This window comes from Balaenoptera ricei, chromosome 8, assembly GCF_028023285.1.
Source record: "Balaenoptera ricei isolate mBalRic1 chromosome 8, mBalRic1.hap2, whole genome shotgun sequence".
Lineage (NCBI taxonomy): Eukaryota > Metazoa > Chordata > Mammalia > Artiodactyla > Balaenopteridae > Balaenoptera > Balaenoptera ricei.
The window spans coordinates 11,432,366-11,493,313 of record NC_082646.1 but is presented as its reverse complement, the minus strand read 5'-3'; the positions used below and the strand labels follow the sequence as shown (position 1 = coordinate 11,493,313).

At 41.8% G+C, this 60,948-nt stretch overlaps 1 protein-coding gene across 1 annotated transcript; it reads left to right on the top strand.

The window, feature by feature from the left end:
• Nucleotides 1–5,313: 5,313 nt before the first annotated feature.
• SC5D (sterol-C5-desaturase) lies at nucleotides 5,314–16,099 on the top strand. Its single transcript, XM_059930180.1, has 5 exons — nucleotides 5,314–5,412; nucleotides 11,117–11,334; nucleotides 12,469–12,601; nucleotides 14,111–14,211; nucleotides 14,573–16,099. Exons 2-5 carry the CDS (start codon nucleotides 11,125–11,127, stop codon nucleotides 15,026–15,028), a joined length of 900 nt encoding a protein of 299 aa, XP_059786163.1. The 5' UTR covers nucleotides 5,314–5,412; nucleotides 11,117–11,124; the 3' UTR covers nucleotides 15,029–16,099.
• Nucleotides 16,100–60,948: the final 44,849 nt, after the last annotated feature.

Below are 60,948 nucleotides of genomic sequence, written 5' to 3'. Positions count from 1 at the left end.
GTTTCATTTTGTTCAAAGTGGAGACAAATAAAGACTCTTGCAAAGCAGATTGAATGCAGACTACTACTAGATTTGAAGGCTTTTAAACAATTCTCTAGTCTGCTCATCAGTGAATTCGGTACAGTTGCAGAATACAAAATTAATATACAGAAATCTGTTGCATCTCTATACACTAACAACAAACTATCAGAAAGAGAAATTAAGGAAAAGTCCCATTTACAACCACATCAAAAAGAATAAAACATCTAGGAATAAATCTAACTAATGAGGTAAAAGTCCTGTACTTGGCAAACTATACGATGCTGATGAAAGAAACTGAAGATGACACAAACAGATGGAAAGATATACTGTGTTCATGGATTAGAAGAATTAATATTGTAGTATTAATAATACTACTCAAGGTAACCTACAAATTCAATGCAATCTCTATCAAAATACTAATGGCATTTTTCAAAGAACTAGAACAAATAATTTTAAAATCTGTGTGGAAACACAAAAGACCCCAAATAGCCAAAACAATCTTGAGAAAAAAGAACAGAGCTGGAGGTATCATGCTCCTTGACTTCAGGCTATACCACAAAGCTACAGTAATCAAAACCATATAATACTGGCACAAAAACAGACACATAGATCAATGGAACAGAATAGAGAGCCCAGAAATAAACCCACACACCAGTGGTCAATTAATATATGACAAAGGAGGAAAGAACATACAATGGAGGAAAGACAGCCTCTTCAATAAGTGGTGCTGGGAAAACCAGACAGCTACATGTAAAAGAATGAAATTAGAGCATTCTCTAACACTATATACAAAAATAAACTCAAAATGGATTAAATCCCTAAATGTAAGGCCAGAAACCATAAAACTCCTAGAAGAAAACATCGTTAGAACACTCTTTGACATAAATCGTAGCATATTTTTTTGGATCTGTCTCCTAAGGCAAAGGAGACAAAAGCAGAAATAAACCAATGGGACCTAATTAAACTTAAAAGATTTTGCACAGCAAAGGAAACCATCAACAAAATGAAAAGAAAACCTCCTGAATGGGAGAAAATATTTGCAAATGATACAACCAATAAGGGGTTAATATCCAAAATATATATACAGCTCAAACAACTCAATATCAAAAAACAAACAACCTGGTTAAAAAAAGAACAGAAGACCCTGTATAGACATTTTTCCCAAAAAGGCATACAGATGGCCAACAGGCACATGAAAAGATGCTTAACGTTGCTAATCATCAGAGAAATGCAAATCAAAACCACAGTGAGATATCACCTCACACCTGTCAGAATGGCTATCATCAAAAAGACCACAAATAACAAATGTTGGCAAGGATGTAGAGAAAGGGAACGCTTGTGCACTGCTGGCAGGAATGTAAATTGGTACAGCCACTTGAAAACCAGTATGGAGGTTCCTCAAAAAACTAAAAATAGAACCACCATACCATCCAGCAATTCTACTCCTGGGTATAAATCTGAAGAAAACAAAAACACTAATTAGAAAAAATACATGTATCCCAATGTTCACAGCAGCATTATTTACAACAGCCAAGATACGGAAGCAGTCTAAGTGTCCATCAACAGATGAATGGATAAAGAAGATATGATACACACACACACACACTGGAATACTACTCAGCCATAAAAAAAAAGAAATGTTCCCATTTGCAACAACATGGATGGACCTGAAGGGTATTATGCTTAATGAAATAAGTCAGAAAAAGACAAATATTGTATGTTATCACTTATATATGGAATCTAAAAAATAAAACAAACTAGTGGATATCACAAAAAAGAAACAGACTGTTATAGGGAACAAACTAGAGGTTACCAATGGGGAGAAGAAAGAGGGGCAAGATAGCGGTATGGAATTAAGAGGTACAAACTACTATGTACAAAATAAAGAAGCTACAGGGATATATTGTACAGCACAGGTAATATAGCCAATATTTCTCATAACTTTAAATGGGGTATAATCTATAAAAATTTTGAATCATCATGTTGTATACCTGAAGCTAATATAATAATATTGGGGCTCTTGCATGTTACCACTACACCAGCAGTGCTGATGTAAACCACTATAATATGATAAATCAACTGCATCACAATTAAAAAAAAAAGAATTGACACAAGGGTTAGAATTAGCAAACAAGAATATTAAAGTAGTCATTATAACTATGACACACACACACACACACACACACACAAAAGAAAGGTAAAGTAGAGACATGGAAGATAAACAGTGCTGCCCAACAGAATTTTCAATGATGATGGAAATGTTCGATCCCTACAGGATCCAGTATGATAGCCAAGAGCCACAAGTGGCCAGTGAGCCCTCGAAATCTGCCTAGTGCAACTGAGGAACTGAATTTGTTATTTTTTAACTTATTTAAATTTAAGCACACATAGCTAGCCTCTACCATATTTGACATCACAACACTAGAAGGTCTAGGAAAAAAATATCATCATTGGGAGGCTCTCAGGGGAATAATGGTTCCTTTTCCTCTTAGATTAGGATGATTAAATCTTATCAAAACTAAGCTTGCACAACCAAAAGTAAACTTAACGTCACTGACTTTACTTCTTTACCAATCATTCTATCCGTGTTTTTGTACTAAACAATTCTATACATATGCTTACTGCTGCTAATATTACTGTAATTGTTGTTGCTGCCGCTGTTCTTCTTCCTTTACACCTCCTTCTTGGGCATAAGGGATACCACAGTGCAGAAATATGAGAAGCCATGGTACATATTATCCTAAGCATTCCAGAGCTTTCAATATGCTCTGCAGTAGTACTTCACAGAGCATTGAGTACAAAGGTCTTTTCTTAGCAGGCATGCAAGAAATGCTTTTGACAATAAAAATCTGAGAAGACAACACCTGAGAAAAAGATTGACTCAATAAGTAACGCTCTAGTTTGTTTCTAATTAGGCAAAACCATTTCAGTAAAAAAACGAAATTGAGGCATGCTCTCCACTGTGGACAACAGAAGTCAGAGGGGAAAAAAACGTACAAGAAACGTCTTCCTAATATGATGAGATATTTCAGATACACAGAAGATATATGTTCTGTGTATCTGATGTTAAAAATTATGAGGCAGTAGAATTCCTATTATGGGAGATAATTTTTTTAAGGTCTAAATTTAGTTAATTTTAGTATTAATTTCTTGTCAACAGTTCTGGGTTACTTATAATTAATGTGATTCTATGCATATAATGTATTTATTTATTTTTTTAATTGAAGTACAGTTGATGTACAATATTATATGTTATAGGTGTACAATATTGTGATTCGTGATTTTTAAAGGTTATACTTCATTTATCGTTATTATAAATATTGGCTATATTCCTTGCATTGTACAATATATCCTTGTAGCTTATTTTATACATAATAATTTATACCTCTCAATCCCTTACATGGGAGATAATTTTTAAATACTTCATCAAAAAACCACTCTGGAATGTTTACCTTAACTATTAGTAAAGGAAATAGCAGTAGTATGATCAGAAAACCAACAAGTATTTTACTGAGGAGGGGGAGATAAATACTTAATGTAAAATTTAAACATGCCTGGATAATGTGATGAAGACATTTCTAAAATTGAGAAGGAAATAAATATACAACAAAATGCACATATCTTTAAAATTTCTCTAGACTTTTATTACCACCTGACCCACACCCAATTCAATGTGTATTTTATGAGCATTCATCCTTAACTGGTCTTTCTGAAGAATTCTTCTTAGTTTTCATAGAAACAACAATTATTTTTCTTGGCAGACTCAAATTTTATCAATTTATGTAATTTAATTTCCCAACCTTTCATAAATCTATCAATTTTTGTAACATAATTTCCCAATCTTTCAAGAGAAGTCTGTTATTTTTTTTAATCTGAAGTTAATTCAAGTAAAGGGGATAAATATACTTGTAGACTAACCAACCACGCAGGCGAGCTTTACCCTACAGCAATCACAAATCTGGAAACTTTGTACTAGGTAAACACCTTTAAACCACATTTTAATTTTCCCCAGAAATGAACGTAAAAATCTTAATCTCAAAAACTAAAGTATGCAATAAGAACAATAACAAAGGAAACAAAAGTGAAGAAATGTGAATTAGAAAGTAGGAGGTAATTTTACAATACATACAAATATCAAGCCATTATATTGTACATCTGAAACTAATATATGTTAATTTAAAAAAAGAAAATAGGAGGCAAGCCACAGATATTTAAAACAATACTCATATAAAAGGTTTTCATGATTAGAGTCTAATAATTTCTCCTCTTACACTGCAGCACTTTTGGTGATCCTATAAGGAAACAAATAATCTTCTCTAAAGTTAGTCATCTCTCACTTTCCGGTATTTTCTTCTATCTATCACTCTAGAGGGAACAAAATCAAAGGACTTTCTTCGGATTTTCTTCTGATGGTCAAATTCACTAGAACAGTGGTTCCCAAACTTTATCAAACATGGGAATCAATCCAGGGTTTGTTAAACCCAGCTTCCTGGGGTCCTCCCAGAGCTTCTAATCTAGCAGGTCCGAGGTGGCTCCCAAGAACTTGTGTTTCCAGGAAACTCTAAATTTGTTGGACACTGCTGGTTGGACTTTGAGAACCACTCCTCTGAGGCTTCCAGAAAGGTTTATTTACAAGTGTGACCACTGCAATTCATATTTAGAAAAGCTAACAACGACAAAAATAAAAACCACACACGCGCGCAAAAGCAAACCTCTAGGAATCTACAGATACTCCCGTTTAGTCTGCATAGATCTGCTTTATCTGTACTACGAAAAGGTTTCTGGCATTTCAACACCTACCTAAACTGGTTCAGCCAAATTCTAGCCATTCAGTGTTATAGAAAAGAGCAGGCTGGGGTTGAGAAATACGTATTACCAAGTTGTCTAACAAGTATTGGCGCCTCCTTCTCTTAAGTAGAAAATGCTTCCAACATGCATTTCAAAAGAAGTATCATCTAGTTTCCTCAAGGCAGAGCAAGGATTGTTTGCATAAATAACGTAAACCTGCTCCGTACAAGACTTTGAGCTACACACACCAGCGCCAGTGAAAAAGCAAAGAAACAAATACAACCTGAAACTCCACCCTGCACCACCTTAGTACCTAAATCAGGTCCTCTCCTCTCTTCAGTCCCTGGGAACGAAGGGGGCGTGTTGGAGCGCGCGGCGCCCACGTGACCGCCGAGAGCCCCTCGCGGCCAAGTCACGCGATCTGCCGTCATATCGGCTTATGCCGCCGGCCTCTGATTGGTTGGCGGCGCCGGTCGCCCCGAGCGTGGGGTCAGGCTACGCCCTTCCAGACCTTGCCTGCTTGCTGACAGACGCGGTCCAGCAGCTGGAGCAGCTGGGGCCCCGCAGGAATCGAGTCGGCAGCCGGCGGCGGACCCTCTCTAGGTAGGGATGACAGGGGGGCGGGGAAAGGAGGGAATACACCTGAGCTGGAAGCGAGAGAAGAGGAGGAAAAGGGGGTGGAGAGACTAAGGCAAGACGCAGGTGGGGAAGTTGAGAGTGCGTCTGCCCCCTTCTTCAGCTTCCCGCAGGCGTTCGTTGGCTGTCTCCTAGATGTAAGGCACTACGCAGACTCTGGGGTTCTGTCTGCGAAACTTGACCTGAGGACTCCTGCGCTGACCGTTAGCAGAGACGGCCAGGTAGCCGGGTGTCCTGAAAACAATTGGCTAGACGGCGGCTGTGATGGGGAGCGTGCGGGGCGCAGGGCACGCGCGCTGGCCGGGGCTGGCGGGAGGCTGGTTGCCGCCAGAGACCTCCAGATTAGGGGCCTCTGCCCGCACAGAGGCGGGGTATGTCAGGGCACAGGGAGAGGTGAAAGAAACAGACATGTGTACGGGCCTGAAAAAAATGAAATGTTTGATGTTGGCTATTGGGGATCTCTTATCCAAGGCAAGTTTGTCCACTGAACACTAATAAAGCATTTTGCGACGGATTTCCCTCTGTTCTTGGGGGGATTTTTTTTTTTCTTTCAAGCAGCAAAGGAATTAGGTTGAAGCAAGCCCCAGTTACAGCAGTGTAATTAGGATGGAGGGACAAGCCACGGTTTGAGAAGACAAGAAGGGAAGGGAAATAATCTATTAGTTTAGCATCCTAATAGGAAGAATTATGTCTGCTAGCATCCCTGTGTAACAGCAGAGCAAATTTGGAGGTGGTATAGGAGATAGTTTACAAACTGGAAAGTTTGTGGTAGCCAAACCACCTGTCTTTATATCACCTGTAGGTGATATAACTTTATAACTACCTGTAGGGTTACCTGTCTTTATATCACCATTGATTTTTTTCTTTTTAAGTTTCTAATGATAGGCACCTAAAAATAAATACATGACCCTTGCTCGTTTACAGAGTGCTTTCCCATTCATTATGTAATATAATTAACATGGGATAATCAGAATTCCGCATCTGTATGCCTATACCTAGATATTACAATGTAGCAGCTAGGAGAACAGGCTCTGGAATATACATCCCAGCTGTTACTTGTTATTTGTTACTGTTACATTAGTTAACAACTTATTTAAATATTCCTGCCTTCATTTTCCCTATCTTTAAAATGGGGGTTATAGAAGTATCTACCTCATAGAGTTGTGAGAATCAAGCGAGGTGATACATACAAAGTGCTTTTTAAGTAATACCTGGTTGTCAATAAATGTTAGCTATTATACTAACAGTATATTATCTATACTTTTAAAGTAAAGCAGAATGACTCAAGTCATTTTAAGCCTAATTGTATTTTGTTGATAACTATGTTTTAAGAAAAGGTTTCTTTGTTTCAGCCAAAGTAAAATAATGTAAGTTTCTATTTGTTAGGGGTACTTAACTTAGGGTCTGTAGAGCCCCTGACTTTAGTGGATATAAACCCTTTAAAATTATATGCAAAATGGGCTTCCCTGGTGGCGCAGTGGTTGAGAATCCGCCTGCCAATGCAGGGGACACAGGTTCGAGCCCTGGTCCCAGAAGATCCCACATGCCGTGGAGCAACTAAGCCCATGTGCCACAACTACTGAGCCTGTGCTCTAGAGCCCATGAACCACAACTACTGAGCCCACGTGCCTCAACTACTGAAGCCTGCACGCTCTAGGGCCTGCGTGCCGCAACTACTGAGCCCACATGCTGCAACTACTGAAGCCCGTGCACCTAGAGCCCATGCTTCACAACTACAACAAGAGAAGCCACCACAATGCATAGCCCGAGCACTGCAACAAAGAGTAGCCCCCGCTCGCCGCAACCAGAGAAAGCCCACGCACAGCAACAAAGACCAACGCAGCCAAAAAATTAAAAATTAAAAAAAAAAATTCTGTGCAAAAGTATGTGAGCTTGTAGAGTCATTGCGAATTTAAAAATTTAAGGAGCTGAAGAGATACTAATGAAGAAGCAGTAGAACTTGGTTCAAGTCTGTGGATTTTGCAACTAGCCAGGGAGTGACTGAATCCCTTCTCCAGCATTTGTTTACTTGATGACTCTGGGAATTTTCTTATAAGACAAGAATAATGCTAGTACCTGACTTTTAGGGTATATCTTGAGAGTGTTAAATGAGTTAATATTTACAGTACCTCATATACAGTAAATATTGATATTAGAAATGAACTTATTTCTTTAAAACATCAAATGACATCTTTTTCTACTATAGGTTAAAGTGATTTTGACCCAGCTTTGGTTCCTGTAACAGTAGTAGTAATAGCTCCTATTTGTTGATGAGCTTCCCTGTGTCAGATAGTACCACACCACTATGTACTTCGTCTCTAAATCTTAGAACAATTCTGTAAAGTAGATATGCTTTCTCCATTTCACAGATGTGGGTTTGAATATAAACTTCAAAATTGAATTGCAGTTTTGAAATCATAATTGTTAGTGATTTCAAACTTTTTTTATGTTAGATGTCAGAAATTACAGCAGTATATTTGTGAGTACCTAATTACTACATCACACAGATAGAATTAATTGAAACCAAAATCTGAAAACACTTAAAAACAGGTTTCATCTCACAGTATCTCAACTGCCTCCAGATGGACGGAGGTTCATTCCCTCCTCCCTTCTAGGTGCTGGTTTACTGTCACAGCAGTTATGTACAGGGCATATGCAAATCAACACAACTCGCATGGTCTTCAGTTAAAAGCAAAATTAAAGAGTTTTTTATGATTAAGGACTGAGATCTTATTAAAGTTTTCACTTACATCGGATATTAAAGGTTGAATAAAGAAGATTCATGGTTAATGTTTGAGTTATTTTTGGCTACACGGTGCTGTCCCAAATACTATATGGAATTATGGCTGTTGGCACTATAGGTAACATGCAAGACTAGTTCACCAACTCTTACCAACCTTTAGTGGTATAGCAATATTATTTTGAATTGTTGGGTTCTTCTTCATTGTTTATGTTTCTGGTATTACTTTATGTACGTGACCTGCTGCTGCATCCCTTATGGCTTCAACTGTTGCGATACTACTAGGCTCCTTTTTGAACTTCAGATTCATATTTGCATGTAGTCTACTGCTTTCGCCTAGGAGCCCAGATGAGCCACAGCAATTAGACTTAAGACCCAAACTAGGGACTTCCCTGGTGGCACAGTGGTTAAGAATCTGCCTGCCAATGCATGGGACACGGGTTCGAGCCCTGGTCAGGGAAGATCCCACAGGCCACGGAGCAACTAAGCCTGTGCACCGCAACTACTGAGCCCACGTGCCACAACTGTTGAAGCCCATGCACCTAGAGCCCCTGCTCCACAGCAGGAGGAGCCACCGCAATGAGAAGCCCGTGCACCGCAATGAAGAGTAGCCCCCGCTCGCCGCAACTAAAGAAAGCCCACGCGCAGCAACGAAGACCCAACTCAGCCAAAATAAATAAATTAATTAATTAAATTTTTTTTAAAAAGACCCAAACTGAACCCATCATTCCTCGCACCCTCAAAGTCCCTGTTACACCCAAGTCTGCTAGCTCCACAGTGTTCCCTATTTTGATTATCATAGCATCACCATCCATTCAGGCAAGGTAAAATCTCACAATCAACATAGATTTCTTTCTTTCTTTTTTTTAATTGAAGTATAGTTGATTTACAATGTTTTGTTAGTTTCTGGTGTACAGCAAAGTGATTTAGTTATACATATGTATATTCTTTTTCATATTCTTTTCCATTATGGTTTATTACAGGATATTGAATATAGTTCCCTGTGCTATACAGTAGGAGCTTGTTGTTTATCCATTCTATATATAATAGTTTGCATCTGCTAGTACCAAATTCCCACTAGATTTTTTCTTCTTTCACACTCCAGTATCTAATCAGTTATCAAGTCCCATGGGTTATCTTACTTGCTAAGTCTCTGATGAATGTGTCTATTCTCACAGCTATTGCCTGAGGTCAGGCGGTCATCTTCTCTAAGTTAGTCTACCTCAGGAGCAACCTAGACTCCCTGCTTCCCATCAGTACGATATATTCCTAATGGGCCACATCCCTTGAACCATGAATGGACCATGCCCTTTCCATGCCTTTGCAGTTGTTATTTCTACTTGAAATAGCTATTCCTAACCTTATTTTTTTTTCTGGTAATGTCCTTCAAAGCCCAAATCAAAATTCTTCACTATACAGCCTTCTGTTGTAAGCTGAGGTAGTTGTGTTGTCTTTTCTGATTTCACACAATTTGCATATATATACCTTTATTATAGCATTTGTCATATTGATGTAACTATTCATTTCTGTAGTTGCCTTACCTTGAAGGTGGATTTAGACTGTATCTTTTTAATCTTTGTATGCTCATCACCTAGTGCAGTGCTTGATACTTAATTGTTGTTTGAGTGAATTAGCAATACATGATGAAGGATGTATGTCAATATCTGCATTAGTTGATTAAAAATTTCTTTCCATGTCAATGTGAGAAAAAATGCTTGCAACTCATATCACAAACAAGGGGCTAAACACCCTAATAAATAAAGAGCTTCTAGAATTTGATTTTAAGAGACTAAAAACCCAGTGGCAATTTTCAGACTGGTTTTTTGTTATTGTTGTTGTTGTTCAAAAGTTTTAATTATAGATGAGAGGTGTTTGGAATACAGGACACATTTCCCACTACAAACAGTGCAGTGAAGAAGGAGGAAGTAGATCATAAATGATAAGAGTCAGTGGTCAGCTCACAGAAGCTGACCATGAAGTTGTGGAACTAGATTCAGGATCATGAATATAGAATCGACTAAAGTTTTTCAAAGTTTAAGCATCTGGAACAGGAGTTGGCAAACTTTCCTTTTAAAGGGCTAGATAATAAACATTTTAGGCTTTGTGAGCCATGCTGTCTATTGCTGTGACTCAGCGTTGACTTTGTAGTACAGAGAAGCAGCCATAGACAACATAGACACATCTGGACATAGCTGTGTTCCAACACAGCTTCTTTACAGAAACAGGCCCTGGGTTCGGCCCATGGGCCACAGTTTGCCAGCCCCTGACTGGGGTGGCGAGGAGGGGGAGGTGAGGAATAAATGTATTCTAGTTGTCACTGCCAAGAATACATCTCCCTTTGTTCTGTCAATGAGAGTTAGGGTTAGTCACGAGAATAGATAGTCCCTGACTTCTTTGGTTACAGTCACAGAATAGATACCTTTTAGGGAATTCATCTTAAGTCTCAGCATTGAAGCAAAAATCTCTGAAATATGAGTCCTTTTAGGAGAAAGATGCTGCTGAAACTTGCAGCTGAAGGAGTAAACCATTTGCCTGAGTACCTAGTGCCCTGTGTTCCACATCTTTACTATTGGCCATGTTTACTCTTGCCATATCCTATGGCAATAGGACATGGTGGAAGAGAACACTAAGGTGCAATTAGATCTTGACTTATGCTACCTTTCAGCTTGACCTTGGAGAAGAAACTTCCTGGGCCTCAGTTTCTCTAACTGAACTTCAGTGTCGCTATGTATTATATCAAGAGACTGAACTAGAGATGACATTGAAGATCCTTCTGGCTCTAGAGATGGCATTTAGTGAATTCTGGTAGCAGCAGACTTGTACTACATATACTTATGAAGGCAGGAACTTCATATATAGTGTTTCTGAAAATTTTTTGCTTTGAGAAATGTCAACATGGGTAAATAATTGTTGTACATGTTTATCCTTTAGGGGCTAAGATGGATCTTGTACTCAATGCTGCAGATTATTATTTTTTTACACCATACATATATCCAGCCACATGGCCAGAGGACAGCATCTTCCGACAAGCTGTCAGTCTCCTGATTATAACAAATCTCGGTGCTTATATCCTTTATTTCTTATTCGCAACGCTGAGTTATTATTTTGTCTATGATCATTCATTAATGAAACACCCACAATTTTTAAAGGTAAGTGATTTTCTTACCTATTTTTTAATTATTACAGTAAAAATGACAATGTGTATTTGTGAGATTTTCAGATTAAACTGGTTTTAATCTTTTTAGAGTTTCTGAAAACAGCCCCAAATGGGTTAGATATTTTTGGAAAGGCTAATCCCCTCTCTGTTTTCTTTAATTTAAACGGATAAGTAAGCTGTACTTTTTTTTTTTTTAAGTTTTTTTTGAGGTTTTTTTTTTTTAATTTATTTTTGGCTGCATTGGGTCTTCGTTGCTGCACGCGGGCTTTCTCTAGTTGCGGCGAGCGGGGGCTACTGTTAGTTGTGGTGCGCTGGCTTCGCATTGTGGTGGCTTCTCTTGTTGCAGAGCACGGGCTCTAGGCACGTGGGCTTCAGTAGTTGTGGCACACGGGCTCAGTAGTTGTGGCTTGTGGGCTCTAGAGCTCAGGCTCAGTAGTTGTGGCGCACGGGCTTAGTTGCTCTGCGGCGTGTGGGATCTTCCCGGACCAGGGCTCGAACCCGTGTCCCCTGCATTGGCAGGCGGATTCTTAACCACTGCGCCACCAGGGAAGCCCCTACTTTTTTTTTTTTTTTTTAACTGTAAGCCTGGTCTTGCTAGATACATAGACAAGAATTTCTTTGCTGATAGTAATGAATAAATAAATGTATACATTTGTGTAATTGTTTTGATATTTGACTTTCACAAACTGAAATTTGCTTTTACTATGTATATATTTTTTGACCAGATAATCCAAACTCAGTAGATTCAGACTTGTGTACAATCACTTTTCTATTTCAGTTATTTGTATTTGTCAGTCACTACAAGGACTGAAAAAAAATAGAGAGGGTTGGGTATGAAAGTTAATTATGAAAGAAATGATTATTCTCTAAATAGAACTTTGGAATAGAGATTTTGTGGGAAGGAAAAAAAGTTTCAGAATTTAAAATATTTGTTGCATTTGCTTCCTACAAAAGAAATGTTTTTCTTACACACCCACGCCCACATAGTAACACTTCAGTAGAAGCAATTTGGAGGTAAGCTCCTTCATATAAAAGAGATTTTAAAAATCCAGTCCAGAACAATTTTATGCTAGTTTTGTTTACCATAGATTTTATGGTTTGTAAGTATTGGAAACTTCATTTTCAGAACCAAGTCTATCGAGAGATTATGCATTCTGTCCAGTCAGTGCCATGGATAAGCATCCCCACGGTCTCAGTGTTCCTGCTAGAGGTGAGAGGTTACAGCAAACTATATGACAGCGTAGAGGAGTTTCCATACGGTGAGTATATAGTGTAAATGTCGGGAACAGATGGGTTTCTCTAAAGAACCAAATCTGCTTCTTTAAAGTCTTTGCTGTAGATGAAATTGTGCCCAGGGGAAGATTGGCATGATCAGAGCTAGAGCCTTGAATTTGTTTCCTATTATCTTTATTGAATTCAAACATCTGACAAAAAAGCTCAAGTAGTACATGATATTTATAAAAAATCAGAAAACACCGATTTTTTAAAAAAAAATCCATCATTCTGCTACCTGGAAACTGTAACTCTTTTGATGTATATTCTTTCACTTTTCTATGCCTGTAATACTTCGTTATTTACATTACAAAATTGAAACCCTTACTATGCATACTGGTTTGAACTCTGATTTTTTTCTCTTAGCAGTGTTTATGCCCATATTTTCATGTCAATAAATATTGACATTATACAGTATATATTTATAGTATTGCATTGTATAGATATCCATAGTTTATTTAAATGATCCATAATTTTTAGACCTTTAGATTGTTCTTGGTTTTCTATTATAAACAGTACTACAGTGACTAAACTAAAATTTTGTGAAATTCTGGAATTATTTCATCAAGATACATTTCTAGTATCTAGTATTAGAAAGTAAGAATCATAGTTAACATTTATTGTTGATATGTACCAGCTTCAGTTCTAAGCTTTTCACGTGTTACCAATCCATTTTATTCTATTAATTCTATGAGGTAGGCACTATTATGATGCTCCTTTTATAGGTGAGTAAATTAAGTGTACAGAGAATTTCAGTAACTTGCCAAGCTCACTTAACAAATAAGTGGTGGATCTGGGACTGGAATCCAAGCTTGCTGGTGTCAGCACCCCTGCTCTCTAAGTAAGAGGTTAGCTATTTAAAGGAGGGAACAAAAATTACACACCAGGGTGCTGAATTGGCTCAGCCTTGGAAAGTGGATCAAAATATGAATAAAAATAAAAGGAGAGAGGGCATTCTAGATAGTTTGAGTAAAAGTATAGAGGTAAGACTTTGAAGATGTTGGGAGGATATTGAGTGAACCAGCCTGGTTAGTACACGAGCATATGAGGTTGGAAAGATCAGAAGGGGTTGGGTTATGGAGTAAATGCTAGGCTTACAGTATTTCAAGGGAAAATAAAATTCTAAGCAGGGGAGGTAATATGTAAAGATATGTTTTATGAAGATTAATATGAAGAAAAAATAAATAGCATTATTCTCCAGCATTTAAATGATAAAGATGCCATAGGGGTTTACTCTTTCTGTTTCATAAATATCCTCATAGTTTAATGAAGAAATATTGTAGGTGGGACGCTTCAAATTTTTATGAGAGGGAAATGAGCAGATCCCAGAGAGTCAAGGGAGATGGAGGTTGTGATGTACTGAATTAACCAAAGCAGATAGTTAACAGGGTTTAGGTCTAGGATCAAATTTTGTCTTCTTAGATGGACATGTCAAAAGTAAACTCTGATCCTTGGAGCTGAATCTTGATTCTGCCATATCCTGTTGTCTCTTGTAGGCTGGTTTCGGTTAATTGCTAGTGTACTGTCCTTTCTCTTTTTCACTGACATGCTGATCTACTGGATTCACAGAGGCCTTCATCATAGACTTGTATATAAGGTAATAAGGTAGAGTCATTTGTAGGGGAAGAGAGAAAATACACATTTCAGCAATGTATAATTATAAATCCTGTCTCTGTTTTCAAGAATTTCTTCTAACTTATTAAATACCTAAGTAGCCTTAGTCATGACAGGTACAAGGTACATTTTGTTTGTATCCTTCTTTATGGGTCTGGAGGGGCTGTGTTAAAATCTTACTGTCTTGGGGTAAAGAAGAGGAGGGAATTTTATAAAGTAATTGGCTAAATTCAAAGGGATTTTTTTAGTTAGGTCATTTCTCACACCATGAGCATGAAAAGCTAAGTCAGTTGTTGCACTGGGTAAAGCCTGTGGCATTAATGTGGTCTTCTTTTCTTCTGTAGCACTTACACAAACCTCATCATATCTGGAAGATTCCAACTCCATTTGCAAGTCATGCTTTTCATCCTCTGGATGGTTTCCTTCAGGGTCTACCTTACCACATATACCCATTTATCTTCCCATTACACAAGGTAGTTTATTTAGGTTTGTACGTCCTGGTCAATATCTGGACAATTTCTATTCATGATGGTGATTTTCGTGTTCCCCATATCTTCAGGCCATTTATTAATGGCTCAGCTCATCATACAGACCACCACATGCTCTTTGACTATAACTATGGACAGTATTTCACATTGTGGGATAGAATTGGAGGCTCATTCAAAAATCCCTCCTCCTTTGAAGGGAACGGACCACTTAATTATGTGAAGAAGATGACAGAAGAAAAGCGCAACAGCCATACAGTAAGTGGTTGTAACAATGAAAAATTACTCAATGGAGACTTTACAAAGGCTGAGTAGATTATTGCCCAATTATTAAATATTTTTAACCAAGGAAAATAATCTACAGCCAGGACGCATAGCAAGTGAAAATCAGTATTATGGGTACAGGTGAGGAACGACCATAATGGTAGAACAAGGGAACATGCCTTGAGCACCATGACTTTAACCTCGTGCTCAAAATACTGAATGTTGGTCTAAGGGAGAAGTTGTGTCTTTCCAGCCAGTAGATCTGTAATTTGTATAGCCTCAACAACAGTTTTTTAAAAGGTAGAGGATAAATTATTGAGGGGACTAGGTTATGTCCTTTTGCCTTAATTCATCCATATTCATTAAGTAAAATTCATTGTGCTTAATGATATCAAGACTATACACCATAACAAAGAAGTACTAATATGAAGATGGTTCCTTGTTTCAGGAATGATTAAGTACTCAGAATTGGTATGGTAACATCTACTTGTACTTTGTGGAAGTGGAAAAATCAGTGTGAAAAAAAATCGTGATATAATGTATTAGTAGCTCAGTGACCTGATTAATAGCAGGTGTTATAAGATTATTGTCTTCCTACACATAGAAAACTTATTCTCTGGAGACATTGTCAACTGTTGTGTTTTACTGATGAACAAATAAACTGGAATTTTAGAAGATATTCATACTACCATGATTTAATACAGATCTGGGATTATTTAAAGATTTTGATGGTTATTGTTTTCAACCATTATTTAATAAGTGTAAAATTATATGACCCTGATTATATTTAGAAAGGGAAATTTGATGCCCAAATAATATATTAGACACCATTGGTTTTTTAATTAAATTGATGCACTGCACTTTTGGTATGTTTCAAAGTTACAATCCTGTGATTTTCTATAAAAGGAAATAATTGCCAAATATTTAGGCCTATCACTGAAGATTAGTTTTGAAATCTTATTTCCCCTCCTCTTTCTTCATTTTTCCCCACTCCCTCTGCAAAAAGATTTAACAAATACTTTCATAAAGAAATGTCATGTGTTGTAACATAAATATGTTGGGAAAACATGGTTTCCAAAGGCATTCTCTAAGCTGTTTATGTAAAATCAATAAAAGTTGATTATGACTATTATTAAAGTGTATCAGTTAAATAATGTAACAGCACAAAGTATTCTTTACAAATTTTATGTCAATCTGAAACCACAGAAATGATGTGGGTTGTCAAAACTTTTAGAATATCTCCAAATGTTTGATATCAAGGGGAGAAAGAGAGAAGGGAGTATCACTGTCTTTTTATATTTCACATCTTTTATTAGATTTGAGTGTTTTAGCAAGAGACCAGTCATAAAAGTTAATGCTTGGAATCCAGAAGAAAATGTTGTTTCTGTTTGAGTTCCTGTTACAGTGTTGCTTTACTTAAACATACCAGTGTACCAGTTAGTATTTTGTAACTGGTCAGTGCAGCTAAGTGCTTTTCACTAATCCCCCGTGGTCCCTGTGCTCCACTCTGCCCAAGAGAAAGAAGGAAATTAAGAAGAAGTAAACTTTGTTTCCCATAAAAATGAAAGCTAATATTTATTGAGCTTTTACTCTTGATAAGGCATTGTTGAAAGTCCTTGACATAAGGACAATGGGACCCAGTTGTGTAACTTTTCCGAGGTTATTTCTCTCTCATGTAAAGTCCAGTGTGGATGTTTCAGGTCAGTGGACAGTTTTCCACAGTCATCTGAGACCCAGGCTCCTTCCACCTGAGAGCTCTGCCGTCCTCCCAGTTTACAGCGTCTTCTCTGTTGAAGGAGCCTGTAGGGGAAGAGGGGAAAGTGCATGTGGAAAATTTGTATGGGTCAGGCCAGGATAGTTGTACATATCCCTCGCCCATGTTCCTTTGGACAAAACTTAGTTGTATGGCCTATCTAACTGGAATAGATTCTGGGAAATGTGTCCAACTATGTCCCTGGGAGGACAGGGTAACCAGTTGCTTGACCAGCTAGCCATTTTGCCATTACTGTATAATTTATTTCCCTCTTTTTGAGGGTCCCAGTAAAGGTATTGAAGGGATGAATGAGCTCAAAAGTATTTCAAGTTATCCATGCACTGGATGTCTTAGTGCTCTTAATTCCATAACGTCGATTATGAGTGTTAAAGTTTCCTTAGATTCTTAATATTGTGTAGCTAATAGAAAAGAAAGGATATAATTGGGGTGAGGGAAGCTTCCTCAGAGGTCTTAGTAGTAATCAAACTAGTCTCTGTCCTCCCTCCTTTTTTAAGTGCTAATCTTATTAAGCAGTATTATGTTAAGTAGTCTGACCATCTTTTTGGTACCACCACATCGTCCTGTTCTCCATTAGAGGAATTCACAGCATTTATGGAAGTGAGGACCTAAATTCCTTCCCACGGGAATATCAAGTGAAAGACGTTCCCCCTCGACATTCAGACCTCCTATAGTTATAGAAAGAGAAAATCAAGATTACATTTTCCACTGTTATGGTAAGAATTGGGAAATGGATGGAGGCAGTACAGAGCACATTTGAAAAACCCAAAGACTTGGGACCTTCAAGATGGCAGAGGAGTAAGACATGGAGATCATCTTCCTCCCCACAAATGCATCAAAACTACATCTACATGTGGAACAACTCCTACAGAACACCTGCTGAATGCTGGCAGAAGACCTCAGACTTCCCAAAAGGCAAGAAAATCCCCACGTACCTGAGTAGGGCAAAAGAAAAAAAACAGAGACAAAAGAATAGGGATGGGACCTGCACCTCTGGGAGGGAACTGTGAAGGAGGAAAATTTTCCACACACTAGGAAGCCCCTTCACTGGCGGAGATGGGGGGAGGCGAGGGGGGGAAGCTTCAGAGCCACAGAGGAGAGCGCAGCAACAGGGGTGCAGAGGGCAAAGCAGAGAGATGCCCACACAGAGGATCAGTGCTGACCAGCACTCACCAGCCTGAGAGGCTTGTCTGCTCACCCACCGGGGCAGGTGGGGGCTGGGAGCTGAGGCTCAGGCTTTGGAGGTCAGATCCCAGGGAAAGGACTGGGGTTGGCTGTGTGAAGACAGCCTGAAGGGGGCTAGTGTACCACAGCTACCCGGGAGGGAGTCTGGGAAAAAGTCTGGACCTGCTGAAGAGGCAAGAGACCATTGTTTCGGGGTGCGTGAGGAGAGGGGGTTCCTGCACTGTGTGCCCACAGAAGGCAGAGCACTGCCTAAGCAAGCTCCAGAGAGGGGTGTGAGCCATGGCTATCAGCTCAGACCCCAGAGACAGGCATGAACCACTAATGCTGCTGCTGCTGCCACAAAGAATGCTGTGTGCAAGTACAGGTCACTACACACACACACAGATGCACACGCCCCCCCAGGAGCCTGTGAAGCATGCCACTGCCAGGGTCCCAAGATCCAGGGACAACTTCCCCAGGAGAACACACGGCGCGCCTCAGGCTGTTGCACAGTCACGCTGGCCTCTGCCACCGCAGGCTTGCACTGCGTTCCAATTATGACTACCGTACCCCTCCCTCTCTCTGGCCTGAGAGGGCAAGAGCCCCCTGATAAGCCACTGCTTTAACCCCCTCCTGTCTGGGCGGGGAACAGATGCCTGGGGGTGACCTACACGCAGAGGTGGGGCCAAAACAAAAGCTAAACCCCAGGAGCTGTGTGAACAAAGAAGAGAAAGGGAAATTTCTCCCAGCAGCCTCAGTAGCAGTGGATTACATCCCCACAATCAACTAGATAAACCCTGCATCTGTGGAATACCTGAATAGACAACGAATGTTCCCAAATTTGAGGCAGTGGATTTTGGGAGCAACTGTAGACTTGGGGTTTGCTGTCTGCAACTAATTTGTTTCTGATTTTTATGTTTATCTTTGTTTTTAATGCTTGTTAGCATTGGTGGATTTGTTTATCGGTTTGGCTGCTCTCTTCTTTTCTTTAATTTAAAAAGTATTTTATTTTATTTACTTTATTTTATTATTATTTTTCTTCTGAGCTGTGTGGCTGACAGGGTCTTGGTGCTCTGGCCCGGTGTCAGGCCTGAGCCTCCAAAGTGGGAGAGCCGAGTCCAGGACATTGGACCACCAGAGACCCCCCCAGCCCCACGTAATATCAATCAACAAGAGCTCTCCCAGAGATCTCCGTCTCAAAACTAAGACTCACCTCCACCCGACGGCCAGCAAGCTCCAGTGCTGGACGCCCCATGCCAAACAGCTAGCAAGGCAGGAACACAACTGCACCCATTAGCAGAGAGGCTGCCTAAAATCATACTAAATTCACAAACACCCCAAAACACACCACTGGACGTGGCCCTGCCAACCAGAAAGACAAGGTCCAGTCTCACCCAGCAGAACACAAGCAGCAGTACCCTCCACCAGAAAGCCTACACAAACCACTGAACCAACCTCAACCACTGGGGGCAGACACCAAAAACAATGGGAACTACGACTTTGCAGGCTGCGAAAAGGTGACCCCAAACACAGTAAGTTAAACAAAATGAGAAGACAGAGAAATATGCAGTAGATGAATGAGCAAGGTAAAAACCCACCAGACTAAACAAATGAAGAGGTAATAAGCAGTCTACCTGAAAAAGAATTCAGAATAATGTTAGTAAAGATGATCCAAAATCTTGGAAATAGAATACAGAAAATACAAGAAACGTTTAACAAGGACCTAGAAGAACTAAAGAGCAAACAAACAGTGATGAACAACACAATAAGTGAAATTAAAATTTTTCTAGAAGGAATCAATAGCAGAATAACTGAGGCAGAAGAAAGGATAAGTGACCTGAAAGATATAATAGTGGAAATAACTGCCACACAGCAGAATAAAGAAAAAAGAATGAAAAGAATTGAGGACAGGGCTTCCCTGGTGGTGCAGTGGTTGAGAATCTGCCTGCCAATGCAGGAGACACGGGTTCGAGCCCTGGTCTGGGAAGATCCCACATGCCGCGGAGCAACTGGGCCCGTGAGCCACGACTGCTGAGCCTGCGCATCTGGGGCCTGTGCTCCGCAACAAGAGAGGCCACGATAGTGAGGGGCCCACGCACCACGATAAAGAGTGGCCCCCGCTTGCCACAACTAGAGAGGGCCCTCGCACAGAAACTAAGACCCAACACAGCCAAAAATAAATAAATAGATAAATTTCTTAAAAAAAAAAAAAAAAAAAGAGGACAGTCTCAGAGACCTCTGGGACAACATTAAACACACCAACATTCAAATTATAGGGGTCCCAGAGAAGAAGAAAAAAAGAAAGTGTCTGAGAAAATATTTGAAGAGACTATAGTTGAAAACTTCCCTGACATGGGAAAGGAAATAGTCAATCAAGTCCAGGAAGCGCAGAGAGTTCCATACAGCATAAATCCAAGGAGAAACATGCCAAGACACATATCAAACTATCAAAAATTAAATACAAAGAAAAAAATATTAAAAGCAGCAAGGGGAAAGCAACAAATAACATACAAGGGAATCCCCATAAGGTTAACAGCTGATCTTTCAGCAGAAACTCTGCAAGCCAGAAGAGGGTGGCAGGACATATTTAACGTGATGAAAAGGAAAAACCTACAACCAAGACTACTCTACCCAGCAAGGATCTCATTCAGATTTGACGGAGAAATTAAAACCTTTACAGACAAGCAAAAGCTAAGAGAATTCAGCACCACCAAACCAGCTTTACAACAAATGCTAAAGGAACTTCTCTAGGCAGGAAACACAAGAGAAGGAAACGACCTACAATAACAAACACAGAACAATTAAGAAAATGGTCATAGGAACCTACATATCGATAACTCTCTTAAATGTAAATGGATTAAGTGCTCCAACCAAAAGACATAGACTGGCTGAATGGATACAAAAACAAGACCCATATATATGCTGTCTACAAGAGACCCACTTCAGACCTAGGGACGCATACAGACAAAGTGCGGGGATGGAAAAAGATATTCCATGCAAATGGAAATCAAAAGAAAGCTGGAGTAGCAATTCTCATATCAGACAAAACAGACCTTAAAATAAAGACTATTACAAGTGACAAAGAAGGACACTACATAATGATCAAGGGATCAATCCAAGAAGAAGATATAACAATTTAAAATATTTATGCATCCAGCATAGGAGCACCTCAATATATGAGGCAAATGCTAACAGCCATAAAAGGGGAAATCGAGAGTAACACAATCATAGTAGGGGACTTTAACACCCCACTTTCACCAATGGACAGATCATCGAAAATGAAAATAAATAAGGAAACACAAGCTTTAAATGACACATTAGATAAGATGGACTTAATTGATATTTATAGGACATTCCGTCCCAAAACAGCAGAATACACTTCTTTCTCAAGTGCTCAGGGAACATGCTCCAGGATAGATCATATCTTGGGTCACAAATCAAGCCTCGGTAAATTTAAGAAAATTGAAATATCAAGTATCTTTTCTGACCACAATGCTATGAGACTAGATATCAGGAAAAAATAGAAATATGAACAGACCAATCACAAGCATTGAAATTGAAACTGTGATTAAAAATCTTCCAACAAACAAAAGCCCAGGACCAGATGGCTTCACAGGCAAATTCTATCAAACATGTAGAGAAGAGCTAACACCTACCCTTCTCAAACTCTTCCAAAATGTAGCAGAGGGAGGAACACTCCCAAACTCATTCTACGAGGCCACCATCACCCTCATACCAAAACCAGACAAAGAGGTCACAAAAAAAGAAATCTACAGGCCAATATCACTGGTGAACATAGATGCAAAAATCCTCAACGAAATACTTGCAAACAGAATCCAATAGCACATTAAGAGGATTGTACACCATGATCAAGTGGGGTTTATCCCAGGAATGTAAGGATTCTTCAATATATGCAAATCAATCAATGTGCTACCCCATATTAACAAATTGAAGGATAAAAACTGTATGATAATCTCAGTAGATGCAGAAAAAGCTTTTGACAAAATTCAACACCCATTTATGATAAAAAAAACTCTCCAGAAAGTAGGCATAGACGGAACCTACCTCAACGTAATAAAGGCCATGTAAGACAAACCCACAGCAAACATCATTCTCAAAGCTGAAAAACTGAAACCATTTCCTCTAAGATCAGGTACAAGACAAGGTTGCCCACTCTCACCACTGGAAGTTTTAGCCACAGCAATCAGAGAAGAAAAAGAAATAAAAGGAATCCAAATAAGAAAAGAAGTAAAACTGTCACTGTTTGCAGATGACATGATACTATACATAGAGAATCCTAAAGATGCTACCAGAAAACTACTTGAGCTAATCAATGAATTTGGTAAAGTAGTAGGATACAAAATTTATGCACAGAAATCTCTTGCTTTCCTATACACTAATGATGAAAAATCTCAAAGAAAAATTAAGGAAACACTTCCATTTACCATTGCAACAAAAAGAATAAAATACCTAGGAATAAACCTACTTAAGGAGACAAAAGACCTGTAGGCAGAAAACTATAAGACACTGATGAAAGAAATTAAAGATCATACAAACAGATGGAGAGATATACTATGTTCTTGGTTTGGAACAATCAACATTGTGAAAATGACTATACTGCCCAAAGCAATCAACAGATTCAGTGCAATCCCTATCAAACTACCAATGGCATTTTTCACAGAACTAGAACAAAAAATTTCACAATTTGTATGGAAACACAGAAGACCCTGAATAGCCAAAGCAATCTTGAGAAAGAAAAACGGAGCTGGAGGAATCAAGTTCCCTGACTTCAGACTATACTACAAAGCTACAGTAATCAAGACAATATGGTACTGGCACAAAAACAGAAAGATAGATTAATGGAACAGGATAGAAAGCCCAGAGATAAACCCATGCACATATGGTCACCTTATCTTTGATAAAGTAGACAAGAATATACAATGGAGAAAAGACAGCCCCTTCAATAAGTGGTGCTGGGAAAACTGGACAGCTACATGTAAAAGAATGAAATTGGAATACTCCCTAACACCATACACAAAAATAAACTCAAAATGGATTAAAGACCTAAATGTAAGGCCAGACACTATAAAACTCTTAGAGGAAAAAATAGGCAGAACACTCTATGACATAAATCACAGCAAGATCCTTTTTGACCTACCTCCTATAGAAATGGAAATAAAAACAAAAATAAACAAATGGGACCTAATGAAACTTAAAAAATTTTGCACAACAAAGGAAACCATAAACAAGACGAAATGACAACCCTCAGAATGGGAGAAAATATTTGCAAATGAAGAAACTGACAAAGGATTAATCTCCAAAATTTATAAGCAGCTCATGCAGCTCAATATCAAAAAAACAAACAATCCAGTCCAAAAATGGGCAGAAAACCTAAATAGACATTTCTCCAAAGAAGATATACAGATTGCCAACAAACACATGAAATGATGCTCAACATCACTAATCTTTAGAGAAATGCAAATCAAAACCACAATGAGATATCACCTCACACTGGTCAGAATGGCCATCATCAAAAAACCTCCAAGCAATAAATGCTGGAGAGGGTATGGAGAAAAGGTAACCCTCCTGGAGTGTTGGTGGGAATGTAAATTGGTACAGTCACTATGGAGAACGGTATGGAGGTTCCTTAAAAAACTAAAAAAAGAACTACCATATGACCCAGCAATACCACTACTGGGCATATACCCAGAGAAAACCATGATTCAAAAAGAGACATGTACCACAATGTTCATTGCAGCTCCATTTACAATAGCCAGGACATGGAAGCAACCTAAGTGTCCATCAACAGATAAATGGATAAAGAAGAAGTGGCACATATATACAATGGAATATTACTCAGCCATAAAAAGAAACGAAACTGAGTTATTTGTAGTAAGGTGGATGGACCTAGAGCCTGTCTTACAGAGTGAAGTAAGTCCAAAAGAGAAAAACAAATACCGTATGCTAACACATATATATGGAATCTAAAAAAAAACAAATGGTCCTGATGAACCTAGGGGCAGGACAGGAATAAAGACACAGATGTAGAGAATGGACTTGAAGACAGGGGGAGTGGGAAGGGTAAGCTGGGACGAAGCTATTTTTGTTTGTATTATTGATTTTTAAGAATTCTTAATATATTGGCACAAATCCTTTGTCAGATATATATATATGATGTTAATTCCCATCTGTGGCTTCCCTTTTCATTTCCTTAATTGTGTTTTGATAAGGAAAATTATTTAATTTTGATTAAGACCAATTTTTCAGTTTTTGTCTTTCACAATATTACATTTTATGTCCTATCTAAGAAGTCTTTGCCTATCCCAATGCAAGACTGGAATTTGGGGGGGGGGTATTTTTGATAATAAATTCAAACTCTTAATAGACATAGGCTTTTCATTCTTCCTCTTCTGTTTTGATACACTGCTTTTCAAGAAATTTGTTCATTTCATTTATCAAATTTATTGCCATAAACGTTGTTTGCGACGGTCCCCTATTACCCTTTCATTGCCAATAGGATGGGTAGTGATGTTTCTTTTTTAATTCCTGATATTGACAATTTGTGTTTTCTTCTTTTTCTTAATCAGTATTGCTGAGGGAATAAGAATCTTATCGATCTCCTTTAAAGAACCAACTTCTGACTTTGCTGATTTTTCTCCATTGCTTCTCTTCAATTTCATTAATTTCTGCCTCTATCTTTTTATTTCCTTTTCTTTATTTTGAGTTTATCTCTTTTTTACCCCCAGCTTCTTTCTTCTTTTAAGAGTTTTTGATGTGGACCATTTTTAAAGTCTATATTGAATTTGTTACAATATTGCTTCTGTTTTATGTTTCGGTTTTTTGGCCACGAGGCATATGGGATCTCAACTCCCCGGCCAGGGATTGAACCCACACCCCCTGTGTTGGAAGGAGAAGTCTTAACCACTGGACCGCCAGGGAAGTCCCATCCCCTAACTTCTTAATGTAGAAACTGACATCATTGGTTCATTTTTACCCTTTATGAACATAAACATTTAAATTCACAAAATTCCCTCTAAAGACTGCTGTGACTGTATCCCACAAATTTCGATATGTTGTGTTTTCATTATTACTCAGTTCAAAGTATTTTCTATTTTCAATGAGATTGAGTAACTGCTTTGTGCAATACCTGTGCACAGCCCTTTACATGCATTATCTCATTTAATTTTCGCCAGATTGGCACCAGTCCTGGAATGCCACAGGCCAGGCAGCTAGCTGGGTGGGGACACGACCCCACCTACCAGCAGGCCAGCTGCCTTAGAATCCCTTGAGCCGCCAGCTGCCCTGGGACCCAGCCCAGGGCTCCATTGGGCCCAGGACCTGGCCCCAACCACCAGCAGGCCAACACTAGCCCTGGGACCCAAACTCAACCACCAGTGGGTGGACACCAGCCCCAGAAGCCCCTGGGCCACACCTCACCCCCCCACCAGCAGGCCAACACTAGCTCTGGGGCCACCGTGGCTCTGCCAGCTTTGTCAGGACCTAATGTACTCACTAATGGGCTGTCACTAGCCCCAGGACTCCCTGGTCTTAGCCCCACCCACTTGCAGCCAACTTCAACCCTGGGACTCCCCCAGGGCCCTGCAGCCAGAGACAGTGGAATCTGGTTCCACCCCCCACAGGGTCAGCACTAACCCTGTGTCCCCCTGGGCCCCAGTGGGTGGACATCAGCTCTGGGTCCCCCACCCAGCAGCCAAAGACCCCAGGACCCAACTCCACCCATCAGTAGGCAAGCACTAGCCTCTGGACCTAGCCGCACCCACCGAGTGAGGTGAGCACCAGCCTGGTGGGCACCAGCCTCAGGAGCGTGGGGCTCTGGCCCTACCCACCAGTGGGCTGACACTCGACCCAGGACCATCATGGCACTGCAGCCAGCCACGTTAAGAATCAGGCCCATGCAGCAGCAGACCAGCAACAAAAGTGGGACTCCTTTGGCTGTGCAGGGTTAGGGTTAGGATCTGGCCACACCCCACAGAGACCAGCAGCCTCCACACAAGGCAAAGCCTGGAAACCAACCAGACCAGGGGCCAGCAACACCTGCCAGTGTGGCCACAGTAGTCAGCCAGTCACAACAGCAGAACCCAAGCAGCCCTCATAGATGGCACCTCTAAAGCATATGGCTCTGGTAACCAGAGGGGAGTGTACTGCTGGGCCTCATAGGACATCTCCTACAGAGGGGACTTCTCCAAGACTAGGGAAATGCAACCCACCTACCAAATACATAGAAACAAAGACAGTGAATTAGGCAAAATATGATGACAGATGAATATGTTCCAAACAAAAGAACAAGATAAAACCACAGAAGAAGGACTAAGTGAAGTAGAGATAAGCAATCTACCTGACAAAGAGTTTTAAGGTAATGATGAAAAAGATGCTCAAAGAATCGGGAGATGAATGCATGAACAGAGTGAGAAGTTAGAAGTTTTTAACAAAGAGTTAGAAAATATAAAGAAGACCCAAACAGAACTGAACAATACAATAACTGAAATTAAAAATACACTAGAAGGAATCAACAGTAGATTAGATGATACAGAGGAATGGATCAGTGAACTGGAAGACAGAATAGTGAAAATCACTGAAGCTAAACATAAAAAAAGAAAAAAGAATAAAAAAACTTGAGGACAGTCTAATTAAAGAGACTAGGACAACATCAAGAGTATGAACATTCACATTATGTGAGGTCCCAGAAGGAGAAGAGAGAGAGAAAGGGGCAGAGAACATATATTGAAGACTTCCCTCACCTGGGAAAGGAAACATCCAGGTCCAGGAAGCACAAAGTGACCCAAACAAGATCACCTCAAAGAGGAACACACCAAGACACATTGTAATTAAAATGGCAAAAATTAAAGCTAAAGAGAGAATATTAAAAGCAGCAAGGGGAAAGCAATGAGTTATATACAAGGGAACACCCATAGGGCTATCATCTGACTTTTCAGCAAAAACTCTGCAGGCCACAAGGGAGTGGCATGATATATTTAAAGTGATAAAAAGGAAAAAGCTACAACTAAGAATACTCTACATGGCAAGGCTTTCAATCAGATTTGAAGGAGAGATCAAAAGTTTTACTGATAAGCAAAAGCTAAAAGAGTTCAGCACCACCAAACCAGCTCTACAAGAAATGTTAAAGGGACTTACCTAAGTGGAAAATAAAAGGCCACACCTAGAAATATGAAAAATACAAAGAGATAAGATAAATTATTCAATGTCACATTGAGAGTTTGTAGGCTGGAATGATAACTCTGGTGAGAAGGTTAAGAGAAAGACAAAATACCATAAATTGGGTGTTCAAATTCCCTCTAAAGCAACTATGCTAATGATATCATGTAGGGCAACTCCAATTGTAAACTTTTTTTGCGGTGCTGCAGTTGTGGGAAAAGTAATGCCTTGATTTATTTATTGGGCTGTTATGGGTAGTTCTTATAAAATTCTATTGTTCGAAGTCCCATTCTACAGGAAATTAAGGCATTTGCTCATCAGACTTCTGGATTAAGAGCTGACCTGGGAAGTTTCCACCCCCTTAGGGGTGCCAAGCTTCCAGCTGCTTGAGTAGCAATTAGAAATTAGGTGCTTCTTCTCCTGTACCCATAGTAGCACTATTCACAATAGCCAGGACATGGAAACAACCTAAATGTTCATTGACAGATGAATGGATAAAGAAGACGTGGTACATATATACAATGGAATACTACTCAGCCATAAAAAGGAATGAAATAATGCCATTTGCAGCAACTTGGATGGACCTAGAGATGATCATACTAAATTAAGTAAGTCAGAGGGAAAAAGACAAGTACCGTGTGATGTCACTTATATGTGGAATCTAAAATATGACACAAATGAACTTATGTATGAAACAGAGGCAGACTCACAGACATGGAGAACAGACATATGGTTGCCAGTGGGGAGACGGGGTAGAAGAGGGATGGATTGGGAGTTTGGGGTTGACAGATGCAAACTAGTATATATACAATGGATAAACAAGGTCTTACTGTATAGCACAGGGAAATATATTCAATATCCTGTGATAAACCATAATGGAAGAGAATATAAAAAACAATGTATATATATGTATAACTGAATCACTTTCTTGTACAGCAGAAATTAACACAATGTAAATCAACTATACTTCAATTAAAAAATAAGTAAATAAAAACTAAAAAATAAAATAAAATGAGGAATAGAAAAAAAAAGAAATTAGGTGCTTCTTGATAGAGAAAGGTCTATGGGGCCAACCTTAGAACTTGGTCAGGATGAAGGATGAGGATTCAAAGGGTTAAGGAAATGTTTTCTCTCTTCCTCCTCCTGTTTCTCAGCAATTCAGTCCTGCAGGTCAGGTAGGGTCGAGGAGGGAAGACCCCATGTCGGGGACAGTCTGGTTGCAGGCACTGGAGTTCCAGAAGGTTGAGGAGTGCTTTGTGGTCCCTGCGTGGTTCAGTATATGCATTACACTTCAAAATAAGGTTTCAGAAGATATTTGATTGATGTTTTTTTAATAAAAATAGTGAATGAAGAACTCACGGGGTGTTGTTTTAGAGAAGGTGGTCGAGGAAGCCCTCTCTGAGGAGATGACATTTGAGCAGAGACCTGGATGTAGAGAGAGAGCGAGCAAAGCCATGTGGTGTCTGGAGAAGAGCCTTCAGGGCAGGTCTTTGGTGTGACCTGAGCCTGGGGAGAGGTGGCAAGTTTATAGAACTGGGAAGAAGTTTATAAGGGCAGAGGTAAGGAAGTGAGGAGGCCAGAAGAGGGGCAAGGTGCATCCAGGTGGTTTGTAATACATAGGAGTGAGGACCAGGGCCTGTGAGCGAAAGGAGAAAGAATTTGAGGTATAATGTTTGATGACAGCACTGCGGGGTTGGATCAGTCTCAGAAGTAGAGAAATCTTCACACCTCTGTCTTATCGGTAGTCAAACACCTTGGTCTTGGCTTGGGTCACTGAATAACCATGGTCAGCTAACTCACCGGTCCAGGTCTTTGTTCCTCACTTGTCAAAGGAAGGGTCAAACCTTCAATCTCTTCCTTTTCTCATGAAATGGTCTTACCTAATACACATTAAATATATGAATGAATGTTGATAACCGTGCAAAACACAGATATGAAAGTTACAGTTGCTTTGAAAGGCTGGACTAAATGTAAATATAATTTGGGGAGAATTTTCTTTGTCACAGACTCTGCAATTATGTTCTTTCCAGTGGGTTTTTTCTCCCCTATTTTGTTCTGTTGTTTTTTCTGGCTGAGGCTGAACAGTTGCTGGGATCTGACTGTAGGTGGAGCAGTTATACTTCTCCCCACGTTATAGCAGGCAAAGCAGGCAGGAGCACCCACCCTTCGTGTCTAGACAGAGGACGTGCGTGGAATCATAAAATCTCTGGACAAGAGGGCTCTTGAAAGGTCATCTACTCCCTCATGTCTTTAGAAAATCCTGCTGCTCAACCAGCCAGGTGATGATGCACCCTCCCTGCTGTGTTCCGTTTAACTGCATTTAAAGCTCCACTGTTCCATTCCCAGTCATGTATTTTAGGATCAACAACAAAACACACCAAAAACACAACCTCCAATTAAAATCCAGCGTGTACCTGTGCGTACGTCCCTTCCCAGTGGGACTACGTACCCCTCTTGGTGCTGCTGGAGATCAGGGTGGCTCTCTCCATTCTGATGGTTTACTAAGTGTCATCTCTGGATTCTCATGAAACAGTTTGTTTATCTTAGATTGAGATTTCCCAGTATTTTGGGTCCTGCTATAGAAAGGGAAAAATTCAGGCAAATATATGTACAAAATGGTAAAATCTGAAAATCAGTGGGGCAAGATCTGGACAGAAGCAACATCCCCACAGGGCCCCAGGAAGACCCCATCCCATCACTTGTCACTCACCCAGAAGCAGGCATATGAAAAGATTTTTTTTCAACTCTGTGAAACTACTGTGGTCCTAGAAGTGTTTCTATGAAGTCAATGTCTGTGTATCTAATCCTGTTTCTCCATTAGAAATCACAGGGTTTCCCCCTCTTTTGAAAAAATCTAGGTCTAAGAGTTAATACAGCCACATTTAAGGGTATCTTAAATATTTTTTAAATATTTAAGGGACAATGTTTTCATGATCAGCTGTTAATCATAATACTCCAAGTAGGTTACAGAGAATATGTGCAAACCACCCAGCAAGACTAAAGGGAAAGAAAGCCAGTAGTTATTTAAATCAGATGTTAGACACCTTCTCAGTTAAACTCTCACCAAATCTTCTACAGCAGGAGAGTAGCACAGCTGCCTTCGGTGTTGCCACCTTTTCCTCCCCAGTTTTATTCAAGTGCTTAATTGTTTTGCATGAACAGATTGCTTTAGGAGCACAGTTGATTTGCAGATGGGAGAACACAAGGCCCATCTTCCTGAAGGGATGTGAAAAGTCTCAAATATGTTCAGATAATGCTATTATTATTTAGGTAAATTTGTTCATTCAACTAGAACATAGTTGTGAGCACCTAATGTATATTGGGCATTGGGCTAAGAGGTGGGATAGAGCAGTGAACAATTAAACACGAACGTCATAAAGATATAGTGAATATTTTTATGGGAAAGGTACAGAAGTCAGCAGGACCTAACCTAGCCTGGAGGTGAGGACAGGTCTCCCAAAAGGATGCTGCACTTAACCAGAGACCTGAAGGTGACAGGTGGGTGGACCATTAGAGAAGGGCTCCAAGTAGAAAGAACTGGATGGAGAAAGGTTGAGAGTTGAAAGAGCATGGACCATTAGAAACTGTGAAGGTTAGGTCTAGCACAGCCAGAATGTAGAATTCCAGGAGGACACTGGAAAGAGACTGAGGCTGGAGTATAAGGTAAGACCAAATCCTGGGGGGCTTTTCTGACCAGCAAAGAGTTTTGATTTTATCCTAAAAGCAATGGAACACATTGATGAGTGTATTCAGTGAAGTGATAGGATAAGATCTGTGTATGACAAATATGCTGCCTGCTGTGTGAATGAAAGGGTGACAGGGGGATATAGATTTGAAAACAGCATAGAGATGTTAATAAAAGCCATGAGAGAGATGGCCCAGAGAGTGGGTGTTGAGTGAGAAAAGGGCCAAGGACGGGATCCTAAAGGATATTTGAAGGACAAGCAGAAGAAGAAGCAGAAGCAGAAGCAGGAACGGGAGTGGGGGCAGGGGGTGGAGGAGGGGAAAGAGGAGAAGGAGGGGGAGGAGGAGAAGAAGGAGGGGGAGGAGAAAGAGGGGGGGGAGGAGGGGGAGGAGGAGAAGGAGGAGAAGGAGGGGAGGGGGAGGGGGAGGAGAAAGAGGGGGAGGAGAAAGAGGGGGAGGGGGAGGGGGAAGAGTGGGAGCAGGGGGTGGAGGAGGAGAAAGAAGAGAAGGAGGGGGAGGAGGGGGAGGGGAGAGGGAGGGGACGGAGGGGGAGAAGGGGGAGGAAGGGGAGGAGGGGGAGGAGGGGGAGGAGGGGGAGGAGGGGGAGGAGGGGGAGGAGGAGGGGAGTGACCAATAAAGGAACTTGGAAGGAGCCAGAGACCTGAGGTTATCCAGGAGAATGTTGCTTTGTAGGAGCCAAGGTAAGAGACTGCTTCAAAAAGGAGGGAACAGTCTGACTTACTTCACTCTGTATGACAGTCTCTAGGTCCATCCACCTCACTACAAATAACTCAGTTTCATTCCTTTTTATGGCTGAGTAATATTCCATTGCATATATGTGCCACATCTTCTTTATCCATTCATCTGTTGATGGACACTTAGGTTGCTTCCGTGTCCTGGCTATTGTAAATAGAGCTGCAATGAACATTTTGGTACATGACTCTTTCTGAATTATGGTTTTCTCAGGGTATATGCCCAGTAGCGGAATTGCTGGGTCATATGGTAGTTCTATTTTTAGTTTTTTAAGGAACCTCCATACTGTTCTCCATAGTGGCTGTATCAATTTACATTCCCACCAACAGTGCAAGAGGGTTCCCTTTTCTCCACACCCTCTTCAGCATTTATTGTTTGTAGATTTTTTGATGATGGCCATTCTGACTGGTGTGAGATGATATCTCATTGTAGTTTTGATTTGCATTTCTCTAATAATTAATTGAGAGCATTTCTCAAATGATTAATTGAGAGCATAATGATTAGTGTTGAGCATTCTATCATGTGTTTGTTGGTAATATGTATATCTTCTTTGGAGAAATGTCTAATACCGTATGCTAACACATATATATGGAATCTAAAAAAAAAAAAAAAAGAAAGAAAAAAATCATCAGAAGAACCTAGGGGCAAGACGGGAATAAAGATGCAGACCTACTAGAGAATGGACTTGAGGACATGGGGAGGGGGAAGGGTAAGCTGGGACAAAGTGAGAGAGTGGCATGGACATATATACACTACCAAATGTAAAATAGATAGCTAGTGGGAAGCAGCCGCATAGCACGGGGAGATCAGCTCTGTGCTTTGTGACCACCTAGAGGGGTGGGATAGGGAGGGTGGGAGGGAGATGCAAGAGGGAGGAGATATGGGGATATATGTATACGTATAGCTGATTCACTTTGTTATAAAGCAGAAACTGACACACCATTGTAAAGCAATTATACTGTAATAAAGATGTTAAAAAAAGACAAAAAAATAAAACTCAAAAAAAAAAAAAAAAGGAGGGGACAGTCGGTGGTGACCATGCTGCCCGGCAGCCAAGCGAAGTAAGGCCCGATGAGCATCTAGAACAGGGAGGGCGTAGGTAAGCTCGTGGCGCCAGTCTCTGGAGGATGGTGGGGGCGGGAGCTCGACTACAGTGGGTACAAAACGAACGGTTGGCGAGGACATGCACTTCACGAAGTAAAGCTCCAATTCTGGGGATAAAATAGAGCCCGTAGTGGATGGTAGGGGATTGGGTCAGGTGGAGGGTGTTTTATAAGTATGAGTAATTTGGAGGATATTCAAGTACCAAAGGAAGTGAAAAGATTGAGCAGATGGATGTTATTGAGAAGGCTGGAGAGGCTGAGATTCAGGGGACGAGTAAGGCAGTAGCTGAGGATGGGAGGAGGAAGGACCCTCTGCTGTCACAGGAGGGAAGGGGACAGAATGGGCAGGGACCCTGGGACGTTTGTGGGTTTCATGGCAAGAACTTGAGAGTGTTCAGGTCTGATGACTCATCTGCTCTGTGAGGGAAAAAAGGAATGAGTACCTTTTTTGACACAGCCGTTGTGAAAGTTTAAAATCCTAGCTGAAGAGGACATTTTTTTTTTTAAAGGGGTGGGGGGCTCTCCATTTCAGCTTGGTCACAACCTCTTTTTTTTTTCCCCCCCATTTATTTATTTATTTATTTTTGGCTGCATTGGGTCTTCATTGCTATGCGCAGGCTTTCTCTAGTTGTGGCGAGCGGGGGCTACTCTTCGTTGCGGTGTGCGGGCTTCTCATTGCGGTGGCTTCTCTTGTTCTGGAACACAGGCTCCAGGCATGCAGGCTCAGTAGTTGTGGCACACAGGCTTAGCTACTCCGCGGCATGTGGGATCTTCCCAGACCAGGGATCAAACCTGCATCCCCTGCATTGGCAGGTGGATTCTTATCCACTGCACCACCAGGGAAGCCCTAGAGGACATTTTTAAAAAAGTATTCTTGATGTTGAGAGAGAGAGGGAATTCCTAAAAAACAAACTTAGTATTATTTATTTAGTATTGTATTTTTAAAAACAAATTTAGACACACGTAATTCACAGTCAAGACAGAGTTTGAAACTAAGAAACATTGTGAAATTCTGCTTATAACAGTTGATGGTGGGTGCCCTAAAAATATGAAGTCCAACTAAAATTGTATATCTTACTCTAATAAACATTTTATGATCAAACCTAATGGTTAGATGAATTCAAGAAATTCACCTTACATGTCTGTATTTCATGTGTTTTTTTGGATCAGTTGAACAAATACATAATCACTAGTTGCAGTAGGATTGCATTAAAATCAGATAGCTTGATAAACTTTATAGAACTGGATGATAACACAAGAACCTGAACTTAATTAGATATGTGTATAAAATGCTGGTGATAAGCAAGTGCCTCCTTTATAAATTTTTAAAAATATTTTATTTTATTTATTTATTTTTATTTATTTTATTTTTTGGCTGCGTTGGGTCTTCGTTCCTGTGCATGAGCTTTTCTCTTGTTGCGGCAAGCGGGGGCTACTCTTCGTTGCAGTGCGCGGGCTTCTCATTGCAGTGGCTTCTCTTGTTGCAGAGCACGGGCTCTAGGCGCATGGGCTTCAGTAGTTGTGGCACACGGGCTCAGTAGTTGTGGTGCACGGGCTTAGTTGCTCTGCGGCATGTGGGATCTTCCTAGACCAGGGCTTGAACCCATGTCCCCTGCATTGGCAGGTGGGTTCTTAACCACTGCACCACTGGGGAAGCCCCTGTGCCTCCTTTAATAGCCACTAAAATGCACTTTAAATGCATACTAAATAGCACAGCATGGTCCAAGAAGAATAAACACAGAGTCAATGAAGTTTGAAGAAATTAGAATAAATGAATCATACTTTTATCCACAGGGAGCCCACCCTGGGGGAGGGGGGAGAGGCTGTAGGGAGGCCTCAAAAATTTTTTGTTTCCTTGTCTTATCATTACGCAGAATCCACTGTTCCAAACCTTTAAAGAGTTAATCCTCCTAAATGAAGCTGAGATCTTCTTTGTGGTATCATTTTTAAGAGGAGGAAGGCTTTGTCCTCTAGAAAGGACCTATAGAACATTAGGAGGTCTCCTGAACAGCAGGAACCAATGTTCCTTTTGTTATAACTCAACCTATAATTTTCTCTATTTTCTTTTTTTAAAATTAATTAATTAATTTATTTATTTTTGGCTGCGTTAGGTCGTCGTTGCTGCGCGTGGGCTTTCTCTAGTTGTGGAGAGCGGGGGCTACTCTTCATTGCGGGGCACGGGCTTCTCACTGCAGTGGCTTCTCTTGGTGCAGAGCACGGGCTCTAGGCGCACGGGCTTCAGTAGTTGTGGCATATGGGCTCAGTAGTTGTGGCTCACAGGCTCTAGAGCACAGGCTCAGTAGTTGTGACGCGTGGGCTTAGTTGCTCCGCAGCATGTGGGATCTTCCCGGACCAGGGCTCGAACCCGTGTCCCCTGTATTGGCAGGCAGATTCTTAACCATTGCGCCACCAGGGAAGTCCCAATTTTCTCTATTTTCAACCCAGGTACATAGTCAGGAAGAGTCCCCATAATGATTACAGGAAGTAATCATTATGATACTTCCGATCTGAGCTCCTTGGGCCTCTTCTCTGAAAAAAGTAACCTGGTATTAATTGTCCTCTATAATAAGGTGGGAAGGTTAACTTGAAACCCAGTTGTACAAGAGCACAGAAGCTGTCTGTCTCATTCTAAATAAATTATAATGACTTCAGATTTGGTGCAGCCATACTGGAAGCCGTACTCCCATGTGTTCTACTCCAGCGAATGTGCCAGGAACTATTGATGTCAGCCCCATTTCCATTTGTCACACTGGAGTTTGTCACACTGTTTATTCACAACAGCAGAGAGGAAACAAAGATTAACTCATTTCCTGAAAGTCACCACCCCGGTTCCTCAAGAATCTCAAAGCAACTTGTAGGTGCCTCAAATCCCTAAGCCAATAGTGGCTATGCTAAGACATGCGATATCTTGGCCATCCTTCTCATCCTTCCTGGCTCTATTTCAAGCCGGAACCCAAAGGCCATACAGCTAATGGTGTTGAAGGGGCCAGGAGTGACCACCAGGGAAGCCCTGCTCATATGCTTCCTTCCTCTATCCCTCTCTCTCTAGTTAAAATCTACTGAACTACATGCATCTTCTTGAAAGGCTTTCCAATCAGCCCTGCCTACCCCTGTCATCTTATTCTTCTCTCCTCCATATATTTAATCACTTGGAAATGTCAGGCTTGCCTTTGCTTGTTGCATATTAGAGATTTTTTTGTATGTGTTGTGATGATGTGTCCCAAGGAAGGGATCCTGGGCAACTCTCCTTCTCTTCTTGTTTCCTAGGATGCTTATTCCAGGTTCTCCGTGGTGCAGGCTCAGACAATGCTATTCACAATTGGACTCTTCATTTGTAGCAGGGTTGAGTATATGAGTTCTGGCATTGAACAGACCTGGCTTTGGATCCTGCCTCTTGCCACTTGCTAAGTTTGGAGCCTGGGGAAAGTTATTTAACTTCTCTGGGCCCCATTTTCATCATTAATAAAATGAGAATCATTATGGCAAGTACTACTGTAGTATTATCAGTATCCAGCAGACAGTGGGTTTTAATCCAGCTGTTATTAAGAGTCTGAGATTTGACCTTTACTCTTCACAGTTTTGTAAGGAAAGGAAAGAGACTGTAGTTTTTTGGTTCCCGTGCTGGATAAGGTATTGCTTTTGTAGATACTAGGAGCCCAAGGTGAAGGCATTTTCATTTCTCTTTTAAATAGTAAGAAGAACCGTCACCAACTACTCAAATGGAGATGAGCCTTAAATCAGACTGTATTAACCTGAATAATACATTATGATAATCTTATTCTGGGTCTCGAGTAACCCAAGGTCAAATGGCACCCAGCCTCAGCTAAATAAGCTGCATGAATTTCCTATAGAGATCTTACGACACAGCTGAGAAAGGACTCATGCTTTAGTACATTTTCCGTGAGTGTGTGATAAATGAAAAGGAAATAGTAACTTTCATTCCTCTCACGTAACCAATGTTTATTGGGCTTCTTCGTATTAGGTGAGAGTAACTGTGCTAGACGCTAGTGCCAGGGGACTTCCCTGGTGGTTCAGTGGGTAAGACTCCACGCTCCCAATGCGGAGAGCCTGGGTTCAATCCCTGGTCAGGGAACTAGATCCCACATGCATGCTGCAACTAAGAGGTCTGCATGCCGCAACTAAACAAGCCCACATGCCGCAACTAAATATCCCGTGTGCCACAAGGCACATGGCACAAGGAAGATCCCGCATGCCGCAACTAAGACACTGTGCAGCCAAAATAAATAAATAAATAAATATTTAGATGCTAGTGCCAGGATGACCCTGTCCACCTGCCCTTGTGGGCCTTAGAGTCATAGGTGATCCCACTGACAAGAAAACGAACAAATAAAAGAAGCTAATGTGGCCATGGAACAACCAGCCCACTGTAAGCTGGAGTCATAGCGGGGGCTCCACACTGGTCAGTAAAGGCCTGTAGAGGGGTGATAATTAATCCTGAACTTAAAGGATAAGAAGCCAACAACCAAGAGAATGGGGAAGAGGAAACGACAGGTGGGAGAGTCTAAGGTTAGAAAATCCTGGCTGTGGCTTTAGGAGCCAAAGGTATAAAAGAGTCAGGAGCTTGAGGTGGGAGGGGACTTTCTCAGAACTGATCTTGTTCCCCCTGCTGCCTCTCTGAGTATTTCAGGAACCCATTCAAAAATGTCCTCAGTGAAATGCAAATCAAAACTACAATGAGATACCACCTCACTTTGGTTAGAATGGCCATCATCAAAAAGTCTACAAATAATGTTGGAGAGGGTGTGGAAAAAAGGGAACCCTCCTGGACTGTTGGTGGGAATGTAAATTGGTGCAGCCACTATGGAGAACAGTATGGAGGTTGCTTAAAAAACTAAAAATAGAGCTACCATATGACCCAGCAATCCCATTCTTGGGCATATATCTGGAAAAGATGAAAACTCTAATTTGAAAAGATACATGCCCCCCAAAGTTCATAGAGGCACTATTTACTATAGCCAAGACATGGAAGCAACCTAAATGTTTATCTGCAGAGGAATGGATAAAAAGATGTGGTATATACATATACAATGGAATATTACTGAGCCATAAAAAAGAATGAAATAACGCCATTTGCAGCAACATGGATGGACCTAGAGATGATCACACTAAGTGAAGTAAGCCAGACAAAGACAAATATTACATGATATCACTTATATGTGGAGTCTAAAAAATAGTACAAATGAACTTATTTACAAAACAGAAACAGACTGACAGAAAGCAAACTTTAACAGATACACACTATTATATTATATATAAAATAGATAAACAACAAGGATTTACTGTATAACACAGGGAACTATATTTAATATCTTGTAATAAACTAAAATGGAATAGAATTTTTAAAAGAATATAGATATATACATATATAGGTGTAACAAAGTCACTTTGCTGTATACCTGAAGCTAGCACAATATTGTAAATCAACTATACTTCAATAAAAAGAAAAAAAAATGCTCTCAGAAAGCACCTACCTACATATTTCACAAGTTAAAAATATGTTATTAAAACAAATTGAAAGTTTCAATAGAGCGTCACAATTTCTGGAAAGACGTTTCGGGCTGGGGAACCTGAACTGGTAACAGGAATTGCATTATTATTTTTAAATGGTCCATCTCCACCTTTTAGTATAAGAAATGATTACGCCTCAGATCCTTCTGTGTCAGGGATCATCTGGATATTTAGCTGCTAGAGACACCTATCATGTGTAACAGGCTTTCTCTTTTATGATGAATTGCAATACACTTGTGACTCCAAATTTTTCTCCTGTTCAGTTTTCTTTAATGTTTTTGAAAACAATCATTCTACATTTCTTTTTCTTCCAATTAAATAAAACTGTCTGAGAACTAAATGAAAACGTTTTGGGAGCACTCTGACAAGATTTTTAACACCATCGTTAGGCTCTCATCAAGCTTCTTCTTGGTTGGGTCAGTTTGACCTGCTGTGGGGTTTTTGCAGATTGAAAGTCCACAACCCCTCCTCCCTCCCACTTTCATTTCTGGAGAGATGTGTTCTCACAAATCACAGAAACTGAGAGACATTGCCCCAAAGTTGCACGCCTCCCATGCCACACCTCCCCAGCCAGTGCCAACGCCCTGCTCCGCTCAGGCCTGAGCCGGGACCCAGGGCCCAGCACTGAGGCAGCGAGAATGGCCCCACTCACTCACCGCCCCTCCCGTCATTCCTCTCTCAGCCCATTTCTCCTTCCTCTTTAGCTGCGTGAACTTCAGCCACTAGCACTGTCTTAGAAGCATCTCACTGACTTTCACAACAAATAATAGATCCTTCAAGAAGAAAGAAACCAGTCACCTTCCTTCATGGGTCTTTAAAACGATCATCGTGGGACTTCCCTGGTGGTCCAGTGGTTGGGACTCCGTGCTTCCACTGCAAGGGGCATGGGTTCGATCCCTGGTCCGAGAACTAAGATCCTGCATGCCATGGGGCCAAAAAATATAAATAAATAAATAAATAAATAAATAATAAAAATAAAACAATCATCATAATGATAACGAAAGCAACAACTCCATGATTTACTATTAAATGAACTAACATATGTAAAGTACTTCTTAATGCCTGACATATATTCAATGAGCAATACATATTAAATATTAGCTATTATCATTATTATCATTTTCATGGATTAACATACTAAGTTTCAGGGGACTTCCCTGGAGGTCCAGTGGGTAAGACTTCACGCTCCCAATGCAGGGGGCCGGGGTTTGATTCCCTGGTCGGGGAACTAGATCCCGCATGCATGCCGCAACTAAGAGTCCGCATGCCGCAACTAAAAGATCCCGCACACGGCAATGAAGGTTCCGCATGCCGCCACTAAGACCCAGCACAGCCAAAATAAATAAATAATGTCTAATATTATATAAATTACAGGTATACAATATAGTGAGTCACAATTTTTAAAGGTTATACTCCATTTATAGTTATTATAAAATATTTACTATATTCCCTGTGTTTAAAATATATCTTTGTAGTTTATTTTATACCTAATAGTTTGTACCTCTTAATCCTCTAACCCTATATTGTCCCTCCCCCTTTCCTTCTCCCCACTGGTAACTACTACTTTGTTCTCTATATATGTGAGTCTGCTTCTTTTTTGTTATATTCACTAGTTCGTTGTATTTTTAAGATTCCACATATAAATGATATAATACAGTATCTGTCTTTCTCTGTCTGACTTATTTCACTTAGCATAATGCCCTCCAAGTCCATCCATGTTGCTGCAAATCACAAAATTTCATTCTTTTTATGGCTGAGTAGTATTCCATTATATATATATATATATATATATATATATATATATATATATATATATAATCTCACATCTTTTTTTATCCATTTATCGTTAATGGACACTTAGGTCACTTCCATACCTTGGCAATTTTACACCCGTTTTACAGATGAGGAAACAAAGATGGTAAGAAGTCAAGTGCCCAAATTCACACTGCTGATTCATTTTGGAGCTGGAGTCAAAGCCAGTCTCCATAGACTGTGATGTCTATCCTCTAAGTCGACTGTAGTTATGTTCAGGTGGGAATGATTTAGGGACAGTCTTTGAAAAAGCTTAGGGGGATCATCAAGCTGAAAGGTTCTCTTGGATTTGAAAATTTTATAATGAAGACTTAGATGATTCATTAAACATGGAATGCATCTGGGTGGGGTGGGGAGAGGAATAGAAGAAAGGAAGAAGAAGAGAATCATTAACTGAGTGTATATTTGTACATTTACATTTATTGTGCTCCAATTCCATAACTCTATTGCACTGCAAGTGCTTTAATAATAATTTCATGTTTTCCACTAAGACACTAAAACATCTTATTGAAGGAGGTCAGGGAAGTAGCTTCCTCAGAGTGCAGTCAGAGAAAAATTAGACAGTTGCATCTGGGGGACGGTTTTTCAATACAGAACGACATAGAGGTGTGAAGATGAATGAGCTGACCTCGTAGGTCCTTTCCAGTCCCGGAGCTCCAGAATTTATTTGCCAATGAAAATGTCAGGCTTTTTCTTCCATAAAATGATGTATGATGGTCTGAGTACCTTCCCCACTCCCACCCCCACCTCCTCATATCTGATTAAAAAACAAAGATTAAATCAGCAGAAGCGATGGAAAGGAAGATTTTCTCCAGGAGTGATGAGGTTTTCCTGAGACAAGGCAACAGGAGGAGTAGAGGGAGTTAAAAGAAAAGCATAGTGGTCTGGGAGGGACGAGCTGAGCCAGGCCTCAGCTGGGTGAAAGGATGGATCCAGGCACAGAGCAGGAGGATGGGCCCAGGCATAGAGTGGGAGGATGGGACAAAGGACAGATGCAGTTGAGTTATGAGGGCCACGACTTTGCATTAATCAACAGGCATAAAGTGTACACCAGGTCTCTACTTTTGAGAAGAATATACTCTAGTTAAACAAACCAAATTAATGCATATGAAACAATTTGAGAACCATCCATTTTTAACCAGGAGATAAGAGGTCAGCCTTGAATCAGAACTCATTCATTCAACAAATATTCCTTGCCTCCTCTGTGCCAGACACCGTTTGGGGTACAGGGGATACAGAAATGACCCAAGCGGTCCTAATTCACTATCCTACTGGGGGAGACAGAAAATAAACAAGATCAGTAAGTAAGACACATATTATTCTAGTCAGTGTTAGTGCTAAGTAAAAAATAAAGCAGGGAGGGACTTCCCTGGAGGTTCAGTGGTTAGGACTCCGTGCTTCCACTGCCGGGGGCCGCATCGATCCCTGGTCGGGGAGCTAAAATCCTGCAAGCCGCGTGGTGATGCCAAAAATAAAAATAAAAGCTTTATAAAAAGTTTTATGAAGAGGGATGTAGCTGAGTAAGAGAGCTAAGGGCGGAAAGGAGAGGGTGATGATGAAATCTGGTGGAGGACTCCAGGCAAGGGAATGGCAATGCAAGGTCCTGGGGTGAGTGGACCTGGTGGGTAAGAAACAGTGAGGACACCAAGGTAGCTAAGTAGAAGGTGGAGTCAAAAAGTTCAGTGGCTAGGGACTTCCCTGGTGGTCCAGTGGGTAAGATTCCACGCTCCCAACGCAGGGGGCCAGGATTCGATTCCCTGGTCGGGGAACTAGATCCCACATGCTGCAACTAAGAAGTCCATATGCTGCAATTAAGAAGCCCACATGCTGCAACTAAAAGATCCCCTGGGACTTCTCTGGTGGCACAGTGGTTAAGAATCCGCCTGCCAATGCAGGGGACACGGGTTCAAGCCCTGGTCCAGGAAGATCCCGCATGCTGCGGAGCAACTAAGCCCATGAGCCACAACTACTGAGCCTGCGCTCTAGAGCCTGCGAGCCACAGCTACTGAGCCCAAGTGCCATGACTACTGAAGTCTGTGCGCCTAGACCCTGTGCTCCGCAACAAGAGAAGCCACTTCAGTAAAAAGCCCACGCACCCACTTGCTGCAACTAGAGAAAGCTCATGCGCAGCAACGAAGACCCAACGCAGCCAAAAATAAAATAAAATAAAATAAAATATCCCCCATGCTGCAACGAAGATCCTGCATGCCTGCAACAAAGGATCTCACATGCCGCAAGGAAGATCCCGCGTGCCACAACTAAGACCAGGCGCAGCCTAAATAAATAAATAAATAAATAAATAAATAAATAAATAAATAAATAAAATTTTAAAAGAAAAACATTCACAGGGGCCAGATCACGTGGGACACTGAACGAATTTGAAAAGACTTGGGCTTTCCCATTTGGTGAACTGACAGCCACTGGAGGCTGCTGAGCAGAGGAGGGACATGACCTGACCTACATGGTAACAGGATCCCTCTGGCGCTGTGCTGGAAATGGGCTGCACCCCGTGAAGGGTAAAGCAGGGAGACCAGTTAGGACGCTGTTCCAATAATCCAGGCAAGAGATGATGTTGGCTGGGACCAGCAGTAGTAGCAGTAGAGGTGGGGGAAAGTAGTCAATTTCTGGATCTGCTGAAATGCTAGACCATTAGAGGAGAAAAGGAAGACAAGTCTCAGTGGAAGGAAGGAAAGCTCTTGCTAATGATCTGCCCCTCAATATTTCTGTCACATCTTGTCATCTCAGCCAAAGAAGGGTGAGGCTGTGTTGACTGACCATGTGATGGCCTAACTCGTGCTCTTAGTTGGTTTCCACTGAAAGTTGTGCCAAAGGGTCATATTTTCCATATTTGCAGGTGACTGACCCTTATTTGCACCAAGGGCTGTGCTGGGCACTTTGTATGGAGCTGCAAAGAGACATGAGACACAGTTCTTGGTTTCAAGGTGCTCTTAGTCTAGTGAGGGAGACAGGTGTACAGGCAACAATTTCAATGTGATGGAATAAAGGAAGAGCCCAGGGTACAATTAAGGGCACAAAATAGGGCATTTGGCTCAGCCTTCAGGGAGAAAGGTGGTTGGGGGGTTTTGCAAGATGTAGGAGTTAGCCAGGAGACAACCACGGGGAGGATATGTTAGGCAGAAGGGCAGCAAGTACAGAAGCACGGAGATGTGAACTCGGACAAGGCATGCGTGGACCTCTGTAGGCTGTGTGGGTCAATTAGCCCGGTAAAGCCAAGACTCACCTTGATAGTGAGCCATTTGGCTGCCCTGTGCTTAGGATCACAAGTAGAGGAGAAAAGATTCACCGTTCCTCCTAGAAAAATCAACCCAAGGCATATATTTTATCCCTGACTTGGATCACCAATGCCTTTAAATATCAAATTAATATTTGATATCTGTGTGAAGCCTGGAGACCAAATATCTAGTTTCAAGTCCTGCCTTTACTACTCGTCTGACCTTGAGTAAGTCACTATTTCTGTGACTCTCCATTTCTGCAGAATAGGAAAGCAATAACATATGCCTCATAGTGCTGCTGTGCGAACAAATGAAATAGGTCTGCAAAAACATTTCCTGAAATGTAGAGAGCTGTCAAATATTAGTTACCGTGTTAGAACTGAGTAATAGAAAAATACCGCTATCTGCTGATGCCCACTTCTCTTTCATGCCCTCATTGCCACCAATAGTATTTCATAGACCACTGAGTTCCTTGCTCTTTCCATTTTCACCCAGTTTGCAGGAGCCTCTAGTCTTCTCTTTCTTCTCTAACCCCGCCAATTCCAGGGTAGGTCACCATTTCCGTAGTTATTGTGTCCTCTCCCATTCTGCCTGGTGTTCATGCCAAACCTTCACTCCATTCTCAAGCCCCAACATTTTCTCAGCACATGACCTTGCCTCCTATTTCATCAAGAAAGCGAAGGCCACCAGCATGAACTTCTGCTTCCTCTGTCTCCTCCAGTCTCCACCCAAAACATCAACACAACGTTTATCTCATTTATAAACACACTTCACCCTTTTTCAGGTCTCAGGGAAGAAGGTATCTCTTCTCCTGTTCAAGATAATCCCCACCCCCCTCTGCACACTCACACACACCCTCCTCCCTACCCCCATCTCAGCTTTTTATTCATGATCTCCTTCACCCTGAGATAGATCTCGTTCCATCCATACTCCCTTTTCTTCTATAAATCTACTCTTTTGCTTTCTATTAGCTCATTGCCCTCAGCCTATAAATACATCAAGATTCACCTTTTGAGGAGCAAGTCTCTCTTGACCTCCCCTTGACCTCTCAGCCAAGCATCTTGAAAATAGCCCCAATAATTGGGGTCTTCACTTCTTCAACCCACTGCCACCTGGCTTCTGATCAGACCACTCAACTCAAACTGCTTTCAAGAACATCACCTCCAAATTGCCAAAGCCACTGGACACTCCCAGTCTAAGTCTACTTGGGCCTTTCTACTGTGTTTGACACTATTTCTCATTCAATTCTTCTTGAAATTCTCTACTTCTTTGACATCTCTTATGAGTCTCCTTCTACATCTCTGATGATTGCTTTTTGTCCTATTTCACAGAGTCTTCCTCATCTGCCAACTTCTTAAATATTTGAACCCCCCCCCCAAAGGGCTGCTTTCTGCCCCACTCTTTCATCTTCCTACACTATCCCACGTGTGCTGGATCTTCTCCCCTGAAGTAGCTCAGGACTCACCTTTCTCGGGTAGATTGCCTATCTCCACTTCACTTAGATGTTCTTCTGGGTTTTATCTTGTTCCTTCATCTGGAACACACTTCTTTGCTGTCTCATTTTGTTTAAATTTCTATTTGTACTTTCATGTATGTAGTAGCTTAGTTACTTTTCTTGACCTTGAAGAAGTGGCCCTCTGTAGGGGATGTCCTATGTGTCCCAGCAGTACACGCCCCTCTTGTCACCCAAGGGCCAGGGACCAGTTGGTCCCAGGGTAGGTTCTGACCTGTGTTTGCAGACTCAGTTCCCCAGGCTGCAAGATGGTAGTTTTCTTGCTTCTGGTGTCTGCCCCCTGGTGGGTGAGGCTGGTCTAGAGTCTTGTGCAAGGCTTCCTGGTAGGAGGGGCCGGTGCCTGCCCACTGGTGTGTGGAGCTGGATTTTGGCCCTCTGGTGGGCAGGGCCATGTCTAGGGGGTGTGTGTAGAGGGGCTGTGGGCTCAGGAAGTTTTAGGCAACCTGCCTGCTGATGGGTGGCGCTGTGTTCCTGCCCTGTTGGTTGTTTGGCCTGAGGTGTCCCAGCACTGGAGCTCACAGGATGTTGGGTGGGACCAGGTCTGGTGCTAATGACCCAAGCAATTTGTCTGCCGCCAGGTATAGGTGAACACTCCCCAATATGTCTGCCACCAGCTTTTATGACCCCAGAGAGAGCCATTGCCACCGCCCCCCCCCCCAGGAGACCCTCCAAGACCAGCAGGTAGGTCTGGCCCAGGCTCCTATGAAGTCACTGCTTTTGCTCCGGGTCCCGGTGCACATGAGACCTTGTGTGCACCCTCCAAGAGTGGAGTCTCTGTTTCCCCCAGTCCTGTGGAGCTCTTGCAATCAAGCCCCGCTGGCCTTCAGAGCCAAATGTTCTGGGGGCTCCTCCTCCTGATGCCAGATCCCCAGCCTGACGTGGGGCTCAGAGCTCTCATTCCTGTGGGAGAACTTCTGTGGTACAATTATTCTCCAGTTTGTGGGTCACCCATCCAGGGGGTATGGGATTTGATTGTATTGTGAGTGCATCCCTTCTACTGTCTCGTGGTTTCTTCATTATGTCTTTGGATGTAAAACATCTTTTTTTGGTAGGTTCCAGTCTTTTTTGTCAATTCTTCTCAGATATACTCCTCAGCATTCACTCCAATTTCAGAACTCTCCAATTCTCCCTGAGGAGAAGTAAAGGGTGAGAGAGTGGGCAGGAAGGGATAGGGGAGTGCCCTCCATATGGGAACAAGCCACAGGAATGGAGAAGGAGTGTCCCCTTCCTGTCACCTCACATTGTGTGCCTTTTATCATTCTGTTTTGACTCCCCAGAATACTGTCCCCATTTTTCACCTGCCTACCTTATACTCATCCTCCAAGATTCAGGTCAGATTTGACCTCCTTCAGAAACCCTCTGTGAATCCCCAGGATGTGCCGCATCTCCTCTGGGCTCACATGTCTTTCAGAGCACTCATCTTAGTGCAGGGAATGTCTATTAAGTTGCCTGTTTTCCTTATGGGGAACATCATGCCTTTCAACCTTGTATTCCTAGCGCTCAGCACTGGTATATAGTAAGTACTCAACAAGTGCTCCATGGACTGGGCCAAGATCATCTAGACAAACCTCTTCATTTGATAAGTGACCTTGAAAAGCTCCATGTTGTATATTGAGGGTATCGGTAGCAAAAAAGATAAGACTTGGAGTCAGGTAGATTCAGTTTCCAATGCTAGACCTACCACTTATTAGCTGTGTGCCCTTACACCAATTACTTGTCTTCTCTAAATCCCAGTTTTCTAATCTGGAAATAAGGATAATACTACCTTCCTTACCAGGTTGGTATGATAATTAAATACGTTAAGATAAATCAATCACCAGCTCACTAGTGCTTGGCATCGCTTACACACTAAAGAAACAATAACTGCATTCTTTTATTGCTACTTTCATTAGTAAATTGTGTTTTATTTGAAAAAAAAAGCTTAGTTGAATGAATTTAGCAATAAAGGTACAATTCCCACCCTCAAGGAACTAAGAGTCTAGAGAAAGTGCTCGCAATGGGGATTCTGTATTTCTACAGAATTCTGTAGACCTCTGCGGATGATTTTGTATTTCCAGATTTATGAGTCAGCGTTCTCCAGAAAAAGAGAATAGATAGGATCTATATAAAGAGGTTTATTATGAAGAATTAGCTCAGACCGTTTTGGAGGCTGAGAAGTATCATGATCTACTGTCTGCAAGCTGGAGGCCCAGGAAAACTGGTGGTTTGATTCTAGCCCAAATGGAAAGGCCTGAGAACTAGGAGTGCCCATAGTGTAAGTCCCAGTCCAAGAGCAGGAAAAGACAGATGTTCCAGATAAGCAGTCAGGCAAAGAAAGAGAATCTCCCTTCTGCCACATTTTTGCTGTATCCAGGCCTCAGGGCTTGGAGGATGCCATTTCATATTGAGTGGGGCAATTGGCTTTACTCAATCAGATCCAAATGCTAATCTCTCCGAGAAACACCCTCACAGACACATCCAGAAATAACGTTTAACCAGATATCTGGGCACCCCATGCCCCAGTCAAATTGACACATAAGATTATCTGTCACACTGGATAAACTTTTGTAGTTTTAAAAGATAAACTTTATCACCTGAGAGAATCTTATTTATATTACTTATTTGGTTGTGCTGGGTCTTAGTTGTGGCTGGTGGGCTCCTTAGTTGTGGCATGCGAACTCTTGGTTGCAGCATGCATGTGGGATCTAGTTCCCTGACCAGGGATTGAACCCAGGCCCCCTGCATTGGGAGTGTGAAGTCTTTTTTCTTTCTAACATCTTTATTGGAGTATAATTGCTTTACAATGTTAGTTTCTGCTGTATAACAAAGTGAATCAGCTATATGTATACATATATCCCCATATCCCCTCCCTCTTGCGTCTCCCTCCCACCATCCCTATCCCACCCCTCTAGGTGGTCACAAAGCACTGAGCTGATCTCCCTGTGTTATGCAGCGGCTTCCCACTAGCTATCTATTTTACATTTGGTAGTGTATATATGTCAATGTTACTCTCTCACTTCATCCCAGCTTACCCTTCCCCCTCCCTGTGTCCTCAAGTCCATTCTCTACGTCTGCGTCTTTATGCCTGTCCTGCTCCTAGGTTCATCAGAACCAATTTTTTTTTTTAGATTACATATATATGTGTTAGCCTAGGGTATTTGTTTTTCTCTTTCTGACTTACTTCACTCTGTATGACAGACTCTAGGTCCATCCCCCTCACTACAAATAACTCAGTTTTGTTTCTTTCATGGCTGAGTAATATTCCATTGTATATATGTGCCACATCTTCTTTATCCATTCATCTGTCAATGGACACTTAGGTTGCTTCCGTGTCCTGGCTATTGTAAATAGAGCTGCAATGAACATTTTGGTACATGACTCTTTTTGAATTATGGTTTTCTCAGGGTATATGCCCAGTAGTGGGATTGCTGGGTCATCTGGTAGTTCTATTTTTAGTTTTTTAAGGACCCTCCATACTGTTCTCCATAGTGGCTGTATCAATTTACATTCCCACCAACAGTGCAAGAGGGTTCCCTTTTCTGGGAGTGTGGAATCTTAACCACTGCAAGGCCTCATCTCTCTTTATTGATTTACAGCAAGTCTTTATCTAACCCACTATTATACTGCCCATGTATATAATAGGGCCTGGCAGGTAAGAGAGGCACAATGCATTTATTTAATGAATAAATAAATGAATGAAAAATAGGTCTTCGATAACTACTTTAGAAACAAATTGATACGATTTTGATCATTATCTTCACAGTGTAGTCCAAGGACTCACCTCATTGCTTATGAGTCCTCACCCTCAGCCCCACCATCCACTCTGCTCCACATGGCCCTCTTGCTGCTTCTCACTTATGCCAGCAGCACCCCCACCCCTGCTCAGAGCCTCTGGACTCAGCTGCTCCCTCTGCTTGGAACATTCTTCACCTCAAGGATAGCCCTGAATCACTCCCACACCTCCATCAGGCCTGTGCTGAAAGGTCACCTTTTAAGTGAGCCATCCCCAACTGTTCTATTTTAAATTGAAATTTCTACTCTCCACACTCCCTACCCCCCTGCCCTGCCTTTGATTTCCTTCTGTCACATATATCAGCATCTGAGAAATCATCTATTTAATTTATTTATTTATTTAGCATTCATTCATTTATTCATATGTTTACCCCTCTCTACCCTCCACAGAAAAAAACCTTGTCTATTTTGTTCACTGCTGCATCCCCAGTGCCTAGAACAATGTCTAGCATATAGTAGGCAACCAAAAATATTTTATAAATGAATGTGATGGAGATTACATTTCCCAGTCTCCCTTGCAGCTTATTTGGCTCTGTGACTGGGCCATGGGTGTAAGCAGAAGTGATGGCACAACTTCCAGTTTATTTCTAATTTAAAAGATAAGCAGGGACTTCCCTGGCGGTCCAGTGGTTGGGACTTCACCCTCCAATGCAGGAGTATGGGTTTGATCCCTGGTCGGGGACCTAAGCTCCCACATGCCTCCTGGCCAAAAAACAAAAACATTAAAAAAAAAAAAAAAAAAAAAGGAAGAAGCAATATGGCAACAAATTCAATAAAGACTTAAAAAAAAAAACAAACATAAGCAACTGTCTGCTCCAGCATGTAAGGAGCTTGGAAGTCACCACTCTATCCAACAAGTAAAAAACTGAACAAACTGGAAAATCAACAACTTTTCTTAGGTCTGTCAAAAAAGTTAGATCACAAGGCAAACCACTGCCCCTAAAATTAGAGAGAAAAATGGGCAGATACAGAGAACCACAACTTCCCATCCAATAGCAACAGAATACACATTCTTCTCAAGAGCACATGAAACATTCTCCAGGATAGATCATATGTGAGGCCACAAAACACGTCGTAGTACATTTAAGAAGACTGAAATTATATCAAGCATCTTTTCTGACCACAATGGTATTAAACTAGACATCAAAGACAGGAAGAAAACTGGAAAATTCACAAATATTAATCAACATGCTACTGAAAAACCAATGGATCAAAGAAGAAATCAAAAGAGAAATCAAAAAATATCTTGAGAGAAGTGAAAACAGAAATACAACATACCAAAACCTATGGGATGCAGCAAAAGCAATTTTAAAAGGGAAGTTCATAGAGATACATGCGTACATTAAGAAAAAAGAAAGATCTCGAATAAACAACCTAATTTTACATCTCAAGGAACTAGAAAAAGAAGAACTAAATAAGCCCAAAGTTAGAAGGAAGGAAATTACAAAGATCAGAGTGGAAATAAATAAAATAGAGACTAAGAAGACAATAGAAAAGATCAATGAAATTGAGCTATTTTTTTGAAGATAAACAAAATAGAAAAACCTATGTCCAGACAAAAACCTGCACACTAATGTTTATAGCAGCTTTATTAATAATTGCCAAAACTTGAAATCAATGACCATGTCCTTCAGTAGTTGAGAGGAATAACTGTGTTGTATCAGACAATGGAATATTACACAATGCTAAAAAACCAAGAAAAAACATGGAGGAAGCCTAAATGCATATTATTAAGTGAAAAAAGCCAGTCTGAAAAGGCTGAATACTGAAAAATATGAAAGGCTACATACTGTAGATTTCAACTATTTGATGTCCTGGGAAAGGAAAGGAAAACTATGGAGACAGTAAAAAGATCAGTGGTTGCCAGAGGGTGGGGGAAGGAATGAATAGGTGGGGCACAGATGATGGTTAGGTCAGTGCAACTACTCTGTTTGATTCTACAGTGGTGGATACATGTCATTACACATTTGTCCAAACCCATAGAATGCACAACAATGTGAGTGAACCCTAACTTAAACTATGGTCTTTGGTTGATAATGATGTGTCCACGTAGGTACATAGATTGTAACAAATGTATTAATCTGGTGAGGGATGTTGATAGTGGGAAGTATGTGCATGTGTGGAGACAGGGGGGATATGGGAGCTTTCTGTACTCTGATCAATTTTGCTGTGAACCTAAAATAAAGTTATTAATTTTTAAAAAATGATAAGCAGTTTGCCCTGAAGTTCTTGTCTCTCAATTTCCCAGAAGCCGAAATACAGACGTGATTATGGCTCACCCTTGATCACGCAATGACATCACCCCACTATATGGCAGGTCAACGAGACTTGGGAACCTGGCTCTTCAAAAGAGCTCATGGGGCAGAGCCCCCTGCTCACCTGCCAGCCTGGGCTGCTCACATTGGGACTGTGTATATAAGAAAGAAGGGGGTGTCACTTTTTGTTACAGCAGCTTACCCTTTACCCAACCCATAGAATAAATAAATGAATGGATGAGTATATATATCACACTTTAGTACAAAAGGGCATCTAAAGTGGATTAGAATAATTTATGAGGTGAATTAATACAAGTCCACATAAAGATGGACCAAGTAAATAAGACATTATACACCAGCAGCAGGAGTAGTATGCAAAAGAACTGGGGATTAGAGAGTCACTGCACTGAAGCAATGAGTTTAATTCACAAAGCCTGGAAATTAAGGCAAAAAGAGAAACACATGTTCTAACTCGTGTCTGATGAAAAGAGTTATACATTTTCTTTTATATGATTTCAGAAAATTCAGGGAGTATGTATTTCTAGGGACTATGTATTTATAGCCATAGGATCCTACAATCACTGGTGGTTGGTGGGAGTGACGCTGGGAGGAGGGAAATTTTCAAGCACTAAAAGACATATCAGATAAATTATAAGCCCCTCAGGGTCAGAGACTGTGGTTTTTCCCTCCCCCCACCTCCCCTCCCATGCTTCCCCTTAGTACCCAATCTCGCCTTGGAAAGTGTGACTCTGCCATTCCTCCCTGGGGACTGGGATCTCTAAGAGCTGGTCCCTGAAGAGGAGAGAAGGCAATGAGGACAGCACTTGGGGGAATAAAAATTGAAGCCTGTAAAGCTGTGAGGAAATTCTGTTAATCATCAAACTGTAACTTCTCAGTAGAGGAAGTCACTTGATATTTTCAGCCAACTCTGGGAAAAGCAACACATCTATTTAATGCTGACCTTAGATCACCTCTTCATTCAGTAAGATCATTCCTCACCTCCCTGAAGAGATTTGCTGGCTTGGAGAAAATCAGCCTCTAGATTGCTAGGAGCTTTGTAAGTTTTTCTTTCTCCTCTCCACCCCAGTTCTTCAAGTTAAAACAAAAATTACAGCCCTCGGAAGAAAAGAGGGCACATAAATAAGGTGGTTCCAGCTGATGAAAGGGACTCTTGTAAATAAGGTGAAGTTTGCCAGTTCACCATAATACCACACAAGTTTCAAAGTATTTGAGATCTGATAATAATTTTAATAAAAAATATTTCCTGGGCTTCCCTGGTGGCGCAGTGGTTGAGAATCTGCCTGCCAATGCAGGGGACACGGGTTCGAGCCCTGGTCTGGGAAGATCCCACATGCCGCGGAGCAACTAGGCCCGTGAGCCACGATTGCTGAGCCTACGCGTCTGGAGCGTGTGCTCCGCAGCGGGAGAGGCCGCGATAGTGAGGGGCCCGCGCACCGCGATGAAGAGTGGCCCCCGCTTGCCACAGCTAGAGGGGGCCCTCGCGCGGGGGCGGAGACCCAACACAGCCATAAATAAATAAATAAATAAATAAATAAATAAATAAATAAATAAAAATTTAAAAAAAAATATTTCCTATTCATGGGCATTATAAACATTTTGGAAAACACAAACACAAAAAAGAAAACCTTATCACCAGCCTGCGATGACCACGATTACTATTTCAGGGTTTGTCTGTCTCTTGAAACGGAGCAGGACCCTACGGTCCTTGGCCCCCATGTCCTTAGCCGGGCTTTTGTCTGCAGAAAAACTTTAGCCAAAGAATAAGTTTAATCAGAGAAGTGAGAAAATGCAGAAACAAAGGAAAACAGTCAAACGAGACCAAATCATAATACTTTAGTCTTTAAGCAAAGTCAAGGACCTTTGGCTCCTCCTCAAGGGCTATAGATAATATTCTGAGCCACATCCTGTGAGCTGTCTTATAGATACTGAAACCCCCATCAGGTGGAAGAAGTTACTACATGATGACCAGACTGTAGCCATGACATAAGCTGCCACAATTCCAAGAACTGGCCTCAAATAAATGGGAACAAACCGATCCTGGAACTAAGGACTAACTGTACTTAAAACAATCAAGATGATGCGATCAGACCACCCCATGACCGATTTCAAGATGACTGTCAGAGCTGACTGTGCTGTTTCTGCACGTAGCCCCCTCCTTCCATCTATAAAATCTCTTGCCCACTGATTGTCCCTTGGGGGAGTTGGCCTTTGGTCAGGTGTCCGCCCTCCCCACTGGTTGCCGGCCTCCGAAATAAAGCCAGCCTTCTTACTGGAGAACCTAGTGGCAGGGCAGGAATAAAGATGCAGACGTAGAGAACAGGCTTGAGGACACTGGCGGGAAGGGGAGGCTGGGACGAAGTGAGAGAGTGGCACTGACATATATATACTACCAAGTGTAAAATAAATAGCTAATGGGAAGCAGCTGCTATAGCACAGGGAGATCAGCTCGATGCTTTGTGACCACCTAGAGGGGTGGGATGGGGAGGGTGGGAGGGAGGGAGACACAAGAGGGAGGGGATATGGGGATATATGTATATGTATGGCTGATTCACTTTGTTATACAGCAGAAACTAACACAACATTGTAAAGCAGTTATACTCCAATAAAGATGTAATAAATAAACAAACAAACAAGTAAATAAAGCCAACCTCCTTTCCACCAACCTTGCCTCTTTGTTGGCTGTTTGAGCGGCGGGCAGCTGGCCTCCACTTTCGGTAACAGTTTCGCGGCGCCTAACGTGGGGCTGTGCTCTCGCGACATCTGGCTCCCCGGGATTTCCGGAGCAGAGCCTCTGGCCGTGGCGTCGCGTGCCAGGATGGTGGCGTGAGCTCGCTGCTCTGGATAGTTGGCCCCGAGAGGGGGATTTGGGGGACACTCCTAGCAGCTGCTGAAACCATTTGTTTTGGGGATCCTCCCTGTTTCTCTCCTGCTCGGCGCTGGCTGCCAACGTAACGCTTTTCCTTGGTGGAATGGAAACATGCATCTGGATGGGCTGACGAGCTCCAAGACCGAGTGAGTCCACCGGTGTGCACCCGGGCAGACTTCTCTTTTGAGCACGAAGTGATATTTGGGCATTTTGCCAGTTGGTTCTGATGTGTCTGACGTTGAGGACCGTTTGTGAGCACTGAGTGTCATTTGGGGACTTTGCCATTTGGGTGTCATTTGGGCATTTTATCGGCTCCGGAGTGGCGAGCAGCTGGACGCCACTTTTGGTAACACTCTGGGTCTCCCCACCTCTGAAGGTCTCTCCATCTCTTGTCTCTCCCTACCTCTTTCTCTGTCTTGCAAAACTGGGATCATAAAGTACACAATGTTCTGTAACTTGCTTTTTGGTTTAATCCTATGTAAGAAGGATTAAAAAATTTTTTCCCCATTTTTAAACACAGACAGCCACGAGAGGATGATTCAGCTCAAAACTCTTAATTTAGGGCATGTTGATGTACAGCTGCAGTTCTCCCATTCACAAATACTCACTGGGTGCGCACGGGGTACCAGGCTCTGGGCTGGTGGTGAAAGAGAGCTAGTCTCATGGAGTTTACAGTCCAGTAGGGAGGAACGATGCTGAACGAGTCATCACCAGCGGGGTAACTATTACATAAAGAGAAGCACAAGCGTTCTCAGGGATACATAACAAGGGCCAGGTTAGGGCAGAACAGCGGTAGCTCAGAACTGTGTTCCTGAAGAGGAAATCCCCAGATCTCGCTGCCATTATCTCAAGGCCAGCTTGCCTGCTTGCTGACTCTCTCCATGCGTGAGAAGCACATGGGTCATTCAGGCTGTGTTTTATTTTTTTTTTTTTTTTTATTTTTTTTTTTTTTTAATTTTATAGCTACTTTATTTATTTATTTATTTATTTTTGGCTGTGTTGGGTCTTCGGTTCGTGCGAGGGCTTTCTCCAGTTACGGCAAGTGGGGGCCACTCTTCATCGCGGTGCAGGGACCGCTCTTCATCGCGGTGCGGGGACCGCTCTTCATCGCGTTGCGCGGGCCTTTCACCATCGCGGCCCCTCCCGTTGCGGGGCACAGGCTCCAGACGCGCAGGCTCAGCAGTTGTGGCTCACGGGCCCAGCCGCTCCGCGGCATGTGGGATCTTCCCAGACCAGGGCTCGAACCCGTGTCCCCTGCATTAGCAGGCAGATTCTCAACCACTGCGCCACCAGGGAAGCCCCAGGCTGTGTTTTAAATAGAACTCTGCTCGCCAAAGTCAAACCATCCCCCAAATTCAGTGCGGGAGGAAATGAACCCTCTCTTATACCGCTCTGAGAATTTAAACAGGTACACTCCTTCTAGGAAAGCAATTTGGTGACATGCATTTGAAATAACAAGTTTAAAATGGCTTAAGCTTTGATCCAGAAATTCCTTAGCAAGAGTCTACCCTAAGAAATTAGTGAGAAACTTAGACACAATTTTATGTACAAAAAGTTCTTGGTACAATTGTTTACAATAATGGAGAGGGGACTGATAACCTAAATTTTCATCGAAATCCGGAAGGTAAAATAAATTATAGTCCTTTCATTCAGTGGGATATTGTATAATAAATAGGAACAGCTACCATTTGTTAAGCATTTACTATGTCCTAGAACCTGTTCAAAGCTTTTAAAATATTACTTTCAAAGAATATTTAATTTATGGGAAATTCTTATTATATAAGGTTGAGAGGGAAATGGGAGTCAACAGGTTTTATTTATATTCCAATTTGTATTTTATCATGCATTTATATGCACATACAATGAAAAAATACCAGAATGCTAATGACTGTGGGATTACCAGTGACTGGTAATTTCTTCTTTTTTCTATATTTCTAAATTTTCTGTGATAAGGATCCATCAAACAAATTGATGTCTTTTAAGACATACTATTTTTTTTTTTTTTTTTGGCCACGCCATGAGGCATGAGGGGATCTTAGTTTCCCGACCAGGGATCTAACTTCCTGCAGTGGAAGTGCAGAGTCTTAACCACTGGACCGCCAGGGAAGTCCCAAGGCATACTATCCTTTAAAAGCACATTCAAATGTTATTAATGACTCCTTTTGATTAAATGCTTAAATATGAAAAAATCAAAGGCCAGGATATATCAGATGGTTGTTAATAAATCTGCAGGTGGCCCTGCTTCCTAAGGAACAGTGGGTTTGCAGGATGGGCACCAGATCCACCTCTCCACAGGTCAGATCCCACCTGGGTCTCCTTAGATAATTTGGAGTTGCTTCGGAGAGAATCTGGGCTTGAATCCTGATCCTATTACTTAGTGGGTAGACCTAACAGCTCACTTCACCTCTCAAATTCTCAGTTTCCTCATCTGTAAAATGGGAATCATAACAGCTACCTCATGGAGTTGCTGTGAGGGTAAAACGATACCCGGGACAGGCAACTGCCTCTGCCGAGTGCCTGTACATGCTGGCTTAGTATCAGCAGCTGGGGGCTGCCCCCAAAGGGCCCACAGTTGAGGTTTACTGTGATTGGCTTTGCTGGTGAGACACACACAGGTTCTGCACAGCCATCTGCCTGCGGGCTGGATTATGCTTAGCTGAGGGTTCCATTTCATGGATGACAGCTGTGGCAAAGTTGAAGCATGACCTTCAATCTCCTGCACTGCTGACGGGAGGCCTGATTCTGACAAATGGTCCTGCGCTCTCAGCACCCATCACTCATGCCCTGTCAGAAGGAGCTGGTCACTGTTCCAGGCACCAGCCCAAAAAAGGGGGAGAGGAACACTATTTAGGCTGCCCGGCCACAGTGTTATTTCTCTTTTTTTCTTTAAAAGGGGCTCAGCACAGTACCATACACAGTCAGATATTTCAACAATCAAGGCTTTAGGAAGTAATTTTTAACTTTTATTTTAAAGGAATCTCTGAGAATTTCAGGTTCTGAGGCTTGCAGAGAGACTAAATACAAAATGTAACATTCTGGCACTCAGTTGCCGGAAGGGTTGTTGTAGAGTTATTCCCCAGGGCTGGCCTTAAAATAACACCTCCTTTGAAATTTTGGAAGATGTACTGACAACCTATTTTGTCAAATGATTCTTCTTTGGGTGGTGGGGTGGTTACCAGGCTGAGCATAAGGGACACACACACACACACACACTTACCATAATCAGTGTCAGGCACTTAAACTGAGTTGCATTGCTGACTGCTCTCAAGCTTATGGTCCACTGTAGCACCTGATTCTTTTCACCGACACACTCAGCTCTCTCCCTGCATTTGTGCGAATGAGTTGCCCTTACCTGCATTTATCCCAACCAGACATCAAAGTAGTAGTTTCTGACTTGCTGCTTCTCCAATCTCATGGACCAGTTGAACCACAGGGAAAGCCCAAGTGGCAGCTGTCCTAGATCTATGGGCGTGTGGGAGTGTTACCCCTAAAAACGGGAGCTCATGTCCATGGGGGCTCTAGAGGCAAAGCAATAATTTCAAAGCTGGACATCAGCAGGAAAACTAATGAGACCATTTAAATGTGTTAATATGATATGAGTGTAAAATTAACAACCCTTTGATCGCTGAGTCACAAACACCCTCCTGAGGTCAATCTGGATGCCACAGAGAAGACTGTCTCTCCAGGGCAGGGTGCCAGCCAGGAGCGGGAAGGCACTGGAGCCTGGGGATGACCCAGCTGCATCTTAAAATTAATACTGTGTTAAATTAGCCCCCCATGTAAGTGCTGTCGTCCTGGACTGCTTGTGGGAGCAACAGCTGGGTGTATGCGGAGTCCTGCCTCAGGACCATTCTTCCTCTTTTGGTTAATCAGTGCCAAACAATAAAGGCAAAACTGCTGCCTTAATAATCACTGTATCTACCACTTCTCGAGTGCTGACTAAGCACCCAGCGCTGTGCTAAACCCTTTATGTGCCTTACCTTGATTAGTCCTTCTAACGTCACTGTGAGGTGAGCACTTACCTAAAAGATGTGGAAACTGATGCTGTGAGTGTGACTTGCCCAGCCTCACAGGCAAGTGGGCGAGCTAGGATTTTTGCTTGTGTCTACCAGACGCTAACAGATCCTCTTTCTTTTTTTTAAAAAAAAATTTTTATTTAAGTATAGTTATTTACAACTTCGCACTAATTTCAGGTATACAGCATAGTGATTCAGTTATTTTTTTGCAGATTATATTCCATTATAGGTTATTACAAGATAATGAATATAATCCCCTGTGCTGTACAGTAAATCCCTGTTGCTTATCTATTTTCTGTATAGTACTTTGTATTGGTTGATCCCATGCTCCTAATTTGTCCCTCTTCCCCTTCCTCTCCCCTTTGGTAACCCTAAATTTGTTTTCTATATCTGAGTCTGTTTTGTTTTGTATATAGATTCATTTGTCTTATTTTTTAGATTCCACATATCAGTGATATCATATAGTATTTGTCTTTCTCTGACTTATTTCACTAAGCATAATATTCTCTAGGTCCATCCGTGTTGCTGTAAATGGCAATACTTCATTCTTTTTTAAGGCTGAGAATTATTCCATTGTATATATATATACCACATCTTCTTTATCCATTCATCTGTTGATGGACATTTAGGTTGCTTCCACATGTTGGCTATTGTAAATAGTGCTGCTATGAACACTGGGGTGCATGTATCTTTTTGAATTAGAGTTTTCATTTTTTTCAGATATATACCCATGACTGGGATTGCTGGATCATGTGGTGGCTCTATGTTTAGTTTTTTATTTATTTATTTATTTATTTTTGGCTGTGTTGGGTCTTCGTTTCTGTGCGAGGGCTTTCTCTAGTTGCGGCGAGCGGGGGCCACTCTTCATCGTGGTGCGCGGACCTCTCAATGTCATGGTCTCTCTTGTTGCGGAGCACAAGCTCCAGACGTGCAGGCTCAGTAGTTGTGGCTCACGGGCCTAGTTGCTCCGCGGCATGTGGGATCTTCCCAGACCAGGGCTCGAACCCGTGTCCCCTGCATTGGGAGGCAGATTCTCAACCACTGCGCCACCAGGGAAGCCCCTATGTTTAGTTTTTTAAGGAACCTTCCTACTATTTTCCATAGTGGCTGCACCAATATACATTCCCACCAACAGTGTAGGAGGGTTCCCTTTTTTCCATACCCTCTATAGCATTTGTTATCTATAGACTATTTGATGATGGCCTTTCTGACTGGTGTGAAGTGATACCTCATTGTGGTTTTGATTTGCATTTCTTTAATAATTAGCAATGTTGAACATCTTTTCATGTGTCTGTTGGCCATCTAACAGATGCTCTCTTAACCTGCAGTGGGTACTTCCTTCTTACGAAGGGTCAGTGGTAGGCTTCCTTCATGCAGGTCAGGGGGGTTGCTCTAGCATCTTACAACCAAAGTCCAGATACATTTCAAACTGACAGATCCTTATCTGTTCTTCTGATGGGCTGGGGTAGAGGTATCTACATTTTGGTTTAGTAAGGTCTATTCCTAATCCTACCACCATCAATAGAACATAAGAAAAAGCAGGAGCAGGCTGTTGTTGAAATGCAGCCCGGGAGTTGGAAGAAGTCTTACAGAAATGAATCTTCCCCACAGGACATCTGGGCATCTGTTTGTTGCCCAGCACTTTCTGAACTAATCTGGATCAGAGAGCAGGCAACTGTGACCTCATCCTGATGGCCTGCCATCAGGGGTAATGGGAAGCCACCCAAATGGCCACACCGCCCACCTCACACAGATGCATTCTAACTCCACCACCCCTTCCTTGCCCATTCCAGGGACCCCTGAGCCGACAGCAGGACTGCCTTGCTGAAGTGTGTTTCCTGGGACACTTTAGAGCCAAGTCCTGGCATATCGTGTCATGTCGCACAAGTCACACTGAAGCCAGTCTCTGTCAGCAGAGACTGGAAGGCCTTTCTGAAGCTATTAGAAATCCAGCCAAGAAACCCATCCCTCCTTCTGAGAAGGGAAGAAAGAGAGGCAGTCAGTTGACAAGGAAGGAGAGATCCTGGCAAGAAGCATAACCCAACTCCCAGTGCCAGGGTAAAAGGGAGAGAAAAAATTAAGAAAGAAACAGCCAGCAACTTATGCTCCTTTATATTTTCACAAACAAGATCCCCTGGCTGACCTTTCAGGCCAGCTGGGGAGTTATCCCCCCACACTGAGCATGCAAATAGGGCCTGCGCTGTATCTCTCTGCTACTGTCTCCATGGCTGCTCCTAGGCCTTGCGTAACCCGCCTGGGACCGCCTCTGTTGCACCAGAGAATCCCAAATAAACACAGCCTGGCTGGAGGCAAAGGTGGAGTCAGGAATAAGGAATTCAATATCAGGATGGTCCTGGGGGCCCATGTGGTGAAATCTGTTCTGGAGCATGAGTCCTGCTTGCTAAGGCACAGGCTCACCCCCTCATGCAGAGAGCAGGATGCCAGCTACACCAAAGTGGGAAATGGGCTCCCCATGCTGGACCTTAAGAGCTTGGGCCACTCTCCCACTCACTCTCTTAAAAGCATAGAAAGATAAATGGCCCTACAGACCACCAGAAAAGTGTCTGCTTGTCCTTTGGGTTATACTTCTTTTTTAGCACATCACACCTCTCCACCATCCCCCAAATTCAATACATTCAACACCATCCACAATTTAGCCTGAACTTAGTCTCAAAATCTGTCTCCAGCTACCAGGGCACAGACAATCTGGGCAAGTGCCCATTCTCTAACCTCCTATCAAACTTGCCGTGTCTTTGCTTGAGCCATTCACTTTGCCAGGCATGCCCCCTCCTCACCTCCTCTTAGCCAGTAAAACCCTACCTATTGCCAAGGACCAGCTCAAATGCCACCTCTATCATGATGCTCTCCCTCATCGTTCCAGCCACAAGTTATCTATGAAATATGGACAGGACCCCTCATATGGCCCTTCCTGGTTCTCATGTTTACCGTACTACAAAAGCTCTTTGTGGTTAGTGAACATTTCTTGTATTGCTTTGTATTTCTTACATCAGTTGGTTCTATACAGTGCAGCCATTCTTTCTCATTGTTCTATCAAATTGCAGTCCCTACCTTCTAAATATGGTATCTCTCTGTCCCCTCTAAATGATGAACTTTCTGACTTTCTTCCTGGTCTGGTGGTCTCTGCAGATTCTGGCACACTCAGAACTACACTTTGGGAGATTCCTCTGGGCGTTTCACAGGGAGTGGAGCTGGGAGAAGAGTCTGGTCCAGGGTGTTGCACAACGTTTGCATACCTTCATATAATTTGTGCATGTGGAATTGTGTGATATGGCCATCCTGATGAAA

Bases quoted from the DNA above. Each gene is read 5' to 3' on its own strand.
- SC5D (XM_059930180.1), top strand. From the start codon at position 11,125: ATGGATCTTGTACTCAATGCTGCAGATTATTATTTTTTTACACCATAC. The intron at 12,602-14,110 runs GTGAGTATATAG...TGTCTCTTGTAG, and splicing joins CGTAGAGGAGTTTCCATACG to GCTGGTTTCGGTTAATTGCT. The intron at 14,212-14,572 runs GTAATAAGGTAG...TTTCTTCTGTAG, and splicing joins ATCATAGACTTGTATATAAG to CACTTACACAAACCTCATCA.